Source organism: Ruditapes philippinarum, unplaced genomic scaffold (assembly GCF_026571515.1).
Source record: "Ruditapes philippinarum isolate M1 unplaced genomic scaffold, ASM2657151v2 ctg3796_1_1_1_1, whole genome shotgun sequence".
NCBI lineage: Eukaryota > Metazoa > Mollusca > Bivalvia > Venerida > Veneridae > Ruditapes > Ruditapes philippinarum.
The window spans coordinates 1-72,089 of NW_026864978.1; the positions used below are offsets into that span (position 1 = coordinate 1).

The 72,089-nt window shown below is 33.7% G+C and overlaps 2 protein-coding genes across 2 annotated transcripts; both read left to right on the plus strand.

The window, feature by feature from the left end:
• Positions 1–137: 137 nt before the first annotated feature.
• LOC132727476 (PHD finger protein 12-like) lies at positions 138–10,180 on the plus strand (the record flags this gene model as incomplete). Its single annotated transcript, XM_060713003.1, has 7 exons — positions 138–846; positions 2,824–2,946; positions 3,436–3,576; positions 4,213–4,308; positions 4,676–4,758; positions 5,308–5,511; positions 7,584–10,180. Coding segments are annotated over 7 exons (1,578 nt in total), but the record flags the coding sequence as incomplete, so codon positions are not given.
• Positions 10,181–34,072: 23,892 nt separating this feature from the next.
• On the plus strand, positions 34,073–36,121 carry LOC132727472 (uncharacterized). Its single transcript, XM_060713001.1, has one exon. The coding sequence runs from the start codon at positions 34,073–34,075 to the stop codon at positions 36,119–36,121; it is 2,049 nt and encodes a 682-aa protein (XP_060568984.1).
• Positions 36,122–72,089: the final 35,968 nt, after the last annotated feature.

Consider the following 72,089-nt stretch of genomic DNA (forward strand, 5'->3'; position numbering starts at 1 on the left):
GATAACTAGTTGTAGGTCTTTTTGATATTATAATAATTGGCAAAAGATGGATTTGTGTTATAAGATTTAAAAATGGACTTCATACACTTGGCAAATCACTTTAAAAGAAGTACTAAGTTTATGTTTATATATTTCAGTGGTTGAAGTCAGTGGTATCATTACAGACCAGTATAGCTCAGTTTTTAACTAAAAAACAATTAGAACGAAGTAATTCAATTGACAGCTGTAAAAATTCTGAATCTGCTAAAACTGAAAAACCAACAGCCTCAGTCCAACCTGTGCAAAATAGAGACTTAATGGACCAGTCTAGTACTGTATCTGAAAATTCTAACCAGTCTAGTGATCTTAAATCTAAAAATAGTAATTGTAGTGAAAGTAGTGTATCAAATGGACCTCTAGTCTCTAATTGTGACACAAAGGTGAATAATGGACATCTAGATGTAAACAAAGGAGCAGTATCATTATTAAATCCATCTTGTAGTACATTAAATGGTGATATTGAAATGGCAGAACCAACACGATCAAAAGACTGTTCTAGTAACTCTGCGGATGGATCTTCAAATTTTGTGAAATTGACTTGGCCAGGTGGAGATAAACAAGTAAATGTTTCAAGCAATGCACAAACTTCTGGTGGTAGAAATATTGTTATTAGTACTGTGAGTAAAACAAACAATGTGTATACGCGAGTGGTTCCAGGTATTCCTGGGAAGCTGGCGGGACAAACATCAATATTGTCTGCAAGGGGAGGCAGTCAAACAGGAAAACAAGGCAGCACTATACTCAAGTCAAATGTAGCATCGGGCAGCCCTTCAACTAAAGTCATCACTGTTAATCAATCTCAACCAGGTAATAAACTGAAGTTGGTTTAGTTTTCCCTTATGTTAGTGATGAGTGTAATGTCATACATCTTCAGTACTCGCTTCCACTGAATTTTCTAGTTTCTTTGCACAATGTGTTGTATAGTTTGTATGGTTGCTTTCATATAACTCGAAAGGGAAAGCATGAGATTAGATATGCAGGGGAACAATCCTTGTGCAAGGCGTAATTTCTTTGTGACATTTCCTCTTGAATATTGAGTCATGGTAATTTGTCTCTTACCGCTAGTTAGAAAATTATGTGGAATTAATAGTCACTTGCAGCAAGCAATCAGTAATTATTGCAATTTATTGGTAATGTATCCAATAAAGCTGGTTAGATGGATTAACTGCTGAGATATGACCAAAAATGTAAAATTAGTAAAAAAAATTGGTCTGTTTTTGCTTGTTCAGAAATTATGTGGGATTTACAGATAGTCATCTATGGCAAGTTATTGGTAATTGTTAGTTATCCAGAAAAGCTGATTAGATGGATTGACTGCTGAGATATGACCAAAAAAGTTTTATAAGCAAGAAAACCCAACAAAATTACAGAAGTTGTAGTTTGTATTTAAGATTGAGATGGCTTTACAGTATTTGTATTCTATTTTTATAAAACTAACACTGAATGACAGCTAGTGACTATAACTGAAGTTGATAAATAAATATGTACCAAAAAACAACAACAAAAATTATATATCTCCAGGGCCCTCAATCCAATATGGGGGAAGCGTGTCGCTACCCTCAGCAGGGGGAATTTTAGTGTATGGGGGGAATTTTCCTCTTTTCTTTTATGATCAGATATCAAATAAACTTATTTAAATATCAGCTGTTTTTTATTTACATGCATATTATTTTTTTTTTAAATCCCAAATAGGTAACACTAAACTGTTCAGAAGAGATTGATAAGATTTGAAGAAAAGTTTTTAACACCTTACACCATCAGATCTTTATGCTGCTTAGCTTTCTTTATGATTCCCCCCCCCCCCCCCCCAAAAAAAAAATAAATAAATAAGCATTTAGAAACACATTCAGACAAATGTCTCCATTTCCAGTAATATTAACAATACATGGACCTAAAGTAAATTCTATTCATAAACTACATTTCTAGTGTTCTAACACACCTTTTGATAAGACAAGGCTTCCTTTTCTTGACTTTGTAAAACATTCGTAAAAATCGGCATCGCGAAAATATGTGACAAATGAAAATTTGTTTGCTTTCTTTTCACACCTCCACAATTCTAGTTGTTTCTGATGTAAATTATATAAAATTAAATTGATTGTTATTTATTATAAGATCGTTTTTCATCAGTTATTTAATAAAGTATCATGAAAACAAAACTTACAAGTTTGTAATTTACGGCAAAATTTACTGTGGTTGATGTAACATTTTGAAGACAAAAAAATGATTTCATGATTAAACAATTTGCATGAAATCAAATTGTTGATGGGAATTGTGATTTTTTCTGCATATTTCTGTTGAAATTTTAGCATTTTTACAGGATGAAAGGCCAATATGTGACGGTAGATTTTGGGGGGAAAAAAACAAACGGAAACGTGCAGACATGTACTGTACGATATTCCGCTTATAAAATAGACGTCAAATAGATGGATTTTAATTTTCAAAATCAACATTAGTTTTCATTTTTTCTCTTTAACACTTTATATGTTTTGAGGGGGAATTTTTACCTCTGTTAGGGGGAAAAAAAACATACTATTTTGGTGGGGGACTGCGGCCGAATATCGGCCGCAGATTTGGTTGATCGAGGGCCCTGATCTCATGAAGGCTTATAAGAGTACATAAATGTTGGATAGTAATTAGTAATTCTGTATTAAGTTTTAAATGACCAGCTATTAAAGGTATGATGGGCTTAAAAGGAAAATAGTTACAAATGTTTTTAATTGCTTAAACATTTTGCCACAGCAATTATTATTGTTATACAGTATACACTGCATATTTATTTTTCAGCATCAAAACTTGCAATATCCCAGGGCAAGGCACCTCAAGTAACCAGTACAGGGGCTAATCAGACTTCATCGGCAATAATCTCATTGAACAACACATTGCAGCAGTGTCTAGAAGGAACTGCAGGTGAGGAATAACCCTGACATAAATTTGTTATTTATATTTAGCTTGGCTGTTCAAAAAGTAGGGAGAGTTGTTGTTCTCATCTATGTGACTGCGCCACACTTTGGTTAAGTTTTTTTCTCTGTGCAAATTGCTTTCTACAAAATTAATGAAGGGAATGGGTTGAAACTGAACACACTTATTTGAGAGTATAAAAGGAAGTCACTTTCTTAGACCCATAACTCTTACATGGATTTTGATAGCGTTATAACTCATTTGAACTTTAAAAAAGTCTACAAAACAATATCCTGGCTCTTGTTTAACTATCAATCACTGAGAATACTAGAGCACACTGTCCTACAAACAGCTCTTGTTGTTGAATGTTATGTTGTAAGAATTAGGAGAGATTTCTTTCACCTGAAGCTTTCAAATAATTACCTATTGCAAATGCTTAACAATTAAAAACTGAATAATTAGATGAAAAGTCACTGTGTATGTATATATTTGTTTCAGATTTGGAGTTGAGCAAACTAGATGAGAAGTTGATACAGATATTAGCATGGCAGCGACTTCAACAATTGATGCCAAGTAAATCAGGCAGTGAGTCACAGAGAAAAAACTCAGGTTCAATAAATGGTCTCCTAACTACACCAGGTACAAATCAGTACACTTTTATCACAATAAAGATTTCTAATGTGTAGTTAATCAGATTTCCTGTTTGGTTTTAATCACCTAGTGATTTATCCCCTTTCTTCTAAATCGCTTTTTGATTGTATCATACTTTGAGATTGTTTGTTAATTTTATTGTTAAGATTTCATTGCTCCCATTGTAAACTAAAGATTTCATTGCAGGGAGCAATCTATTGTATTTTCAATATATTTTTATAGTGAATTAAGAATATGTGTTATAGTCCAACAAATGGAATATTGATAGTATTGAATGTGCATGAAAATGAAGTCTTAAATTGAGACTTCTTTAAGTACATTAACTTTAACTCCATTAAAGTACATAGATATTGTTTGATATAAAATAGATCTTGTCAAATTATTCTTGTTAGACATTTTTATCATTGTAAATTTAGTATTGAGACCTGAAATCAGATTCTTTTTTTTTTTTCAGACATAATGATAAGTAAATGATAAGAAAAACCTGAGAAAGGGTAATATCCAGTTTTATTAGGAGTTAAAAATGATTAAAACCTAGTGAGGAAATCTTTTTAGATATGTAATGTATAGTTAATTTAACCTCATCAGGAAATGTAATTTATGTCAATTCATGTCATATTGCAGGTCTTCAGGACGTACAGGCTAGAGCCGTGTTGTGTCCGTTGTCAGGTAGAGGGGAGGCTATTCCTATGCCATATAGAACCTTGTCACTAGGCACAGGTACACTGACTTATTTTGCTTTCTAAATTTCTTGACAATATAAGTTTATAATTAATGCATATATGTTTAAAAAAAAAAACTTTCATGATGTTTATTAACCTGTGGTTCTACTTGGTTGCCTGCTTGTGGCTGAAGTAATGCAAACAGGAGTCTACCTGCACCAGTAAAGTCGAATGATTTTATAGTGTTACTGTGGTTTTAATGTGATAAAACAAATCCTGCAGGTTACAGTAAACACTGGGTAGAGACTAGCAAGCTTGCCTTCCATCTGTTTGGCAGTGCAGAGATACTGAATGTAATAACTTACCAACAGGGAAGTTTGTTAATGAATTTTTGAATTCTATCTCAACTGTGTTTAATTTTTCAGGTGCTGATATGGATGTTTGTCTGGGCCAGTATGGACAATGCAATTTTATCTCAGCTAAACATGCATTCATTTTCTATGATGAGGTAAGGCTGGTTTGACCTAGAACAGATGTCTATGTATTTTGTTTCAAAATAAATAGAGGAAAGCATACTTTTGGTATCATGTTAAATGGGTTTGTAATAGTAGCATGGAGAAATCCTGCCTGGCTTAGAGATAGGGCAATTTATAAAGATCTAAAATTTGCCAAAGCATAAGTTCGTTATGTGATGATTTGGTTGGACATGGAATTTCTATTGCTATTCATTCACTGTTTTACATGAATTATGTTAATTTATTGTTGAGAAATGAGTTAGTACTTGTACAGAATCACATGGTAGATGATTGCCTGCTGGGATATGTTAGAAATAGATTGAAATGAAACAGATTAATAGAAAACTTATTAAAAATTTTCAAGGTGGGGGGGGGGGGGGAAAAAAAAAAACCCCAAGATAAATAGAAAACTGATAAAAGTATAAAAACATTAAATAAATTTTTCATACAAAATTTAATGTCTAGATTAATAGACTGATTGTTATTTAATATGTAACTTGGATTATAAGGCTTTCATGTAATATCCTGTATATACATTTCAGACTAGTAAGCATTATGAGTTATTGAACTACAGCGAGCATGGAACAACTGTTGACAATGTGCTTTACTCCTGTGATTTTTCCGACAAACCCGCCACAACTCCACAGCCATCAGCTGTTGTAGCAGCTGTTAGACATCTCAACAAAACACATAAACCAAAAATGAAAGCTGACGAAAGGTTAACAATGACAGCTCGACCACCTGATGTAAGGACTTGGTTTTAGATATTCTCCCCTGTTTTAATACCCACTAACATTTGTTTATATTATGTTAAAAATGAGAAGGTAAAATTAAACTAGAAATAAAAGCAGCTATGCTATTATCAGTGAAATATTAAGAAATAAAACAGTCATGGTAGCCCTTTGTTATACAGTTGGATCATTAAGGATTCAATTGCAGATAGTTTAAAGATTACATACAATATATTGTTTTATTATTTTGTTCCATTTGATGGCCTTATTATTTTGTTTCATTTGACGACCTTTCTATAGCTACAAGAATGACGGTGGTTCTATTTAGTTGCATAATGGCACCTGAATTAAAGGTATATAGATATACACTCCACTTACAACGAGATCGGTTTTAACAAGGTACCGCTTACAACGTACATTCTACTGTGTCCTGACCTTTTTCCTTCTATTTTCCTTTCATTTTTTGTGTCGCCTGTACGGAGTAGTGGCGACATATAGGGATCACTTCTCCGTCGTCCGTCTGTCTGTCTGTCCGGACTTCTCCTCATAAACTACTGGTGCAATTTCATCCAAACTTTACAGGAATGATCAGTACCAAGTCTAGTTGTGCATATTGTCAGGATTTTCTGGTTCAATGATTTTTGTCAGAGTTATGGCCCTTTAATAATTTTTAATTTTAAAGTTTGTCCGGACTACTTCTCTTATACCACTAATGCAATTTCAATGAAACTTTACAGGATTGATCTGTAGCTCAAGTCCTTGCGCATATTGCACGGGTTTTCCGGTTGAATGATTTTTGGCCGAGTTATGGCCCTTTGATAAAAAGGTTTCTTTTTCTGTGTGTTGCCAGATACACAAAAGCTTGTCCGGACTACTCCTCATAAACTACTGGTGCAATTTCATCCAAACTTTACTGGAATGATCAGTACCAAGTCTAGTTGTGCATATTGTCAGCATTTTTCGGTTCAATGATTTTTGTTTGAGGTATGGCCCTTTAATAATTTTTATTTTTAAAGTTTGTCCGGACTACTTCTCTTATACCACTAATGCAATTTCAATGAAACTTTACAGGATTGATCTGTAGCTCAAGTCCCTGCGCATATTGCACGGGTTTTCCGGTTGAATGATTTTTGGCCGAGTTATGGCCCTTTGATAAAAAGGTGTTTTTCTGTGTGTTGCCAGATACGCAAAAGCTTGTCCGGACTACTCCTCATAAACTACTGGTGCAATTTTATCCAAACTTTACAGGAATGATCAGTACCAAGTCTAGTTGTGCACTGTCCGTCTGTCAGTCCGTCTGTCACAAAATTTGTCCCAACATCAAATTGGCCATCATGAGGCGACACATGTGATTACTGATCGCTCTTGTTTTATCGTTTATAACGAGATCGGTTTTAGCGAGATATCGGTTACAACGTACATAATTTCGCCGTCCCATGGGTATTTTTCAGAATTTTAACGAGGTCACTTCATTTGCACTTCGTCTGCATCAGTTTGTCACCTTGAGAAAAACAATGATGACCAATAATAAAGGTCATTTAAGGGTCGAGCAATTAACGATCAAATATGTCAGCCTTTTTTTGTCAGTGCTCCGGGCTAAATTGTCCTTAAGGTGACGAAATGTCATAACAAAACAATTTCATTGACTGATTAGCACAAATCTTGTGGTGTTATTCGGTGTTTGTGAGAAATGCACTGCGTGACTTTTGAAAAGGAATTTTTAAATGTTGTGTTTTCATGTTTTGTTTAAATTCTATGATAGCTATATATATTTATATACATGTATATTTAAATAAAACATAAACTTCTGATTGCAAAGAGTTACCTCCCATTATATACTCTTCAAAAAGGATGCAGGCGAAAGAGAAAGTAGAAATAAATGATGCTCGACGATTTCTCATTTGTTCTGTCCCAGTTATAACGAGGAATCATCCGAAGTCCCGACGATCTCGTTGTATCCGGAGTGCACTGTATTGAGTTTTGTTGATTCACATATTTGTTGAAGATGAAAACAAAATTGATACCTAAAAAGTTCCCATTCTTTTGACTTAAGTTAATATGCTATTGTTTTCTTTCAATGTTTACAGACTCGGTTAAGGTGCAACTGTAAAGGCAGCAGCTCAAGTCTGATAGGAGGAAGTGGAGCAGGCTGGGAAGGTACAGCCATTCTACACCACGGCAGTTACATCAAAGTGGGCTGTATACAGTTTGTGTTCAGCATTGTAGATCATGCTACATCTCAACCTATACCAGGTGTTAAGAGAGAACCTATGTCATTATTAAAATCACATCTAAAAGGAGTTCCGTAACATTTAATAAAATATTCTGTTTTTACATTTGATGTCTTCTGTGATAAATCTTTAACCAATTTAGATAGATTTGTAAGATACTGGGCATTATTTTAAGAATTTTACATTTTTTGTGTTTCAAATGTAAAAAAAAAATCTTAACAAATTGCACTGTATAGTCTTAAAGTCTTATATGTTGATCAAATATTTCTCAACATTGAGAAATAGTCACAGAAAAAGTCTTCCTTGACTTAGTTTTATAATTCTTCTTCCTGATGTTTACCATTGTAACTGTGATAGATATATTAAATAACAATACTTCAAATTTTTTAAATGTTATAGATATTACACGCTGAAGTAACTGAAGTTTAAACTTGTATTTTTTAAAAGCTACAGCCTTGATAACAAATAAGTCTTTTCTTGTGACATTTTTGAAGGAGATGGACCTTCTATTGAATCAGCTATCACATTTGATTGTATAATCCTTGGTTTCACCAAAATTTACATATTTTTCTTGAATGAAATCAGAAAAAAGCATTTGTTAAAAGAAAACACTCGCATTGAATATTGGAATATCACAGAACACATGAAATGTTGTTTTTATTTTTTCTTTCAAATTATATTTTTCTTGAAGGAGCAAAAAGTTACGTTTTAGTTTTCTGTTAAACTCTGCAATAAACTGGCAAGAATGAAATATATCTTTTTTATCTATTGTTTAAAATGTTAAGATTATTTGTTAGATTGTTGTCTGAAGGGTTGTAATCTATTTTGCCAAAGTATTTTGTTCATTCTTTGATTTTTAGCTCACCTGTCACAAAGTGACAGGGTGAGCTTTTGTGATCGCTTTTCGTCCGGTGTCCGTCCGTCCGTCCGTCCGTAAACTTTTGCTTTAAATGACATCTCCTCATAAACCACTGAGCCAATTTCATCCAAACTTCACAGGAATGTTCCTTTGGTGGTCACCTTTAAAAATTGTTCAAAGAATTTAATTCCATGCAGAACTCTGGTTGCCATGGCAACCGAAAGAAAAATCTTTAAATATCTTCTTTTAAACAACCCTAAGAGCTAGAGCTAAGATATTTGGCATGAAACATCTTCTAATGAGTGTCTACCAAGTTTGTTCAAATAAAAGCCCTGGGGTCAAAATTGGCCCCGCCCCCGGGGGGTCATTGATTTTCCCTATATGCATATAGTAAAAACTTAAAAGATCTTCTTTTAAAGAACTGTAAGAGCTAGAGCTAAGATTTTTGGCATGGAACATCTTCTAGTGAGTGTCTACCAAGTTTGTTCAAATAAAAGCCCTGGGGTCAAAATTGGCCCCGCCCCGGGGGGTCATTGATTTTCCCTATATGCATATAGTAAACACTTAAAAAATCTTCCTTTAAAGAACTGTAAGAGCTAGAGCTTAGATATTTGGCATGAAACATCTTCTAGTGAATGTCTACCAAGTTTGTTCAAATAAAAGCCCTGGGGTCAAAATTGGCCCCGCCCCAGGGGGTCATTGATTTTCCCTATATGCATAAAGTAAAAACTTAAAAAATCTTCTTTTAAACAACCCAAAGAGCTAGAGCTTAGATATTTGGCATGAAACATCTTCTAGTGAATGTCTACCAAGTTTGTTCAAATAAAAGCCCTGGGGTCAAAATTGGCCCCGCCCTGGGGGGTAATTGATTTTCCCTATATGCATATAGTTTAAACTTAAAAAATCTTCTTTTAAAGAACCGTAAGAGCTAGAGCTTAGATATTTGGCATAAAACATCTTCTAGTAAATGTCTACCAAGTTTGTTCAAATAAAAGCCCTGGGGTCAAAATTGGCCCCGCCCCAGGGGGTCATTGATTTTCCCTATATGCATATAGTAAAAACTTAAAAAATCTTCTTTTAAAGAACTGTAAGAGCTAAAGCTTATATATTTGGCATGAAACATCTTCTAGTGAATGTCTACCAAGTTTGTTCAAATAAAACCCCTGGGGTCCAAATTGGCCCCTCCCCAGGGGTCATTGATTTTCCTTATATGCATATAGTAAAAACTTATAAAATCTTCTTTTAAAGAACCCAAAGAGCTAGAGCTAAGATATTTAGCATGAGACATGTTCTAATGGGTGTCTACCAAGTATGTTCAAATAAAAGCCCTGGGGTCAAAACTGGCCCCGCCCTGGGGGTCATTGATTTTCCTTATATACATAGCAAAAACTTAAAAATCTTCTTTAAAAAAACCCAAATAACTAGAGTTTAGATATTAAGCATGAAACATCTTTAAGTAAATATCTACAAAGTTTGTTCAAATAAAAGCCCAGGGGTCAAAACTGGCCCTGCCCGAGGGGTGTCATTGTTTTTTACTCTATGTGTATAGTAAAAACTTAAAAAATCTTCTTTTAAAAAACCCAATGAGCTAGAACTTAGATGTTTTGCATGAAACATCTTCTTATGGGTGTCTACCAAGTCTGTTCAAATAAACAAATAAAAGCCCTTGGGTAAAAATTGGGCCGGGGGGGGGGGCTATATACAGGTGAGCGACCTCAGGGCCATCATGGCCCTCTTGTTATGTCAGCTGTCTATTTATATGTTTGTTTTTAAATGTAAAATGTTGAGAAAAGTAATTTAAAACTTGCATAACATATTTTGTAAAGATTAAAGAACGAAGTGAACAATTTAAAATTGTGGAGCTATCTTTGGACTTAAGGTGTTAATTTCTATAATGACAGAACTTGTGTGGATCTCTTTTTGCATATTCAATTCAACAGCCCTAAAATATGATCTCCGCAGTTATAGTTTCAACAAGAAGTTATATTCTAACATATGTAATTATTAGTTTATGTAAACATAAATATGTGGACGTTTCACACATAGGATAGAACATATACAAAGTATGTTGATGTTGTTCAGAATTAATGGTAGAATTTTGTATGTTATCTACGTATGAACTTGTTGGTACTACTGATATTAAATTAGCTTACATGGATGAAGGTTTTTTGAATTTATAATATTCTTTTAAGTATAAAGTCGGAAAGGAACACAACTACAGAATTTTCAGGATTATTAAAAATTTTAACCTTAAATGTTATTAAGTATATCTGCTGAAATCTTAAAAGTTTAGCTTTGGTTAGATACATCACTATGCAGATTGACCTTGTAGAAAAGGCGAGAAATTTTCAGTGATAGTGATTTGTTTTGATATTTTAGGTGTAAATGCTAATTCTTTGATGTTTGAGTAAAAATTGAGTTTGTATTGTGGATTAAGTGTTTGAAGAAGTATAGTTATATCAGTTTCCCGATGATCTCAGATAAGTACAGTGCTGAAGTTCTTCTTATGAGCTGTTTGTTATGAAGATAGTGAGAAATCAGTTTTAGGCCTATTTTTAGATTTGATATAGGATGGTTCCCTGTGGGTACAATGGTACTGCATTTTTCATGGCAAATAGTGAAAATAAAAGAACTTGATTTTACATCTTTGAATTTTTACATTTCAATGAAAGTTTCAGTCAATGATTTATGACAGTTCTGTTTTAGTAAGTCTGCCATGTTTCTAGTTGAAGCTTATTGGCATGTATTTGGAGCATCATGGTATCTCAACCAACATGGCACCCAAGGGGACTATTATTATACATGATCTGTAAATTCATTACATATATTTGATCATCGTTCAATCAATAGAAACTTTTTGCTTTAACTTCGTGTTTCGGTTTTATGGAAGTTCAACAAGTTGATGTTCAATGTTACTTTGTTTTCATAACAGAATTTTTCTTAACCATGTGTAATTTATCAATTGTATTTGGTTTCTTTGTTACTAAAATCAAGCAGAATTCAATTACAATGAGCAATATGAAATTTTTCAGGCCCAAATTCATTGTCTTTTTCTCTGCATTTTATTATACCCCCAAAAACGAAGTTTGGGGGGGTATATAGGAGTCACCCGGTGGTCGGTCGGTCGGTCGGTCGGGCGGTCGGTCGGTCGGTCGGTCGGTCCAGACGTCCGTTGCATTTTCCTTGTCCGGAGCATAACTTGAAAACTAATGGTTGGAATTCAATATAACTACATACAATGGTCAAGCACATTGAGAGGAAGTGCAGTGCACAAGAACCATAACTCTATCATGACTAATTACAGAGTTATTGCCCTTTGTTACTTTTCCTTGTCCGGGGCATAACTTGAAAACTACTGGTTGGAATTGAAAACAACTTCATACAATTGTCAAACACAATAAGGGGAAGTGCAGTGCACAAGAACCATAACTCTATCTAAAGTAATTACAGAGTTATTGCCCTTTGTTGCTTTTCCATTGCTTTTTTTTTGTCCGTTGCATTTTCCTTGTCCGGAGCATAACTTGAAGACTAATGGTTGGAATTCAATATAACTACATACAATGGTCAAGCACATTGAGAGGAAGTGCAGTGCGAAAGAAACATAACTCTATCTTGACTAATTACAGAGTTATTGCCCTTTGTTACTTTTCCTTGTCCGTGGCATAACTTGAAAACTATTGGTTGGAATTCAAAACAACTTCATACAATTGTCAAACACAATAAGGGGAAGTGCAGTGCACAAGAACCATAACTCTATCTAAAGTAATTACAGAGTTATTGCCCTTTGTTGCTTTTCCATTGCCTTCTTTTTTTTTGTCCGGACCATAACTTGAAGACTAATGGTTGGAATTCAATATAACTACATACAATGGTCAAGAACATTGAGAGGAAGTGCAGTGCATAAGAACCATAACTCTATCTAAAGTAATTACAGAGTTATTGCCCTTTATTACTTTTCCATTGCTTTCTTTTGTCCGGACCATAACTTGAAGACTAATTGTTGGAATTCATTATAACTTCATACAATGGTCCAGCACATTGAGAGGAAGTGCAGTGCACAAGAACCATAACTCCATTTTGACTTATTACAGAGTTACTGCCCTTTGTTTCTTTTCCTTGTCCAGAGCATGACTTTAAAACTACTGGTTGGAATTCAAAACAACTTCATACAATGGTCAAGCACAATAAGGGGAAGTGCAGTGCACAAGAACCATAACTCCATCTTGACTAATTACAGAGTTATTGCCCTTTGTTACTTTTCCATTGCTTTCTTTTGTCCGGACCATAACTGGAAAACTTATTGTTGGAATTCATTATAACTTCATACAATGGTCAAGCACATTGAGAGGAAGTGCAGTGCATAAGAACCATAACTCCATCTTGACCAATTACAGAGTTACTACCCTTTGTTACTTTTCCTTGTCCAGAGCATGACTTGAAAACTACAGTTTGGAATTCAAAACAACTTCATTCAATGGTCAAGCACAATAAGGGGAAGTGCAGTGCACAAGAACCATAACTTCATCTTGACTAATTACAGAGTTATTGCCCTTTGTTACTTTTCCTTGTCCAGAGCATAACTTGAAAACTACTGTTTGGAATTCAGTACAACTTCATACAGTTGTCAAGGACATTAAAAGGAAGTGCAGTGCACAAGAGCCATAACTCCATTTTGACAAAATACAGAGTTACTGCCCTTTGATACTTTTCCTTGTCCGGAGCATAACTTAAAACGTACTGGTTGGAATCCAAAACAACTTCATACAATGGTCAAGCACAATAAGAGGAAGTGCAGTGCACAAGAACTATAACTCTATCTTCAGTATTTATAGAGTTATTGCCCTTTGTTCTTTTTCTTTGTCTTTCTGGACTTATTACAGAGTAATTCAATTAAACTTCATCAATGGCCAACCACATTGAAAGGAAATGCAACATACATGAACCACAATTATCTTTAATTGCCCACAACCATAACTCTATGTTTCAATTCTTTTACAAGGTATTCTGTTACTAGTAACATCCTCATTTCCGAAGCAGACTTGTGGGGGTATTAATCACATTTAGTGATAGTTCTAGTTTTTATAAACTATACATTTTAAACAAAAAGAGTAGGAGCATGATTCCAATTGCCAGAAACAGAATGAAGAGAACACATTTAAGCTAACAACAGCACCAGTTTTCATTGTAGGAGTGTGTATGATTTTTTTTTAATATATAGATACAATAGAAGATTTTAGTTTTTACAAAGTAATTGTGTTTTTAAATGTGCTACACAGGGGTATGGAAGTGCAATGTTTGTTATTTTATCTGTTACCATAGTAACCAGTAGCATATTGTCATTTTGTTACGAATTGAAGTCGATGTGAATCGATAACGTTAGTACAAGATATTTATTCAACTATTTTTGTCATCTTTGTAATGTGTTATATCTGTGTGATGAATTTAACCCTAAACCTGCTGGATTTGTGCAATGGACTTGCCCTGCTGTAAATTTAGAATTGTCCATTTGAATTTTAAGGGATTTCATTTACAAAATACAAAAACTGAGCTTGAAACAGTGTAGAGTGTGGTCACACTGCACTTCAGAGTTTTTACTGAATAACTAGCCATAGCCTTCTGACAGCAACTGATGCTTCCCATGGAACCAGTGAAAACCAAGATCAGTCAGAATATCCTTGTGATCAAATCATGGTCTGTACTAATCAGTGTGTAGTTATTTCAAAGTTTTCCCTAAATATGATGAGTGGTTTTGTTTCAATTGAAAGATGGGGGAAATCCATTAAAGAAATTTAGCAGGTTATTTACAGGGTTTATACAACAATAATTTAACAACTGTCATTTGTAGTTTTATACATATGGCAATGTTAAGAAAGTACAATTTGTTTTCATGTTTTGTTTTATATCTACATGTTAGTGATTACTGGGCATAATCTCCCTTTAATGTCACTCCAAAGGTAGTATTGTTATAGGAGACATTGTTAATTCCCCTTTGATAGTGTATTAGTAGAAAAGCTTTCATAAATTTTTGGATCTGTGTCAAATTGTCCTGCTTTTATCCTGTCTTGAGAGGATTTTGTTGTTAAATGTTTGTCTGAAGTTACTTGAAAATAAAAGCACTGCTACAAAAAGATCTGGAGCAGTGGCCTAGATGCTGAAGTATTTGGTTCTCAACACGTGCATCATGGGTTCAAGCCCTACACAACCTTGACTGCTTACCCCAGAACTGGTTATAGGTTTCTTTAAGAATATACTTTATAATTTAAAAATGTTTTACGATCAAGAATAAATAAACATATTTATAACCATTTGTCATTAAAAAAATCATGTTATAGATTTTTTTATAGCATTTTACTTTTATCCAGTTTGAGAAATGTTTTATACCAAGGCTAAGATATTTATGTTGGTTTTTTTATCAACAATTTGTAACTTCTACATATGATCCAAATATATTTTTTTCCTTGAAACTGGACAGTACATGTATTTCAGAATATGAGCCGCGTCATGACAAATCCAACATAATGTGTTTGCGACCAGCATGGATCCAGATCAGGATCCATACTGTTCACTGTCAGTTTCTCTACTTGTTATAGAGTTGGTAAGCGAACAGCATGGATCCTGATCAGACTGCGCGGATGCGCAGGCTGGTCTGGATCCATGCTGGTCGCAAGTGCACTATGATGGTTTTGTCGTGACGCATACGATTGTCTAATGATTTTCCCCTTTCAGTTTAAAGTTTAATTTTATATGTTGAAGAAAGTGCTATTTTTAAGAAAAACCGCAACACATTTTTTCATTCTCTTTGATATTATATCAATATTTTTGCAAAGTATTTTTATTTATAGAAATGCAGAAATATTCATCATACATTGTACTTAGTTCTTTTTTGTCTTGTGCATCAAAAATACTGTTATGATTATATGGTAAATAATTTTGGAAGTTTTTTAAACCTCAGGATTTTTATCACCATGGAGTCATCATATTGTGTAAATATCTCCATCAAAATGAAATCATGTACATTATTGTAAATATGAACATATGTAAAATTCATGACTAGAGAGACCCATTATTACACTTGTGTATAGTACATTTTGTATAGTATAAAAACTTAATTCATCTTCCAAAAGTGTGTTTGTTTTCTTTTTCTACAAACTGCTCAAGACTTGTTGATTTTCTAGTATGAGTAAAACTTCAATTTTAAATGCTTTTATGAAAGTCTGACATTTAGGGAGACACTAAGAACAATGAAATTAGTAAAAGGGAGAAAATTGCAGACTCAGTTTTATTTGTCTGTTAGAAGTCATGAACGGTGCAACATCTCAAGCACCTATAAATAGAGAGATTAGAATCCCTAAAGAAAGCCCAGCATGGCAAAATTCAAAATGTTGCAGGCTCGGTTTTATTGAGCTTTTCATGGGCAGTACTGGAAAGTGCAAGCTATTGTCCTCACTATTGTCTAGCATCGGCTTAAGCAGAAGTATTTTATCTTCAACATTTGAATATCAGTGATCCTGAAGGACTAGAAAAATAAAGCTACCTTAATTACCATGTGCACCAAAATGCTGAACATCTACATCAGTATCCTGTCTCACTTGTTTTGGGGAACACATTGTCAAATACGTCGCTTCATAGAGTTGACACAACGTTGCAGTAGTACGTTTGGACTACATTCCAACACAAGTGTATTTTGGAATCATTTTTGTATCTACCTGATTTTCATATGGTTCTTTGGGCCCAATTCATATGGAATTTGTGTCCGAGGATATAGAAGGGCAAGGTAATAAGTTAATATGATACTTTGAGCAAGAAGTTGTGTAGTTACACGTGCTGTGTGAAGCCATGACTTAAAATCTACCAAGTTTGTTCAACAAACTGTTATAAAAAAAAATCGTATGTACTTTTTGCAAAAGCTGACACTCAGCCGCTACTTAAACTATGTTGACAGTAAGACTAAAGACTGAATGCGTTAACTGGTACATAGTTGCTCTTTTTAGCTCACTTGACCACAAAGTGGTCAAGGTGAGGTATAGTGATGGGGCTATGTCCGGCGTCCGTCGTCAACAATTGGGTTGTTAACAGTCTAGCAGTTACAGTTTTGATTGGATCATCATCTTTGTCAGAATGTTTGTCTCAATGAAATACAGATCGAGTTCGAAGATGGGTTATCTCGGGTCAAAAACTAGGTCACAGGAGCTAAAAATAGAAAAAGCTTGTTTACACTCTAGTGGCTGCAGTTTTCATCCAAATATTCTGGAAATTTGTCAGGAAGGTTATTTTGATGATATCTAGGTCAAGTTCGAAGATGGGTCATCTCCGGTCAAAAACTAGGTCACAGGAGCTAAAAACAGAAAAAAGCTTGTTAACACTCTAGTGGCTGCAGTTTTGATCCAAATATTCTGGAAATTTGTCAGGAAGGTTGTTTTGATGATTTCTAGGTCAAGTTCGAAGATGGGTCATCTCCGGTCAAAAACTAGGTCACAGGAGCTAAAAATAGAAAAATCTTGTTAACACTCTAGTGGCTGCAGTTTTGATTCAAATATTCTGGAAATTTGTCAGGAAGGTTGTTTTGATGATTTCTAGGATGGGTCATCTCCGGTCAAAAACTAGGTCACAGGAGCTAAAAATAGAAAAAGCTTGTTAACACTCTAGTATCCAAATATTCTGGAAATTTGTCAGGAAGGTTGTTTTGATGATATCTAAGTCAAGTTTGAAGATGGGTCATGTCCGGTGAAAAAGTAGGTCACAGGAGCTAAAAATAGAAAAAGCTTGTTAACACTCTAGTGGCTGCAGTTTTCATCCAAATATTCTGGAAATTTGTCAGGAAGGTTGTTTTGATGATTTCTAGTCATCATAGAGTCATATGGGTCATCTTTGGTCAAAAGCTAGGTCACAGGAGCTAAAAATAGAAAAAGCTTGTTAACACTCTAGTGGCTGCAGTTTTCATCCAAATATTCTGGAAATTTGTCAGGAAGGTTGTTTTGATGATTTCTAGGATGGGTCATCTCCGGTCAAAAACTAGGTCACAGGAGCTAAAAATAGAAAAAGCTTGTTAACACTCTAGTATCCAAATATTCTGGAAATTTGTCAGGAAGGTTGTTTTGATGATATCTAAGTCAAGTTTGAAGATGGGTCATGTCCGGTGAAAAAGTAGGTCACAGGAGCTAAAAATAGAAAAAGCTTGTTAACACTCTAGTGGCTGCAGTTTTCATCCAAATATTCTGGAAATTTGTCAGGAAGGTTGTTTTGATGATTTCTAGTCATCATAGAGTCATATGGGTCATCTTTGGTCAAAAGCTAGGTCACAGGAGCTAAAAATAGAAAAAGCTTGTTAACACTCTAGTGGCTGCAGTTTTCATCCAAATATTCTGGAAATTTGTCAGGAAGGTTGTTTTGATGATATCTAAGTCAAGTTTGAAGATGGGTCATGCCCGGTCAAAAAGTAGGTCACAGGAGCTAAAAATAGAAAAAGCTTGTTAACACTCTAGTGGCTGCAGTTTTCATCCAAATATTCTGGAAATTTGTCAGGAAGGTTGTTTTGATGATTTCTATGTCAAGTTCGAAGATGGGTCATCTTTGGTCAAAAGCTTGGTCACAGGAGCTAAAAAAAGAAAAAGCTTATTAACACTCTAGTGGCTGTAGTTTTGATTCAAATATTCTGGAAATTTGTCAGGAAGGTTGTTTTGATGATTTCTAGGTCAAGTTCGAAGATGGGTTATCTCCGGTCAAAAACTAGGCCACAGGATCTAAAAATAGAAAAAGCTTGTTAACACTAGTGGCTGCAGTTTTGAACCAAATATTCTGGAAATTTGTCAGTAAGGTTATTTTGATGATTTCTAGGTCAAGTTCGAAGATTGGTCATGTCCGGTCAAAAACTAGGTCACAGGAGCTAAAAATAGAAAAATCTTTTTAACACTCTTGTGGCTGCAGTTTTGATCCAAATTTCCTGGAAATTTGTCAGGAAGGTTGTTTTGATGATTTCTAGGTCAAGTTTGAATATGGGTCGTCTTTGGTCAAAAATTAGGTCACATTGCCCAAATATGGAAAAACCTTTTTAACACACTAGAGGTCACATGTTTGACTCAATTGTCATCAAACTTGGCCAGGATGCTTGTCTAAGACATTGCTTGGATGCGGTTGATGGGTCAGGTGAGCGATCCAGGGCCACCATGGCCCTCTTGTTTTGAGTAGTTTGACCTTTGTAAATGAAATTTCATATTGGGAAACCTACGACAGCTAAATAACTCTTCAAGATAAGATAGTTTTTCATTCCATTGCCAATGACTTCTGAACATTGTTGTAGCTGATTTGTTACATTTTTCTTTATAAACAATGATACAAGTTATCTTCACCGCACCAAAATGTAAAATTTATTGAAAACTCCACTGTATCTTGGATTGAGAAGAACTGTATCAGGTATCATTGCTACTGCCCCAAGAGAAACATGATTGGCAACTGCAAATCTCTTCCCATATTTCATGTGCAAAAATAAAATGCTACTATAGGAACTGTAATATAAGATTATTTTATATCGACTTATACATTGCATAGCCTGAACTAATGAATGATGGGAATTATTTTTTTTGCGTGAATTCAGTAAAAATAAAGCAAAATTATATACACATGACATTTTATATACATTCTCCAAGAAGTCCTACAGTCTCCTTTTTTATTAATCGTTATTTAGTAATGTATGTTCTTTACCGGCGTGTTGCTTGGCTGTGTTATACCATAGTAGCAAAGTTGTCCCCCTTTTAATAATATAATCAATTGTACTACAATTGAACATACTTTGGTGTATTAGTTTCGAATTGGCCAGGGAATTTACAAATAAGAAACAAATCTGAAATTAAATTAGATATCTGTACTTCTAAATATCTAAACATGCTATATTTCATGCCTTTGTGGTTAGAATCGTCTTTAAAATAATTGGGAAAAATTGTGGTGTTCCTAAATTTAAATGCCTGTGATATATGAATGCATGTTTCAATCTTGAATTTAAAAAGTAATCTGAATAACGAAAACAAGAGGTGCGAAACAGACTCTTTTAATGATATTTTGTATGGAGCATTGGCAAAACTCAATGCACAATGTAATTAAAGAAACGGTCATTATTTTCAAAGTACATTTGACTCTCAAATATGTCATATCTGTGCTACAAAAATGGCTGAATGGATGTTAATATTATTTGTAAATGTCGTAATCTCGTGTTTTAGGTGAGTTCTATTTAGTCATGGTTAGATTCTATAGAAATTAACACAAAAAAGAAGAAAAGAAGGTAAACTTTGTGGTAATGAAAATTTTCCTGACAGACACACATATACCCGCGGACACACGGTCAGCCACTATATGGGGTTCCGTGGAATTGAAGCTGGGCCTCAAAAACATAAACTTTCCATAGCAATCAGTGATTTTCCGTAGCAACAATAGACTTCCCTAGCAACCAATGACTCACATTGCAACAAGTAACTTCTCATGGTAACCACTGGATTCCATAGCAACCACTGATTTCCCATAGCAACCGATGTCTCGCATAGCAAGCAGTGACTTTTTACATATTAATAAGGACGTAACCTTATAGCAAGCAGCGAATTCCCATGGCCACCATGGACTTCCTAAGCACCCAGTGGCTGTCTGTGACTATCAGTGACTTCCCACAGCAACCAATGACTTCCCCTAGCGACCGCTGACTTTCAACAACAGCCATAACCAATCCATAGCGACCGCTGGTTTTCCATAGCAACCAGTGAACCACCTTAACAACCAATGACTTCCATAGCAACCATTGACTTTCCCTAACGTTTTTTTCCACATATTTTTCTTGTAGGAGCACTATATTTTTGCCTTATAACCTCTTCGTACTCTTTACCAGGCTCAACATGCATCTTTACCAGGTTTTACATACCTTACGATCGAAGAAGACACAGGATTTCGTTACGTGTAAACCCATCAAAAAAGTACTGGCGGATCAGATCAGTTATTGCAGAAAAATGACAACTAGATTAAGGACATTTTATAAAAAAAGGGAAAACCGTCCGTTACATGGTCATGTCCAGGAAAGGGTCGGAATCAGCATTACTGTTTTGCTTCAGTATCAATCCTATGAACTGTAAATTAATAACATTAACCATGTTGTCAAAAAAGAGCTTTACCTGGAAGCCGTTATAAAATTAAGTTATACTTATTGTATTATATGGTTTAAATATCATAATACTTTCTTATAGGTTTGACAACAAATTGTAGGTCCGCCTTTAAAATGTTTCAATTAGACTTACATAAATATCAAGAGGAATTTCAGAATCTACATTGATTCAGACAGTTATACCTTTTTCAAAGATTCTAAATTGTTTTTATGTAATTGATGGATGAGTTATTTGTCTATACGTCAAAGAATGACGCCATTTATTTTTTATTTCACAATAAATTCTAGTTTATGTGACAATAAAGATGGTAATCTTTCAGTTGAATCAGAAATTTCTAAATGGTTTTCACATTAATCTTAATTTTAGACAACGTTATACTGCTTTGATTAAGATGTATGGTTCGAATTTAATTTCGTTTTTAAATTGAACTGATTGAAACGGGCGGATTGAAACATACATTTTGGCTCACCTAAGCATTGGGGACTGTCCGTTGTGTGTATGCGCGACAGCATTCACGTTTATTTTTTTATCATTACAATTTATTAAGAAGTTGCATATACATTGTAACAGTCCCATAAGTGACGATATGCATCGATTCTTTTGTTAGTATGTGTACTTTGTTTCATATAAAATATTTTGTTTTTATATTTCTTATAGTCTTAAATTTCTTATATTTCGTATGTCTTTTGCTACTTCAGCCTAATTTTTGGAATAACTCCATTGACATTTATAATAATATAGTCTATAACCATCGGAAAAAAGAACGGCATTTGAAAATTTTGGCGTATAATTAACTAAAATGAAAGCAGAATGTCGTGCTGGTAGAAGTTTTACAGCATTAAATGTTACGGAAATATAGTATTATATTCCCGATATGAACAAGCAGTCCAAAATCAGTTATTAGGCTTTGATTAAAGTGTCATATAAAAAGGGTCTTCAGAACATATGTTGATGAAAATGCTCCTAGATTTCACACCAAATGGCTGTTCAATAGCAGTTAAACACCGCTCAGGCCGATATTAAAAAAAAACAACTGAAGTTCAATATGTATGACCATATCATAATCATAAGAAAGTATTCGTTACTGCAACTGCCCTCGACAGCTTATCCATCATTAGAGCAGGCTAGTTGCTAGAGAAGCATGTATTATGCTCTAGCATAGTCTTTACATATACATGTTTAAGGTTGTTGTTGTTGTTAATAATATGCCATGATCCGTTATGTTCAACAGCAAATTAGACGATTGTTTATACTATCATCATCTTTTTACTTAAGTGTTGTATTTCATACTTAAGATTCTTGTCTTTTCTAGTACAACACACATATTTATGAATTTTCTCAGTTTTACTTACATTATCATGCAAGTTATGTGGTGCAAAAAAAGTTGGACATTGTTCGAGTTATTTTTTCATGATCTTGATACAGAAATAAATCCATTATAATTTATTGTTTGCATTGTATTGCCTTTCTTTAGGGCGTCTGGTATTTAATTAATTGAGCGTTCTGTCTTCATTGACAGCTCTTGCATTGTTCAATGTCCTTGAACAGATGTATTTAATTGATTTATTATTTTCTGTTCTATATACTTATTCAAAGACCCTGTAACACAAATTATTATGGTTTGATATCATAAATTTAATGACCAAATTAAGATTTATCAATACTGTAGGTCCCAAAAAGCATTATTTATAAAGATATTACCGAATTTAACATTTCATGTAAATAAAAAGAGGTATATAGAAATTTATTTTCTATAAAGTCTTAGTCAAATTTTTCAATACGAAAATAATGCATTTATTTTAATGATGACATAATTTTTATTATAATGTGCAAAAATAATTGCAATGCATATTTTACATATTCTTCGATGGTTGAAAATTGGCATAATTATATAAAAATATAAATGTTCACTTAAGTGTGGTAGCAACCTCAATTACAACATACCTGATCTTTAACTTATTAGATTATATATACAGCAATAAACTCTTAATTGTTTTGATATGATTCTTATAATAGTCGAACTCACACCTTCATTCGCACTAGTATTGCTACCCTTCATGATGAACAAAATATATTGAAGGAAAATAATAATACCCGACTATAAGTCAAAAAGTACAAGCAAGAACAGCAAGGGAGCGTGAGCGCAACCACCTATACCCATACATCATTACCTCGTATATGAATGGAAAAAAAATGATCATAAAATGATAATCTTTAAGCAATATGCATCTACGAGAAAATTCATCTTTAAATGTCAGACTCAAACCTAATCTGCAGGTTTAATGAAACAAATGCTAAACAATTTTTAATAAAGAAATCTACTCCCTGTTTTCTACATTTATGAAAATAAAAAGTGGAAAGAAACATACAACAATACTCAATTATCAAACTTGTTGAATACTGTTGAATAAACACTCGTTAAATATCAATTGTAAGAGAATACGTGGTGTAATTGTTGGATGTTATACCTATTACAAACAAAACCTAATGAGCATACAAGTTTGGTACATAAACAATAGTTAACACAGTATTTGAAACCAATTATACATCAAAAGTAATTTTCTGGAAAAAAACATTTAACCACTATTTTGACTACAGTTCGAGTTCAAAGAGAGCTTCAGCTTGATTGCATAATTTTTATTTCAATATCTTTACAGAATATATTGCAAAATAAAGTGCACAAAAACTACAATATAAACGTTAATAAAAAAATGTACGTTATTTTCGTTTGATCTGTTTTCTTTGTCGTTTACTCTAGAAGTATCAAATATACCATCGCTTGGCTACCTTTACCTACATCAAACTGGTAACCTTTATGCAACCTATATTTTCCAAGCTGCTTTACCTATATTAAATTGGCTATATTTACCTTTTTCTAGTTGTTTTATTTCCGGTAAAGCGAAAACAGCTTTTTCTAAAATATCAATGTTAAAATGCAGTGAAATAGCAATAATAAGTAAAATTATTTGTTTCTCCACCGTATCTATTTTACCTTATTAACACGGTATCTTATCATTATGAGGTACTTATGAGAAACGTCCTATCATATGTTAAAGAAATACTCTGAATTGCTAAATACAATAAAGAAAATCCACAAAACTATTAAAATCTCAGTGCAAAACGTACGTTTTCGTTCTATTATTAAAGCACCAAAGTAATGAACTTGTACAATAGTCACATCTAAACTCTAAAGAAACTTAAGCATACACCGATATTGAAATAACACACTGTTCGACTGCTCTCCCCTTAATTAAATGAAGAAAACAGTCAATTTTAAAATGTATATTTTTACCCTGATTACCTTTTACACACAAGTATTACCGTCATAACAAATAAACCATAATATATTGTCACGGTCATTTGCAAAGCATCAAAAGCTTCTCTTTTCTTTTAGAAACAATTTTTATGAATTTGTTTCTCTTTAATTTCCTTGTCGTTTACTATAATTTCTTTTTAAGTATCATTTAAGTGATTATCCTTCAATGCTCTGCCTTGTGCCCTGTCCGGTTTTTGTTTGGGGTCCTATGTGGATCTTTGTCGATGGTTCTTGTTGCTGCGTGGTGTGGGGGTTGCGTTCTTTGAACGCCGCCTTTCCTTGTTGATGCTGTTTATCATATTTTTACACGATGCTGTTTAATATATTTTTACACTTCACATGGAGTTAACAATCTAAAACTAAAACTCAAAATGTGCCTCGGAAAAGAATATATTTTTACTTTGTTTTAGAAACGGCACTTTGATAACTAACGGCTTATTAAAATTCTTATCTTCAGAAGAAATTAGTACGGATTATAAAAATATTTGCTGTAAAAGAAGTAAAAAATGAACAAAGTAGCATTTTCACTGCCATACAGAATACTTAATCACTATAACAACAAGAGGGCCATGATGGCCCTAGATCGCTCACCTGACTTATCAAACTCATCAAAACAATTACCTAGACAAGCATTCTGACCAAGTCTCATGACAGGTGAGTCAAAAATGTGACCACTACAGTGTTAACAAGGATTATCCATATTTGAGCAGTGCGACCTAGTTTTTTACCCAGGTGACACATATTCAAACTTGACCGTGAAATCATCAAACCAAACTTTCAGACCAATTTCCAGGATACTTGGATCAAAACAGTAGAAACTAGAGTGTTAACAAGATTTTTCTATTTTTAGCTCCGGTGACCTAGTTTCACATGCGATTTCGAACTCATCCAAGCAATTACCTAGACAAGCATCCTGACCAAGTTTGATGATAATTGAGTCGAAAATGTGACCACTAGAATGTTAACAAGGTTTTACCATATTTGGGCGGTGTGACCTAGTTTTTCATCCAAGATGACCCATGTTCGATCTTGACTTAGAAATCATCAAAACAAACTTTCAGACCAATTAACAGAATATTTGTATCACAACAGTAGCCACTAGAGTGTTAACAAGATTTATCTATTTTTAGCTCCTGTGACCTAGATTTTCATCCGAGATGTCCCATGTTCGATTTATTCCCAGCAATGACCTAGACAAGTGTCCTGACCAAGTTTGATGACAATTGAGTCAAAATTGTGACCACTAGGGTGTTAACAAGGTTTTTCTATTTTTAGCTCCTGTGACCTAGTGTTTCATCCGAGATGACCCATGTTCGAACTCATCCGAGCTTTCACCTAGACAAGCATCTTGATCAAGTTTGATGATGATTGATGCAAAAATGTGACCGATAGAGTGTTAACAATGTTTTTCTATTTTTAGCTCCGGTGACCTACTTTTTCATCCGAGATGACCCATGTTCAAACTCATCCGAGCTATCACCTAGACAAACATCTTGACCAAGTTTGATGATAACTGATGCAAAAATGTGACCGCTAGAGTGTTAACAAGGTTTTTCTATTTTTAGCTCCGGTGACCTACTTTTTCATCCGAGATGACCCATGTTCGAACTCATCCGAGCTATCACCTAGAGAAGCATCTTGACCAAGTTTGATGATGATTGATGCAAAAATGTGAGAGTGTTAACAAGGTTTTTCTATTTTTAGCTCCGGTGACCTACTTTTTCATCCGAGATGACCCATGTTCGAACATATCCAAGCTATCAACTAGATAAGCATCCTGACCAAGTTTGACGATGATTGATGCAAAAATGTGACCGCTAGTGTTAACAAGGTTTTTCTATTTATAGCTCCGGTGACCTAGTTTTTCATCCCAGATGACCCATATTCGAACTCATCCGAGCTATTATCTAAACAAGCATCCTGACAACGTTTGATGATGATTGGGTAAAAAATGTGACCACTAGAGTGTTCACAAGGTTTTTCTATTTATAGCTCCTGTGACCTAGTTTTTCATCAGAGATGACCCATGTTCGAACTCATCCAAGCAATTGACTAGACAAGCATTCTGACCAAGTTTGATGATGATTGGTTCAAAAATGTGACCACTAGAGTGTTCACAAGGTTTTTCTATTTTTAGCTCCTGTGACCTACTTTTTCATCCGAGATGACCCATGTTCGAACTCATCCGAGCTATCACCTAGACAAACATCCTGACCAAGTTTGATGATGATTGGGTCAAAAATGTGACCTCTAGAGTGTTCACAAGGTTTTTCTATTTTTAGCTCTTGTGACCTAGTTTTTCATCCGAGATGAGCCATGTTCGAACTCACCCGAGCTTTCAACTAGATAAGCATCCTGACCAAGTTTGATGATGATTGAGGCAAAAGTGCGACCGCTAGAGTGTTCACAAGCAATTGTGGACGGACGACGGACGACGGATATTCACTGAGCAAGCTCAGGTGAGCTAAAAAGCAAAAGAAGCCAAAAAGAAACAAAAGCAAAAGATAATTTAAATAATTGGCCAATGAGTAACTATTTGGAAACTGTGACGTTTTTAGCTCGCTTTGTTTCTCGAAAAAACAATGAATAAAAATGAGTTATTGTTACAGTCATGGCGGCTCTACCGTTGCCATTTCAGTCCGCAAACTATAACCTTGGTCATAATTTTTTTAATTTATTAGTGTATTGTCTTCATAATTACGCACACCAGCCATTGGGACAAGACCTTCAAGTAGACTAGACTACACTGGACTTTCATTCATAAATAACCTTGGCGTCCAAATGACATTGACTATTAAATGTATTTATATTGTCTTTTATTTATTATAGATCTACACCATCTACGTCTTTTTTTCATTATCTACACCATTTATGTGTTTTAGAAAAAGGTAAACAAGTCGAGCATTGCCCACACCCCATCCGGCGGTGGCTCTTGTTTAAAACTTCCCGAACTGCCAGTTTATGTGTAATCTTATTTTGAAAACGCATTGACAAAAGACTCACTTTATTGGTTGGGTTTTACACCGCACCAAAACAGTACTGTATAGGTCATATGGAAGAGGACCTCGTGTGCCTTTCCGTGTATTGTTTCAGACACGGACGTGACGAACGAACCACCGATGTTCCACAAGGTGGCTGAATAACATGACCAAGGACATACTTTTATGTTGGCATAAATTTACAGTACCATCTTTGAATTTTAGAATGAGGTTATCATGAAATCAAACCGAACACACTTTTATTGATTTCAAGATAATTAAACTTTACATTTAAAGATGGTTCTGTAAATTTATGTTGTAAAATATTTCATTTGTTCATTGAATTTAAACTGGTGCTTATGGAAACAAAGATTTAGGAATTGAAAACAAATACCAATGTTATGCATGCCTCCGTGAATTTGAGAATTACTAGAATTTGTTCAACAGACACATATCTGATCCAACTAAATTATAGTCTGGAACTCATTTAAAATGGGAGAAAACGTTCTATTTCCGATAGAACCTCTTCAAAAAACAACAACAGTAAAACAACCTATTAAACAGCAACCATTTTTTTCTCGTTAGCTACAATAAAACAATATTTGCTGTATATAATGTCATCGTTTTTTTCATTAATAAAAGAAATTGTGCAATAAACTTTTTGTCAAAATAAAGTACCTGCTTTTAATTAATATATAAAGCAATACTGCTACGGTACATTATAACATCATGGTATTGTTCTTCTAATCGTCTGAGTCAAAAAGTAAGAGTAAAACAGTTTACAGAAATGAATTGTCCTGAATATATCTTATATGCATACACATACATGTATAACAGTATTTGGGAATTATTTCATTCTTCATAAATCTTTAATTTGAATGAAAGTTTCATAAAAGGATGAGATTTGTTGACTCCATGAACTCCTGCCACTTTACTGGCTAAATATGTTTATTTCAAAAATACAATGCAAAAAAGTTGCATAGCAAAACTAATCAAATAATGCGTCGTTCTTAATTTACATCACAATTTAAACAAGGTATATATAAGTGACATCCGCCATAACCGACAGTAGTGACATGACGTAGATTGCTTTGAAAATGTCAAAAGTGAGACGAGAAATATAATGTCACGATATTTTCTTCAATATTGTAGAACCTCCGAAATCAGAAAAATCTCCGGGTATGTATAGTAAAGCATTGTATTATATCATCTACTAGTTGTATCATAGTTTGGGGACCTTTCTGTTGAAAAAGTGTCAGAGTTAAATCTTATACATATACATGCACAGTGCGGTAACTGGAGTGCAGGTATCAGTTACCCGCACTCCAGATCATGCCCGTTGATTGGCTCATTTTTGCTGGGGTTTACATATTGTGACGGCAGAGAAAGGGAAAGCGGCAGAAATATCATATTCAGATGCTCGATCATTGGTTACTTTTTGCCGGGGTTTAAAATTGTGACAACAGGGAACGTGTTTTTATGTTTGACTATGATACAAAAGAGAAAGAACACCAAAACACTCGGCAATCTGATTTATACTCGGGGGCTACGCCCCCTCGTACAAATCAGATAGCCTCGTGTTTCGGTGCTCTTTCTATTACATAATGATGGACCGGTTTGGCGTTATTGAAATTTATTCATTTAATTGAATGAATAATTTTTGTTAAAGACGGAGATTTTTTTCCACTGATTATTTAAATCTATAGTCTTATCGTTTCTTAAAGGTGTATTTTATGATCATCATTTGCAATATCAAAATCGCGTTTGGTATTTTAAACATTCTGTAAAAATATAAGTATTGAATTCAATCAAAATGTCAAGAAAGATGTAGGGTTTTCCTACAATGTTCAAATAATACATGTCGAAAAAGCATCGTTTAGTCCCTTTCTATTGTGTTCTTTGTTATTACAACAACAAATAAAGGCTCTGTTCTGACAACAACAGATAAAGGCACTGTTCTAACAACTAAAGATAAAGTTTCTGTTCTGACAACTAAATGGCTCTGTTTTGACCACTACAAAAAAAATTCTGCTAGTTCAACTACAAATAAAGGTTCTGCTGTGGCAATACAGATAAATGTTCAGTTTTGACAACAACAGATAAAGGCTCTGCTCTGACAACTGGGATAAAGTATCTGCTCTCACACTTACAGCTAAATGTTCTGCTAAGACAAATACAGATAAAGGCTCTGTCCTGAAAACTTCAGATAAAGGCTGTACTCTGACAACTACAGATAAAAGTTTAGGTCTGACAACTACAGATAAAGGCTCTGCTCTGACAACTACATATAAAGGCTCTACTATGAAAACTACAGATAATGGCTCTGCTCTGACAACTAAGATAAAGGCTCTGCTCTGACAACTACAAATTAACGCTCTGCCCAGACAACTACAGATAAAGGTTCTGGTCTGACAACTACAGATAAAGGTTCTGATCTGACAACTACAGATAAAGGTTCTGATCTGACAACTACAGATAAAGGCTCTGCTCTGACAACTACAGATAAAGACTCTGTTCTGAAAAATACAGATGAAAGCTCTGCTTTCACAACTACAGATAAAGGCTTTGCTTTGACAACTACAGATAAAGGCTCTGTTCTGACATCTACAGATAAAGGTTCTGCTCTGACAACTGCAGATAAAGGCTCTGCTCTGACAACTACATATAAAGGCTCTACTATGAAAACTACAGATAATGGCTCTGCTCTGACAACTACAAATTAACGCTATGCCCAGACAACTACAGATAAAGGTTCTGGTCTGACAACTACAGATAAAGGCTCTGCTCTGACAACTACAGATAAAGACTCTGTTCTGAAAAATACAGATGAAAGCTCTGCTTTGACAACTACAGATAAAGGCTTTGCTTTGACAACTACAGATAAATGCTCTGTTCTGACATCTACAGATAAAGGTTCTGCTCTGACAACTGCAGATAAAGGCTCTGCTCTGACAACTACATATAAAGGCTCTACTATGAAAACTACAGATAATGGATCTGCTCTGACAACTACAAATTAACGCTCTGCCCAGACAACTACAGATAAAGGTTCTGGTCTGACAACTACAGATAAAGGTTCTGATCTGACAACTACAGATAAATGTTCTGATCTGACAACTACAGATAAAGGCTCTGCTCTGACAACTACAGATAAAGACTCTGTTCTGAAAAATACAGATGAAAGCTCTGCTTTGACAACGACAGATAAAGGCTCTGTTCTGACATCTACAGATAAGGGTTCTGCTCTGACAACTGCAGATAAAGGCTCTGTTCTGAAAACTACAGATAAAAGGCTCTAATCTGACAACTACAGATAAAGGTTGTGCTCTGTCAACTACAAATAAAGGCTATTCTCTGACTACAGTTAAAGGCTTTGCTCTGACAACTATAGATAAAGGATCTGCTCTGACAAGTACATTTAAAGGTTCTAATCTGACAATTACAGATAAAGGCTCTACTCTGACAACTATAGATAAATGCTCTGGTCTGACAACTACAGATAAAGGCTCTGCTCTAATAACTACATATAAAGGTTCTGGTCTGACAACTACAGATGAAGGTCTTGCTCTGACAACTACAGATCAACGTTCTGCTCTGACAACTACAGTTAAAGGATCTGCTCTGACAACTACATATTAATGTTCAGTTCTGACAACTACAGATAAAGGTTCTGCTCTGACAACTATAGATACACGCTCTGCTCTGACAACTACAGACAATGAAAATATGCTGGCCATATTAAGGTTTAAAATGAAAATTTAATCTTTTAGACGTATCAAGAATGATAATCCTACAGAGGAATACTGTCAGAGATCAGTCTGGGAAAAATAATGAAATAAATAGATTAAAACTGCACTGATGAAAATACACGTTAACATTAATCATTTATAATGTCTAGATTTATTTTATTGGATACTCTTATGAGAAGCAGATTATACCTTGTTGATTACAATACATGTACTTTATTCTATCAAAGGAAGACATAGCTGACAATGCAAGGCGTTAACTACGTATTGAAAGGAAATTGCTTTTGACTAACAAACACTTTTTACTAGCCTGCTTTTAGAAACGAAAAACTTATTGTTAAATGTATATATGGTACCAAAATGTGGAATTCATGTATTATTGTACTATCGATACAATTGGAAACAAAAATAGGTATATGACATCTAGTAAAAAGAAATCGCAACTTACTGTTTCAAACAAATGATGTTAGGCTAGATTCTTATAATAACTATATATAATTTGATGAACCGGTGCAAGCTAAATTTGGCATTGTCATTACTGTCATTGAAAAAACATTGTATATTATTAATGAAAGTGGATATAAAATTTAAATCTTAAACTGATAATCACAAAGTCCATATTTCTATCTGAAATAATCGTAGTGAATTTGAAAAACTTCACTGGTTGTGATTGCCAAGAGAAAACAACAGTTCCAGAAGATGTCACTGTTTGCTATACAAAATAAATGGTTTCCTTGGAAATAAATGGTTGCTATGAAATTCAATTTAATTTCAACTGATTAGACACCCACTAGAAGGTGTTTCATTCAAAATATCTAAGCACTAGCTGCCAGGAATATTCTTGCTTTTTGTTAACAATATTGGCCTATTTGTGATGTTGTGTCAAAGGGTTTTACGCTTTTTTTGAAGGAGGCACGACGAATGTAAATTTTGACCCCATGTTTTTTATTTGAACAATTTTGGCATACACCCACTAGAAGATATGCCTTTTCATTTTTTTTTTAAATTGGCACGGCAACCAAAATTTAGCACGGAATGGAATTATGTCAACATTTTTTAAAGAGTTCCATGCCAGGAATAATAGGAGGAGGTGTTGCTTAAAGAATTTGACGGACGTACGACGAACGCAGTGATCACAAAAGCTCACTTTTGACCACGAAAGTGCTCAGGTGAGCTAAAAACGAACAAACAAGAAAAAACAACAAAAACAGTTTTATTCCATTGATTTAATTTGAATACTGTAAGCATAATAAAATCCGACATAAACATTGGAATGTAATGAATGTAGAGGCGTGTGCTTAAAAACTTAATTTTATAAGATTTCTTAATTGCATTTGAAATACACTAGATCAATTTGCAATATAATAATCATCTATGTTTTATTGGTTTATAATCAGATTTATTTCCTGGAATATGTTCGAAACGGAAGCATTTTCTTTATAATTAATGTTACATTTCATGGAAACACGCATTTCAAGCTATCAAAATGCAATAAATATTTTTTGCATAACATTGATTAGTTTACATTCATCTTATGTTTTCCTGAATGTATGTATGTATGATATTAGATCAATTTAAATGCCATTAGTTTGCCAATTGACTGTAGCTCTATAGGTACGTCAGTAGAACGCTACAATCAGATGATGGCCTTTACTACATATTTCAGGTGTATCATGTAGATGATTTTTTGCTATATTTCCATCCGGTTTGTGCGTCAAACTTGTCGATATAGGACAATACGTAAATGCACAAATTTTACAAAATCGGATTGAATTCCTTTTTGTAATCACAATTTTTTCTACAAATCAGAACCAAATCACGCAATCTAGTCTAAAGAATATATATGTGTCACTTATATATATCACTTCAATGTAGCTATATTTCAACAATATATTTTTTGCACAAGTTTTATTGTGAATTCCGGTTTTAAGTCAAGTACAAACTTAAAGTTTTAATGGTGAATTGTTATACGGTATTTTTTATAAACGTATTGGCAAATTTTAAAGGCATATTGTGCCTCAAAAATCCATAGTATTTGAATTCAATAGAAATGTCAAATAAGTGTGATAATGGATTTAGGGTATCAACAGCTGGGAAATGCTTAATGTGCATTAATGTGTCATAAAGATAGCAAACTATAAACAAAGTAGTACAAATGTATGTTGACTTCCATACAAAATACTAATTCACTATAATTATACCAATTGCCAACAATGCAAAAGGAGCATAGCTAATTCGTCTGTATGGCAATTTTTCTTGGAAAAATGTAATACGATACCAAAAATGTAATTTCTGAGAAATAAAAATTATAGCATTTCTTAGACATAATGGGCGGTTAAGAAGCATATGAAGCATTTACACGTAAATTTAATTTTTATTCAATTCATAGAATGGGAGGTCACCAGTCCGTTCCTATACCACTGTACGGACAAACAGACGTCTTTGGTATGCACAATGATGTAACTAACATAATCAAATTATTGTAGCTAGAAATGAAGAAAATGCTCGCTCCTGTGGTCATTGGCGAGGGTACGAGGGCTGTTCAAAAAGTTCGTTCGTGGACTGCGGCTCAACTGTTCAATCTTTTGATTTGCTTACACGATTTAATAAAAGACAGATATTGGAATATGTCCTTAATATATAGTGAAAATAATCAATACAATATGTTTACAAAACCTTCCAAAAGTGCGCTTTTCTAGTTTATAAACGTGCTTTATATTTCGCAATTTACCCGACCGTCTGCTGTTACTCAAAACCGGTTTGTTCAGCCATTTAACATCCAAACGATGTCAAATTTCAGATTTATGTCAATCTAATATTAATAGATGTTTAATTGTAGTTATTTTATGAAATGGCCATTCAGTTTGTTTCAACATTTGTTTACATTTAAACATGATATGAAATTTTTGGCGTGCGCCGATGTAGCGTTACCATGGTTATTAAAGAGTACATAGCTCGTAAAGGAAATTAAAGTTTACAATAATAGTAATCTTACTTTTAGAAATAAAGACACTCTAAAAGTTTGTTTTTAAGATCCAAGTAAAAAAATGACATCAAAAGTCCACGAACTTTTTGAACATACCTTGTAAACAATACGGAAAACAAGATCAACATGGAAGGGCGGCGTTCAATGACGTCCCAGCATGCATATCCGCTTCCAGAAATAAATTTGCACTAGATTCGCTTTCTGGAGCAAAATCTTTTTGCAGTTTGGACTAAGCGTCTGGTTATTGGCAAGTAAAATTGCATCTTGACAGTAAACCTCTCACAGCGTTCAGTAAGCATATCGGCCATTATCAGTTTAAGGACATGCCCTTTGGATTATCAAATGCACCTGCAACGTTTGAACGCCTAATTGAATTAGTTCTAAGAGGTATGCAATGGAAAAAATGTCTTTGCTACTTAGATGACATAATTGTTTTTGGTCCAGATTTCGAAAGCACACTTGAAAATTTGAAACAAGTTTTTGTTAGATTTCGCGCTGCAAATTTGAAACTTAAACCAAAGAAATGCCATCTTTTCAAGAAACAAGTTCATTATCTTGGCCATATTGTCTCTGAGGAAGGGATATCTTGTAACCCAGATAAAATTCAGTCAATTAAAGGTTGGCCTGTACCCACAAACAAATCTGAAGTGAAAAGTTTTCTTGGTTTGGCTTCATATTATAGAAAATTCATTTCAGGTCATGCAAATTTAACATTTCATCTTAATGAACTTACTCAGAAAAAGAAAAAGTTTATTTGGACAGAAGATTGTCAAGAAAGTTTTGATAAGCTTAAAGAAAAACTAACTTCACCACCTGTCCTAGCTTTTCCGCAAGAAAATGGCTTGTTCATTCTGGATACAGATGGTTGCAATACCAGTATAGGTTGTGTATTGTCACAAGAACAAAACGGTGAAGAAAAAGTGATTTCATATGCAAGCAAATCTCTCAGCAAATCACAACAAAGATATTGTACAACCTTTATAGAGTTGTTAGCAGTGGTAACTTTTGTCAAGTATTTCAGACATTACTTGTGGGGTCGAAAGTTCCTAATAAGAACTGACCATGCATCCTTAATATGGCTAAAAAATTTCAAAGAGCCAGAAGGAATGTTAGCCCGTTGGTTAGCCGTACTTGATACTTATGATTTTACAATACAATATCGAAAGGGTAGTTTACACACAAACGCCGATGCATTATCTAGAATTCCCATTAGGAAACGTACTTGCAAAAGAACCAACTGTCCAGATTGTGGCCTTCAAAATCCAAATATAGATTGCAGTGTTCAAAGTTCAAATACATGTCATAGAGTTCAAGTGAACCAAAATTGTATTGTTCCAATTGAAAACTTAGCAAAAAGTGTTAAAATTTCAGATAATAGTGTTCAAAATATGAACACGGTCTATAGTGTTCACAATTCAAGCACAGGTCATTGTATTAAGAATATTAACAAAGATGCAAGTGTTCTGCAAGACAACACAGTTTTTAGTGTTCAAAAGGCACACACTAAATATGAAGAAAATAACACTCAATATGATGTTCAGTGTTCAGACACGGAGTTTGGACAAGATTTACAAAACATGTTTTGTATATTTGAGGCAAGCAATGACACTCAGTTGTCTAGTACAGACAGTCATAAAGAAAGCAACGGCTTTTCATCCCAATCATCCATTCAAAAGTTTACATTTAATGATAAGAATAGTGAAGTTCCAATTCACACATTAAATGTAGAAAGTGATGGCAATGCTCAAAACCAAAGCCTAGCCGAAAATCAAATTCCGGTTATGAACTCAAATTGGATAGGTCAATGGTCAAATAAGGAATTGCTAGAGTTTCAAAAGCAGGATCCTGACATTAGAATCATTCTAGACTTTAAGCTTAAATCCAAGGATAAACCTTCAAAACATATAATAGCACAATATAACACAAATGTTAGAACCTTTTGGACTCTTTGGGAATCTCTCATTGTTAAAAACAATTTGCTATGGCGGGAACATGAAAACCAAACTTTAAGATTAGTGTTACCACAAAAACTAAGAACTGATGTTTTTAACCACCTGCACACTAACAGAATTGCAGGGCATTTAGGTCGAGACAGAACTATTGCTTCAATAAAAAAAAGATTCTATTGGCCTAATTTCACTAGTGACATTAAACGTTGGGTTCAATCTTGTGATATGTGTGCTAGAAGAAAACCAGGTCCAGGTTGTGGAAAATCACATATACAGCAAGAAATTTCATATCAGCCTCTTGACCGTATAGCTCTCGACATTCTGGGACCTTTGCCTTGTACTTCTGATGGTAACCAGTATATTGTGGTCATAAGTGACTATTTTACAAAGTATGTAGAAGAGACCATACTGCTCTTACGGTAACCGACAAACTAGTCACAGAATTCATATGCAGACATGGTGTACCCTCCATTATCCAAAGTGATCAAGGTCCTGAATTTGAGTCTACACTTTTTAAAGAAATGTGCATATTACTGGGTCTAGAAAAGACGAGGAAAACACCTTACAATCCTCGATCTGATGGTTTGTCAGAAAGAAATATCAGAACTGTTCAAATGATGCGCTGGCGATGTTTGTTAATGAAAACAGAAACGATCGGGATGATCACCTTCCTTTCGTTCTTATGACATTCATGATAGCACAAAATGGTTGGGTTGGTCCTTACAAAGTCCTGAAAAAGGTTACAACTCTAACCTATCAGATCGAACACCAAGTTTCTCACAAGATTCTTGTAGTTCATGTTGACCACTTAAAACTTTATCATGGGTCCCAAACAGAAAATGATTCAGCATCACAATTACACAATGATACACAAATAATGCCTTCACATGCACAAAATGAGACCAATAACTCATTGCCGTCAAATTTCACTCCTTTTGATAAAGTTTGTTTGTTTCATTTTACGCCTTTTTCAACAGTATTTCAGTCATATAGGCGGGTAGTTTCCTAACCATCGTTCCTGGAGAGTTACACCAGTACTAGACTACCTTCCTCCGCGCTAAACTACCAAAGCATCTCCCGGGGATCGAACCCACGCCAGAGAGGTAATTGGATTAGAAGTCCTTTTGATAAAGGTGGGGAAGGAGAAAGAAGATATTTATGTAGAACAACCTGAGCAGGCCGTAGAATAAAACCAAAGGTGATATTTTCACAGTTTAACAGTAAAAATCAGTCATAATACATGTACAAACTTGCTGTAAATTGAAATAGTTTATATCATACTATCGAATAATACTTTTAGAAAAAGAGAAAATGTTCTTTAACAGATATGAACATTAAGAAACTACAATATAATTATAGTTCACTCACTTTTAATACAATTCCTAATAATTCAGAAACTATGTATAAAAACATCTATACATCACTTAATAATGGTACCTTTTCTGAATGTATATGACATATTCATGTATATACAATAAAATATTTGTTTTACACCAATTGATAAATGGTGATGCACAAATAAAATAGTTTGATAATACATATATGTTTTCAAAAAAACTACAAGCATGTATATACATATATCAACTTTTGAATTTTCTTTGCACTTAATTAGAAAACATTTTTCAAGTTCATTGCAATGAAATAAAGTTATCTGAAATTCTTCATTTGAAATTGGAGGTGGCTTACCTTTTCTTTGTATTCTATATACACTTTCTTTAATTCAGCATTTATTTTTAAGTAATACTGCATAGATATGTTACATTATTAAATTGCTGTTTATGAAACAATGACTGTTTTAGTCAATGGAGTTTTATATGGACAATAGGATTGTTTACTATGCTACATTGCGTTAAAAGGCTAATCATAGAAGCCTAAAGTTCTTTGCATAATAACAAGTCCTAGAAACAATTTCTCTGAATTCATCCTGGAGAGTTTTTTTATTGTCCGGGACAGGATATATTATTTTATTGGTTGACATATTCATTGTATAAATATGCTTTGCAACTTCCTAGAATTTCTATATTTCAATGTGAAATAAGGGCAATTTCATATAATTGGATAGAGAATTTGTAAAAGGGTTACCAAAGACCTTACAAATTCTGAATCTTAAATTTCATCCTGTTTGCAGAAACACAGGGTTTATCCTGGGAACTGAAATTGTCCAGGCCAGGATATTTGACATTGATATATTGAATAATCAATCAGCAATCAATTTTCTATCTAATATTATACTATTTCTAAATATTTCATTGTATAAGGTAAAAGTTACTGAAAGTAAAACCATTTACTTTCAATTTGTTTTTCTTTCTTTCTTTGCAGATAATGGATATTCTTGATATTAAAGTAAACATGAATGAAATGGAGAATTTTCTCCACGATTACGATCAACCCGCTTCATCATCAACATCACCTTGTTCCGAAAGTGCGCTAAAGTGGCCAGAAACAGTAACGGCATGTTTAGTTGAAGGATGCTCCTTTCAAACTGACAAATTTCACTTCTTTAAAACTGGGACAGTGTCCACGTACCAACTCAAACTCGGTACACTTGTCCAGTGGCCTGTCAGTCAAGGTTTTTTCGGAAGGACTTAGTGAAGTCCAATCTCAGGAAGAAACACAAAATCCTAGAAGCTATTTTTTAAGAAGAGGTTATCAACCACAAATATGTCAATCCAGGTGGCGTTACACCTCTCATACCAAAACCACCGCCTTCGCCTGTCTAACAGAGGAAACATACAATAGAAAGAGCAGAATCAGGCACGTCATTAGTTACTGCAAGGGCTGATTGCAGGGATGAGGTTATTCGATTCTTGGATGATGGTAAAACAATAGGAAAAGAGTTTAAGAGGTCTAAATGTATTATATCAGTGGATATCGACAACAAGTATTAAAATACAAAAATATTATCAACTAGGACAATAACAAAACATTCAGAATTTTAGAAGTGACTGTTTAATCTTATCAAGTTCAGAATTATATTTCATGAATAAATTGTTTTAAAAATGTACTACATTGCATGGTTTAAAAGTTTAAAATTATATGCTTTTTTGTAAACTTTGTTTTAAGGGAGGTGGAATGTGGCAGATTTTGATTATTTCTAAAACAATTTAATTCAACTTTTAAACTTAAAATTTATTACTCTCTAAAATTCTTCTGTTTACAGTAAAACATTTAAAATTCACTTAAATCCATGACTTTTTAAGTGTTAAATTGGTCCTCTTAAATTTTTGGTCATTACAAGATTAATGATTAAATGTTACGCTTTTATGGTTTTTCTTATTTATTGATAATGCTTTCTTAAGTAACTGATTAAATTGAAACTACCCCTATTTTCTCTATAATCTTGCATGAATTTTTTGTGAGTTCATTTTTAGACAGTCTATATAAGGGAGATTTTTTACCATTCGCATTGCTTGTGTTCACGGACAATAAGGTAACTTTCACCTGCCAAAGGGCTAAGCCGCCTCCACCTGTCTCTTAAAATATTATCTTATTTTTTCATCTTTTCCATTATCAATTTAAAAGCTTTGTTGACTTATTATTATTATTTTGATTCTAAGTATTTCATATTATAGAATTACATTTTATTTGGTATTATTATAAATCAGTAATTTCTTAGTAGTAAAACTCATGTCAAATAAAACAGAATTGAACTTGAAATGTTGTGTTTATTAATGTAGTTGGTAACAGTATTTATATAGAGATAATTGAACTAAGCAAAACGGTTACAGTACAACGGGTTTTTCTATTTTTGGCTCTGTTGACCCATTAAAGAGGCCAATGAAAATGATATGAGCAAATTTAAGTATGACTGTAACAAGGATGCTACAGACCAAATTTGAAGTAAAAATCTGCCCAGCAGTTTTAGAGAAGAAGATAAATGTTGACTCATGACGACGGAGCATCCCCCTATGATATTTATAGCTCACCCTGAACCTTAGGGTCTGGTGAGCTAAAGCAAAGATAGTTACAATAATGTTAAAAATAGTTATAAATAAGAAAAAATGTACACGTAGGACATTTAGGTCCGTATTCTGAATCGATACTTACACTCACAATCAATGAGTTAATCCCATATAAAATTGCCTAACGGTCAAGAGTGTCCTCAACCTTTCAGTAAAGTGGTATTCAGATTATAAAGTAAGTTTTGAGTGAACGTTGGAAAGTTGAGGATTTGTGAGATTGGGCTGGGTCTACCTTGAGGTGTCTTCAATAAAATAAAACTGAATACCACTTAGTTTTGAGTATTGATTTTGAATTTTTGTCCATTGGAATGGATCATATACATGAACTGACAGAATTTGAGGAAATAAATGTAGAAAGACGAATACTTAGGGATAGAGATAATCCCTTTGAATTTATGGCAGAAGTAGTATTTTATCAGAAATTTAGATTTAAGAAGGAATGTGCACAATTTATTTATGGACTGATACACGAACCATTTAGATTAGATTCAGCTCGCGGTATATCAGTTCCGCCTATTTTACAATTTCTTGGAACTTCAAGGTTTTACGCAACGGGTTCATTTCAAAGTGTCGTTGGTAAACATTTAAACATATCGCAGCCAACTACAAGTCGGATGATCGTCCGGATTTCCAAACTTATCGCTGCCAAAAGAAATGAATTTATACAATTTTTAGTTGGAAACAGCAAGATAGCCAATCAAAAAAAGTTCCGAGAAATGGGAGGAATACCAGGCATTGTTGGAGCAATTGATTGTCCCCACATTAAGTTCCTTCACTAGGTTGATAGACATGTTGTTTCTAAATATTCATATTTTTATTGTGAGAAAATTTTACTCCTTTAATATTTCTAACTAAATCCGGAAACATCAAATCACTTAAATTCGCTGAAACAAAATGATACACTGTTATTCACTTTAAAAGTTAAAATATTTATTAAAAGATAACTGAAGTCATCTTAATTTCTATACTAATACAGTATATTATATTTACATTCACCTAACTGAAAAATTACTATCAGTTATTACGCAAATTCCACTGACTGTTGTGTCACTGAAAATAAATACTCTTCTACCTAATATCGTTTTGCTAGATTATCGCAGATTTAAAGATATGTAAAAATAAGCTGTGTTGTCAACTACAGGTGGTCCAAATGCAAAACTTTACCGCAACAGAAAGGGTTATTTTTCTATCAACGTCCAGGCAGTTTGTGACTCGGACTTGAAGTTCACGGACATAGTGGGACGATGGCCGGGCTCGGTTCATGGCAGCATAATATTCGCAATTAGCAGAACTTGTGCGAAGTTCGAGAATGTAGATTTTTCTAATCAGATAATTCAACTTGAAGTATGTTAATATAAAACACTATATTGTTATTAGTATGTAATTTATATAGCGTCAAAAATATAAAACTACAATTCAGTTATTATCACATGTACATGTTTCGATGTTCCATAATGACACTTGATAAAAACTCGTTGGTTAGATGATATAACGTTAGCATCATCATACAATCTATTTGTTTGTTATATATATTGACTTAACCTATATCATTAACAGGTATGCTGCTTGGAGATGCCGGATATGCTTTGAGCCCGTACTTGTTGACATCGTTTATTAATGCACAAACAAGAACGCATCAACGTTTTCATTATGCACAAAGCAGATCACAGAACATTTGGCGTTTGGAAGAAACGGTTTCTTTGTTTAGCAACCGGATTGTGCCTTCAAATCGAAACCGTGGTTATTGATATTGTTGCTACTGCTGTTCTGCACAATATTGCCCGTTGTTTCAATTTACAAGAATTTGATGCGGAAGAGGGTTTGAGTGACAACAACAACAATGACAACAACAATAACGACGAAGACATAAGACAACCTCCAAACAAATCTGGTGTTGCTGTTCGAAACACAATTCTGCAACAACATTTTCGTATTTGATTAAAAGACATAAGATTATCAATGGAAAATCCACACTTTTTGTCTGCAACTTTTACCGAACTAGAAGAACTTCTATTTAGCTCACGCTCTGCTATTAAGTTTTTGTATTTTCAAAATTTCCATTTTAATCGTGTGTTCCTCTTGTTCATTCCTAAACTGGAGGTTTAAAAGCTCCATTCTTTTTCCATGTTCTTTATTTTGACGATCTAAGACCTAAAATGTTAAACATATTATATAGTTTTTTTTCCCCATACATTTGTGCCTACCATAAAATGTGATTTATAGCAATAAAAAACAATATTCCACGCTATTTTTCGGTTAGAAATTTGTTTTACATTTAAATAAAGAAAGTTTTCTATGTCGGAGCCAGTGGTTTAAATTTCTTCATACTTGTATCTAAATGAGTGATTTTATGGGTTTTACGTCACACGAACATAGCATGGGTTAAATGGAGACTTTGTACAGCTTTACGGGAGTAGGAAGACCATATGTGTTCTTTCGTGTATAATTCCAGGCACAAACGGGCACCGGAGTAGAACCACCGACGTACCGTAAGTTAGCTTCCCCACAAGTAAAAATGCAAAAAACTCTGTCGGGTTTCGAGCCCACAGCTTGGGAGGCGACCACATTAACCACACGGTCACGGACGTCCCTGTTGAGTGCTTCTAAAATTTCCTGTTTCTAAGTAAGCCCGTAACATATTTTACTTACCTTATTTGTTAAAGTTAGTTTTGACCTCCTTTAAGCGGCCTTGGTTATTTCAGTACATTTCCTCTTATCCGTGGATTTCGCTGCTGTTGTGTTTGTCAATGGTTGTGGGCTACAATCATCGGATGATTTGTCGTCTGCATCTAAATATATTTAAATATTAATATGTTAAAACAGCATCCCATTTTTTTTCTAATATTGAAAACTATCAGTTACATAAAAGTTATATTACTATCTTTAAATTTGGAATACCAATCTATACATTTTTTTAAATAATTTAAAGAAAATATGACAGAAAAAATATTTTCATGACGTCATGAATAACCAGGGCATAAACTAAAGGACGTCAGAGTATCTTAAACGAACAAACAAATTCTACATAGAAAACAATATATCAAAAATTTGTTTATTAAGCTCGGTATAAGTTAGAATGCATTTCTATTGCTTACTGAACGAGTTTGATGTTTCTTAACTTAAATCATAACTAAATATATTATGCTTTTTACCGCTTAAGTCGTCAAGTATTCCAGCATCACAATCAAATTGGTTTTCAAAGGATTTATCTGGCTGGCTACCATTCCAGCGACATCCAGGCCCTCATCATCTTTCTCAATATTTGGTTTCCCACCGCCTGTGTTTAATATACATGTATACTTAAGAACAATGAAAACGCACGCCCTCACTATATGCATTTTATTACATGAAAACAAAACACTAACGACTCCATTAGATATATATCATAACTTTAATACAAAACGCAAACTTAACAACTAAAAATAATTCAAAATGTTATAAATCATATGTACACCAGTAAATCGAAGAACCTAAGGTGAAAATCTCAAAATCACACTTTTTCATGACGGTAATGCAAACTTAACAAAGGCAAAAACCGAAATGAAAATCAAAAACAAAGTCACTCATAAATGTCTATTCGTAATGTCACCGTCGGGATCTTTAGAAACAACAATGTCCTCCATCAGCGTCTCTTACAGATGTACATCGTCGCCTCATAGACCTTACAGTGCGGATAGTCGCCTGTGGAATCTGACGCCATTCAGACTGTAGTGTAGTGCGAAAACGCTGGTGAAACAGAGAAATTGTAGACCGTATACACCAAAACGGTTTGCGCTTTGTTTGTACGATAGACAAGACTGAATCTGTGCTAAATCTAACCAGCGGTTATTTCTTTGTAGATCCATTGCCAAGTCTTCAGTAGTGTTTGAAATTTAGCACCTTCTACAGAGGAAAAGTGTGTATATGCAATTTCTATGTGAGCTTTTACGATTTCTAAAACTGACCATTGGCATAGTTTAATATTCATTTTCATAAGATTTTAATTGCTCATTTGTGCCTCACATTTCTAGAAAGTTATGAAAAACAAGTTAAAAATTAACAGTTAAATTTTTTTTAATAATTTCATTTCATAAAGTAACCATGAATTGGTCCAATTTGTTTTCCGTTGTGATCTTATCACAATTAGCCAAAAGTGTTACTTTTGATTTTTCGGGTGCTGTCTTTATTATGGATAAACTTCATTATAATGCAATCATTTTTCATAACTTTGGTATCGAAATGACCGGAAAGCATTTGGTTTTATGAAACTGTGAACAAATATTTAAAAGAAATATATTTTCCTTGTTAAAATGCAATTATCCCGACCGTGCGTTTTCATTATCCTTAAGTTTAAATAAATGTGTAAAGAAGTGATATTTTCAAATACAAACGACAAAAGATTTAATTGAAACAGCCAATATGTATTAAGAAAATTTAGAGAAAAGAAAACATAGGTGTGTTTTTAATTTTTTTTAATTCATTGACATGAAAAATGAATGCTTTGTTCAAAATAAAGTCCACGCTATTGAAATTATTTTAGTTTAGTTTAAGCAATCCATACATTTACATAATAAATTACATACAATAAAATTTACGGATCGAGTAGGAAGCTTGTTAAGCTTTTTTGAAAACTTTCTCCGTAATCAGTATTTAACAAATTTCAAATAAATGGTAACAAAATATAAATATCTAAACTAAACTATACATATCATATCAACTTGTACTTGTTTCCTTGCTATATATACTATGTTATGTTATTTTATTGAAATTATTTAAGTTCTAAATACCTGTCAGTAGTCTTTCCCTTCTTTCTTAAGCTTCCCTTTTCTTAGTACGGTCCTTCAAGTTTTCCCAACATTTCTTCAGTTGTTTACCTGTTCTTGAATTAACTCCCTGAAAACTGTTATTCTTTTTCTATTTCTCCCCAGGCTTTAATTTTATCGGACGTAGATTTGAAATCAGTGTTTTTGTTTTCAATTATTTTAAGATTTTTATTTACTAATTCTTTTAGCAAATTTGTTTGAAATTCTGTAAAATATACTCTTTTGCTCGCCATGATTACACTTATGCAAAGTATATAGAAAGTTGTAATGCAATAAAACCGATCGGTCAACTTTTCAAGTCCCCCTTACGAGAGATAAGGTTGAGTAAACAAAATGAATACCACTTTGTACATTGTGAGTTACTTACCGTAAGTCTACTCCAGCGTTACTTGATGTGATTTTTCGTGAGTTTATCGCTTAAGAAATCGTAAACCCGTAGTTTATCTTATTGCGTTATAACGGTCAGTAGAACTATTTCATAGAAACAAATTAAATTTAGCGTATATCTCACGAATTTTACAGAAAAATTGTCGAAAATTAGTATATTGGGTGCATGAACCGTATAATCAGTATGCAATTGAGAGGTTAATAAAATCAAACAATACAAGCGGAGTTAATGATTTTCTTAGGTTGTCATCCATATCAAACAAGGCAAGTCTGTATTGTACAATATAACTTAACTCTACTGTATGATACTAGCCCCTCGTGACAAATGGATTACCTACACGGGTTGAGGCATCAGAATTGCAGCCATATTTTTAGCGCCGCATGATCGTAACTGTGTTGGTGCGCCGTAAAACCAAAGAAAATTATGATAATTTCACGGTGAATTCTTTTATTATAACAAAATTCCTACTTCTGACAGAAACAGCGTATCTTTGTAAAAAAAAGAAGACATGCGTTGTACCCATGTCATAAACTTGAAAACAGCTTAAAGCTTGATAATTATCACTTGAGGCTACAAAGCATGTATATTTAAAACTTGTTCGGTGCCTTTTGGGTGTCAAAATTCCATTCTATTTAGCTCCGCCCATTGTTTTCTCGTTTAGGGCACACGCTTTTTATTACTTGGGGACCATACGCCGCTTTTTATGGAATGGCACGGAAGTGTCACATTGAAGGTTCCATGATAACCGCCGTATGAACACATCTGCGGATGTTTCTAAATTCAAAATTTTACTATTTCATGTATAAATGTTGAATTCTGCTTAAGCCGGTGCTAGGGGGCGTGGACGGTAACTTGCACTTTCCACTTCCGTCCATGAACAGGCTCAATCTAACTGAGCCTGCAACATTTTCAATTTTGTCGTGTTGGGCTTTCTTTAGGGATTCTGTATATATCTATTTCATAGGGATTCTTGTTTTCTCTCTTTTTTTACAGGAAAGAGTTTCATATAAGCTTTAAGCTTTTTTATAACTTCATGTATTGTTAATTTGTTCTGGAAATAAGGAAGAACATATAGATATCGTTTTAATCACATTTCTTGGCCTAATTTTTTATAGCAAAAATCGTAGATATTTCTAGGTCGTTTATTTTTACTAGCCATTGAAGATTCAATAATAAAAGAATATTTGACAAACACTGATGTTTTCAACGCCAGTGATAGTAGGACAAACATATTTTTCCATCATAACTTCGTCAAACAATTTTTTGAAGCTAAATATGTCTGTGATGCTAAATATGTCTGTGATGTCTCCCTTGTTGGATTGTCGCTGACGGTAGGTATCTTTTCTCACCCACCTACCCCCATCTACACTATTTTTTACATGCCCTCCTCCCCTTTTCTTCCTTATCCATTTTATTCCCATGTGGACCCGTATTAGTTCTTATTATTTCACACTTAACGTGTCCTCCTTCGTTGTCCTTATGTCCACTCCGGGTATTGGTTTGGTGCCTTCTGGGTACCCTACTTGGGTGTGTCGGGGAGGGGGGGGGGGTGCATCCTGTGAACGTTGCCCTTGCCTTATTGGTCTTCATTCTTGTTTTTAGAACAGTTTTTACATTTTTCGGCAAATGGAATACTTTTTATTAAATTGGCGACAAATTGTAGCGTGTTTGTTGACGTGTGCGAACGATGTTAATATTTACCACTAATGAAGCCCCAAACACATTTGCTGCATCAGTTTTTAATACATCATAAAGTCTTCCCTCTACTTGTATTTGAGTGGTCATCCATCAAATCGAGCAGCTTGTAGCAAAAATTGCGAAACAACGGTCTGGCCTTGTACGGGTCTAGATGGAAAATTGTAAGCGAGTGAACGGGGTGTAGTAGGTAAACAAATGATATTTTCTGCAAAACATTTCAGTACCAGAGCATATACAAGTAAGCTGAAGAACAAATAACAATCGATGTCGAGAGCAGGGATCTTAAAATAGATAAATACAGAATCCCTAAAGAAAGCCCAACGCGGCAAAATTGAAAATGTTGCAGGCTCGGTTTACAGGCAAACAATCTTTTTGGTCAATTAAAATTTCTGGTGAAATCTTTGGATAAATTCAAAATTAATAACTTTCAAGCTTCAACTGTCAGTACATTTACGATTTCTCTACACTTTATACAACTTTGCCACATAAATTAATCAATGATAAACTAATTTCCCTAATTCCACAAACTTTTGCACGGGAAAAAAAAGTTACCTTTTCTAGCATGTAATTCGAACAAAGCTTTTTTTACTAACGGTATTGATTTTAAACATTATACTATGTGGACCTGCTGACGAAGTTTTGTAGAGCACTCTCTTTTCTTTTAGACAACATTTATGTCAGGTTTGGTAATACCCTATTTAAACAGATCATAGGAATTTCCTATGGGTACTAATTGTGCACCCCTGGTCGCCGATTTGTTTTTGTACTGCTATGAAAGAGACTTTATGTTGAGTCTCTCTGAAGAGAAACAACAAGATGTTATAGTCGCATTTAATAATACTTCCAGATACCTTGATGATATTTTTAATTTAGATAATCCTTATTTTGATAAAATGGTTGTCTGACATTTATCCGCATTGAACTACAACTTAATAAAAACGAACTCTTGAAATTTTTAGTACATCATTTTTGGATCTTCATATTACTATCAACAACAATTCTATTTCACACGAAAATTTATGAAAAGAGATGACTTTGACTTTTGTATAGTTAATTATCCACATTTGGATGGAGACGTACCCCATGCAACATCCTACGGGGTTTATGTTTCTCACGTTAATAAGATTCGCTAGAGCTTGTAACAACGTAAAGGATTTCAACGAGCGGAATATTTTATTACCAGCAAGCTTCTAAAACAGGGCTACCGCTATCATAAATTACGGAAATATTTTACTAAATTTACAATCGTAACTTTGATTTTAATTTCTAAATTCAATAGTGATTTTAAAACTCTTCTGCGACAAGGATTAGCCAGCCCTGGTTTTTATGGCGATTTGTTTACAAAACTTCGTGTTAAGTATTTTGGGTCATGGTAATTTTTTCTGCTGTTTTTACTAAAATTATTAAACGTTTTATTTAAAAGAGGTTCATGACCCTACTATTTTAAGGACATACTGCATGTTTAGTTGTTCAACCCTTTTACAGTTGGACACTACGCTTTCCTCTTTTGATTGCATCTGACGGACCAAGTGGGAGACTCTATGATGGATAGTTCGTAAAGCCCTTTGGACTGAATTGTTCTTAATGTTCGTCTTCTGCCTTGCTTCGTCGTCGGCCCTTGTAGGTGATTTTCTTGTTGCTCTTGTCTTCCTTTAGGACATTGAGTACTTTTGTTATGTCATTGGGTTTACTTTTATATGTTTCTACATGATCATTTTAGTGTTTACTTATTCAACCTTTTGTAACCATGACAACTGTTTAGAATTCACTTGGCGGGGATTCATTTATTTACACTGTCTCGTTTATAGGAACATGGTGGGGCTAAGAGCGAGGTTTGGTGCACCATTAACCGGTTTAAACTCCCCAGCAGTCGATTATTATGCTGCTGACCGTTCCAAGGCGGCGCCCCCCACTGTGTTCCTCAGATGTATGTCTATGTTGTTTCATACTGTTTTGGTGACACTTTTGCTTTGTGTCCCTTGTTGTTTTTCTCGTTCTACGGTAAGTATCTTCCCCATTGCCTCTAGTTTTTATTTCTTTGATTTACCCCCCCCCCTTCCCCCGGTCTCCTGTCCCCTTCCCCTTTGTGGGCCTTTTTATTTTCTTTGAATTCCTAATCAGTTACCAAATTATTTATCATTTAATGATTAACGTGTCGTTGCCCTGTCCTTTTTATGTTTGGGGTCCGCTGGGCTCCTTGCCATTGGTTTTGTTGCTGGGTCATATGGGGGTTGCGTTCATTGAACGCCGCCTTTCCTTGTTGATCTTGTTTTTCATATTTGATTGAGCCTGTTCATGAATGGTACTGTCAAGTGCAAACTACCGTCCACGCCCCCTAACACCGGCTTAAGCAGAATTCAACATTTAAACATGAAATAGTAAAATTTTGAATTTAGAAACATCCGCAGATGTGTTCATACGGCGGTTATCATGGAACCTTCAATGTGACACTTCCGTGCCATTCCATGAAAAGCGGCGTATTGTCCCCAAGTAATAAAAAGCGTGTGCCCTAAACGAGAAAACAATGGGCGGAACTAAATAAAATGGAATTTTGAAAGGGGATCAGAGGTTATGAAGCTTGCGTATCACAGATAAGACGTCAAAAGACAAATTTAAAAAGCAGGCAACATATCCTAAGGGTGATTCAACATTATTCAAGTAGGAATATTGGAACCACCCAACTAGAAAATGCCGAAAAGTTGAAACTAAAAATACCACTAGCACAACAATAATGTCGTGCTGAACGATCTTCAAGGATTGAAAATATAACATCATTGATTAAATGTACGGGGAGACTTTTTACAGCCGCCACACGGCACAAATAACACGGATGTGATCATAAAATAGATCTTCATTTTTCAAAGAATAAGAATGGTTTAATTGAATTATAAACATTTTTAAAAAATTTTTCGAAGATGCTTTTCTTTTTTCCAAAAACCCAAAAAATTTGGAAAGGTATTCCCACAACCCATCCCCCATTTGAAAACTGCCATTTTTGTTTTTTGGGGGCCCGCACCTTTGAGACTAAAAATTTTTTTTTTGGGCCGAACCCAAACAGGGGATAAATTTTTTGTAAAGCCCGGGTGATTAATATGGTGGGGCTTAATCCTTTATGAAGTTTATTAGTTTCCACATTTGTCACAAGTTAATTAGGATTGTGCCTTTTCTGTTTTGGTTAGTGTACTTGTCGTATGTTCTTCTTGGACACTTGAAGTTCATTGATCCACTGGACAGATCCAGCTGAAATTATATAAGATAATTATCGTTACAATCAACAATCAAGCTTCTGATACAAAACCTTACAAAGTTATTCCATTCGGGAAAACAGCAGTTTCTTTAAACATTGTACATTATTTTACTTAATGGAAAATTATTTAAATTAACTTAATGCTTAAAAATGCAATGATATTAATTTGTTTAAAAAGGCACGTCAGCTAATGTATTAATGAAATAATAGTGTATTAATGAAATAAATAAACCATATCGTTTATTTGCATAAATCATTCATACAAAAATTAAAGCAATACAAGAGTACAAAAAAAACATTAGATGATAGACATATTTCTTAAGATGTTCTGCTTAAGCCGGTGCTAGGGGACGGTAGATTGCATTTTCCAGTACCGTCCAGGAACAGGCTCAATTAAACCGAGCCTGCAACATTTTACAATTTTGCGGTGTTGGGCTTTCTTTAGGAATTCTGTTTTTTCTCTATTTAATGCATACCATACATTTCGATTAGTGTTTGATACCGAGGAGACCATATGCCGCTTTTCATGGAATGGCAATGTTCCATGATAACCCCCATATGAAAACATGTACGGATGTTTCTAAATTACACCATTTTCGTGTTTAAATGTTCAATTCTGCTAAAACCAGAACTAGCGGGCGTTGACGGTAACTTGCATTTTGCAGTACCTTCCATCAACAGGGCATGCAACATTTTCAATTTTGTCGTGTTGGGCTTTCTTTAGAAATTTTGTTTTTCTCTATTTGAAGGGTGCCAAGAAAAATGCAAGAAGTGGGAAGACTTTACTTGTATGTAAGACTTTAATAATGTAAACGCTTGATTTAGTGGTAAATATAAAAAACGCATTAGACTTTATCGCCACTGAAACAAAAAGCGTTTAATTTTCAGAGAAAAAGCAGACATATTTAACTTCACAAAATTGTTTAAATTGAAAATGAAATTATGATGGACAAATAAAATATAGAAAAACATAATCCCTAAAGTATAAGTTGAATAATCATTACCATAGGTGAATTCGATGTGAACCTTTCTACGAAGATTGATCAAAAAGTTCTTTTCCTTATGTACTTCCTTTGATCAGAGAACCAAACTAATGGTCTTACTTTTCAATATAATCGCACTCTTCGCCGACCAGTGCCCTAACTTGTTTATCCCTTCAAAAAAACTGTCTAGTTTTGTCCTCAAAGAACTCATTGATCGCCTCCATTAACACCTTCAATGCTTCCAAAACGTCTACCATGAAGCTTGATTTTCAGTTTTGGAAACAGGTAGAAGTAAGAGGGGCCAAGTCCGGAGAATATGGGGGACGGGGAAGAATTTCAAAGCCGCAGTTAGTTGCGGCAGCCATCGCAACCTGGTATGTGTGAGCTGGCGCATTGTCGTGCAGGAGCAGAACGCCTTGGGTCAGTTTGCCCCTTCTTTGACGCAGACGTCTCAACTCGTCTGCATAGTACGCACTGTTTATGGTACGGCCTTGCTCAAAATAGTCAATCAAGCTTAACCCCTGACTATTCCAAAAAATTGAAGCCATCATCTTCCCTGCTGTTTGCACCCTCTTGAATTTCTTCGGAGGGGTTGAGCCAGGGTGCTTTCATTGCATGCTCTGTTTTTTGGATTCTGGATCGAAGTGATGGACCCATGTTTCAACATCCTTGGGACCCATCTAGCGGAAACCTTTGACATGCCATAGACAGTCAGATTTGCCTGAACTGAACCAAAGCTTACACCAACTTCTCTAGCAATGATTCGGAGGTCTTGCCTTCAGTCGCACATGACCAGATCGTGCACAGCTTCGGCAGTTTCATCGTTGGTGGCCTCTTCTGGCCGCCCATAACCATACCCCTCCTAACTTTAGCAGATTTTACACAATGCTTTATGAAGGGGACTCCTTCCTAAGTGTATCCATGAAGTATTCATGGATTTCCTTGAGGGACATCCCTTTCTTACAGAGGTACTTGAGACGGCTCTGATTTCAACTTTCTTCATTTGGTCTAAATGACACCACTCTACTGATCAGTGTGTTTTATTTTACTTTTTGTAAACCCACGTGTATCTCGGTCGGTATTCTTCAATAAGATATCGGTATTGATGTATCGTGTGTAAATGTCAGTGTAGTAGCTAGAAGTATATCGGGCCGAGAATTTTTTTTTCATACCTCTTATTTTCGTTTTGGGGGTATTTCTGGTAAACGCTGTACAACAGTGAATATTCCGGTAAACTATATGCAGGATTTTGTGTATGTACTATAAGGAAAAGTGAGATATGGGTACATTGGGGAAGTACTTTTTTCAAATAACAGAACTATACGCAACGGAGACCTATTGCTTTTTTGGTTTTACGGCACCTAAACACAATGTCATATGGCGTCGAACGCCGAAACAGGAGAGAAGATTTTGGCTGACCTCAGGTATTCAAGTTGTTTATAAACGGTCCAAATAAAAGGTTAGTAAGTTTAAGAGAACATATCTTAAGTCATTGAAAAAAAGGCTACCTAAGCAGTGCAACTGACGATTATGTTTACTTATTTAAGCGCATGTCTGCTTGAAGCAACACATCAATTCCTAAAGTACATCTCTGCTGTCCATACATTAAAATAATTTAAATTGACAAAAACAGAATCACTTAAGAAAGCCCAACACAGAAAAAAATGAAAAGTTGCAGGCTCGGTTTGATCGAGTCTGTTCGTGGAGGGTACTGGAAATTGCAAGGTATCCGTCCACGCCCCTAGCATCGGCTTAAACATAATTGAACATTTAAATAAGAAAATGGTGTCATGTTGAATTTAGAAACATCTGCAGATGTGTTCATACGGTTAAGCAGAATTTAATTTAAAACAAAATCATCAAGAGAGAGCGGCGTTCAATAACACTGAACATTTAAACATGAAATGACACCATCATTAAAGGCAAATTAGAAATAGAATAGTACATGAAAAGAAGTACCATTACATACATTTATATTTTAAAAGTATTCTTTTTTTAAATCCAAACAATAATTTTTTGCATCAGATATTTAGCAGGAGAGGGCTACTACCGAGGCGACAGGTTGCAAAACTTTCACAACCTGGCTTCGCAAAGTCCTCTCCCTTTTTCTCGCTACTGATTTATATAGAGCCTGAACCTTGGACTCGCTTCGTTTCTTTAATATTGAAACTTACTGTAGGAAATAACAAAACCACCAAGTTTCCAGTTCTAATTTTTAATACAGATTTCTACAGAACTATATTTTAAGCAAAATTTAGTCAATTTAGGTTCTTTATGCATGAAGGTCAAATTAAGCCTGGCCTACTTAGAGGGCATGTACCAAGGGTTTTTGAATTCACTAAGATTTGGTTAACATATGCTGGTAAAATTCCAATATGTAAATAAACTGTTTCTAACCAAATATTCAATATATAATTTAACAGTGTAAAAAGTGAGTATAAATTGTGTAAAAGAGTCATTTAAATAAAAGAAAAAATGAAACAGCTATTATAAAATCTTACATTAATATAAAAATCATAATCCATATGTGTCTTTTCACATCATCAATTAGTGGAATTACAAGTGTTCTTGTACTCTTCACAACTCTTTTCCTTTTACCTAAAGAAAAAAAAAACGCCAGAAAATTTATTTATTATTTATCCTTTAATTATATAGAGCAAAACAAAGCTAAACTGGCTAATAAAAACTAGGTAACTACACAGCGCTATTTTTCTGTTTACACTTAAACATTAAAAAACTTGCTACAGATTAGCTAAATTAGTTTCACATGATCATGTCTTTATTTGCACCTTAACCCTCTTAGGCTGCTTGTGCAACAGATTTTACCCATGTGACCTGTGCGGACCAAAGTTAGCACTGTTCGATATTCTGTCTGTACATAACTGCATTTTGAAATTTTCTTCCCTTAAAAAATAGAACAGTTTTGTCCAGAGAATGGAGAAGTCCATCTTAAATATTTCAGCTCCTTCCCCACCTTGTATAACTAATACCTGAAAACAGCAATGGTCCCAAATAAACAGCAGTTTTCCCAATATCTGACATAAAATTACTCAACATTACTTGAAACTTGAAACTTGAAACTTGAAAACTTGATTTAACGCCTATTTCTACATATAAAATACATATTCAATGGCGTTGTACAGCTATATACCTTATATGTGCTACTCCCAGTGCTACCATACACAATACTCCCAGCAGTGCGACGGTCACAGTGATTGGGTCAATCCCCACCAACATGTAACAATCTACACCCCTGCACCCCTGCACATGATAACACATGGGCTAGACTTTATTATATTATTATACAATGAAAATAATAAAAACACTAGAAATATACAAACATGCACAAAACAATTAGGAACAGACAATGCCTTCAGCGTTACTTTAAAAAAGTGCAAAAAAGTCCTTGAAGTAAAATGATTTCAGTTGTCTTTTGAAAATTTCAAAACAGATTCACATTTTCTCATATTAATAGGTAGTTCATTCCACAATTTTGGTCCTATCGTGCTAAAAAGCTCTGTCAGAAAAAGTCCTCTTCTTATTAAAAGGAACAACATAACAACCAACTGAGGATTCAGATGATCTTAAGGTTCGTTTTGACACTTGATGAGACAAAAGCTCTATTAAATATGATGGTGCGTTTCCTACCGAACAGTTATACATGTATGTCAGTATCTTGAAACTGATTCGTGCTTTAATCGGAAGCCAGTGCAGATCGAATAATGCCTGTTTAGAAACTATCATACTTGGAACGACCTAACACCAGTTTGGCACACATATTTTGAATACGTTGAAGTTTGGCTAATTCATTTTGAGATATGCCGTACAGAATGATGTTTGCAATAATCTAAATGGGATATTACTAAAGATAAAAACAAGTGTTTCAGCGGCTTCCTTTGTCAGATACTTTCGAATGCTCTTGATCTTGAAATAGTTTAACATAGCAGTTCTACACTTTCTTTTAATGTGATCTTTGAAATTTTAGAGACTCATCCAAAAAAGCACCAAGATACCGTATACAATGTTGTGATTCAATAACATTACCACATATATTGATTTCTTTGGTGTTACACTTATTCAGCTGTGGACGACTTCCGAAAAGAATAAACTCTGTCTTTGAATTGTCCATTTTTAACTTGTTGCTGTTCATCCACTCATTTATATGCACTGCACAGTCCTGGAGGTCCCGAATTGCGCTTGCTTCTGCGGTAGGTGATGGTTTAAAACGTTTATTCGCAACGTGGTCGTCGGCAAATCCGTGCACGGAAATGGAGGAGGTACAATGTCAAAGATAGTTCCTGCGTACGTCAAGTAGAGCCAAGGGCCCAAACAGCTTCCTTGGGGGACACTACAGTCAAGTTCCCGTTCTGATGACACATTCGAGTTAACACTCACTCGACAGCTACGCGGCCTCAAATATGAATCTATCCATTCCAGCGCAGATCCAAAGACGCCATATTGAGTTTCAAGAACATTTAACAGTATGTTATGGTCAACAGTATCAAAAGCAGCACTTAAATCTAGAGCTATCAGTGCAGTGACCTCTTGATGCTCCATTGCATCAAGAATGTCATTACACCAAAATTCCACTCCAAAGCAATTAATCAAAAGGTAAACAAAAGCAATAATAGCAAACGCTTCAAATTTAGAGATATATGAATTATGATAGGTCATAGGAGGGTGAACAACATATTCTAATAAATTTGATATCACAATATTTAATCTTGCAATATTATTTACTGATGCCATGAAGTTTAAATAAAAAAAATACTTTTTATTAATTTTAAGCTAAAAATGTATTCATGCAGCTTGTAGATAGCTTGACTTCAAATGACATTTGCATAATGTTATTTAAACTCTCGAGTCTTCCATTCACAATGCCTCTTTTAACACAGTGCGGGTATCATTTGAACATAATGTTTCACTAAAAATACACTCTTTTAACAAGGCATGTAATGTCAATCGTAAATATTATTGGTACACAGTATAGGTCAAACAGTTTTAGAAATTTGTTCAGCCAGCCTAACAATTTATTTTTCGGTATTTCGAATTGAGTCTGTACTCTGGTAAATGTTAGTCTGGCATAACAGTTCTTTTTATAAGCTGGGCAGCTAGTTTCGAATGACTGATTTCTAATATTTTGTTAGGCCAACCATACACATTTGTATATTTGTATTACATGTATATATATTTTTTTATCAATGTGTATTATTTTGTTATGTAAGCTGGACAAAAGTTTGTTAGGTCAGCCTAATGTTTCATTTATAGCAAATCTATAAATTTTATGTAATTGTTATTAAAGATATGTTAACAGGATGAACAATTTTTGAAGGGAATATTAGTTAAACATCCCTTTCAAAAGTTTGTTAGGCCAGCCTTACAATTTAAGCTGTATGTAACAATGAATTGATATTTTTATTAACTTGTGCTATCGCCTGTGGGGTCAGCCTAACAATTTAAATTTTAAGATGTCATCAATCAAACAATTATATTCAGATATTTTTGAATGATTGATTTCTTAAATTTTTTAGGTCAGCCTAAGACTTTTGTTTTAGTTTTTAAAGGTTTATAAATATTTGGTCAAAAGTGTGTAAGGCCAGTCTAACACGATAAACTAGTCGAACAATATTTGAAGTGTGTATGAGTTAAATATTCCTTTCAAACGTTTGTTGGGTCAGCCTAACAAAGCTGTATATAGCAATGAAGTGATATTTTTATTAACTTGTGTTTTTGTCTTTTGCGTCAGCCTAACAATTTAAATTTTAAGATATCATCAGTCAAACAATTATTTTGAGATAGTTTGAATGACTGATTTCTTAAATTTTGTTAGGCCAGTCCAACACATTTGTATTTTTAAAAATCTTTTATAAATGTGTAATATTTGTTATTCCTGATGTAAGCTGTATTTTTAAATGGCTGTGATTTCTGATCACATTTGTTATAGTTACTGAATGTTTATTTATATATATTTGTTATACCTGATGGAATGTGGTCAAATTTTTTTTAGGCCGGCCCAACAATGAAAGCTGTATATAGTAACTTAAATGCTATTTAAATAAAAGTACCTTACATTTCAACTTGCTGTTTTCTTGCTTGTCAACACTTATGTGAAAATTAGGGCGTATATCAACACTTATGTGAAAATTAGGGCGTATATTTGCATAGTATATTTAGCAAAAACAACACTTTATTTGGGATTTTGTGTACATTCCCTTTTGATAATGTGTTCTTTTTTTTGCAAAGATTATTCGAAAAAATGTATATGAATTATTTATATATCGATTATCAGGAATTATAAATATTAGTCCAATTAGATTTCCCTTGTTTTAATTGCACACATACAATATTGAGCAGCATTGTTTTTGTGAATATACTTTTACAGAAAATAAGTTTCGGTAATATTGCTTTTGAACCTGCCAAGTTTTAAAGTCTGCCAAGAAGTTCATTTGTTATGATTTTTGTTTTAATTTTGTATTTTTTGAGAAAATCAATAAAATGACATGATATTTTATTTAAATCAATTTTGATAGACCATTTTAAAGTAAAAATCATCTAGACGCACAAAAAATGTAGAACATTATTTCATTTAATGTCTGTATGATTTAAGATAAGATCCCACACAAAACGAACATATGTGTTTACAGTTATTAAAGTTACATTAAATAAATATGTAAAAATATTTTGCCGTCGGCCTAATAACCAAGCATTCTACTGTTTTATTAACCTTATTAACAGTATTGTTGTAAATCTCATCAAATATTGTTCATAAATTACGATTTTAAACGGAAAACCCCACGGTAACACTAAAGTTCGTATACGAATTTTAACATGCAAATGAAGACAATAATCAGTTCATGTATGTGCTACGTCACAGTGTTATAGTTGCTATACAGAACACAGCAAATACGAGATTTTCATGTGCATACACACTTTAACCGTTTTAGCTTCACGGTGCACTTGGCATAGCGTTCAGGAAAGAGTAATCATCTCGTAAAAATATTATATTTGTATAAAAACAACCGTTACAAAGCGTAAATATACCGTTATATTAGGACTGCTACTTATAACCATGTTAACTCTGTTGATTTAATATTGATGTACGGATTACCCGAAGGCGGAGTTTCTCATGCAAATTACGATTTCGCCACAATGAGGTCGCAGATGTTTATGCTTATAAAACTCATTTTAGTTGGCTTGACACCATAATAAGATCTGGAGTCGATATGAAACCAAATTAACTAATGAAATTTCGCTATTTCTGTTTTTAAGAAATTCATTTAATGTAGCTTTAAATATGCATACAGTAAAATTTGTCGTTTCCGCAAATATAACTGTGACCTAACGGTTGTTATGTTTCACTTGACACAGATATAAACATCCCCTTTATCACACCCGTCAACACGAAGCGGCAAAGACAGCTTAATGCAGTTATTACTAACTATATATGCCAGTTTTAAACTGGATTACCGAGATATGTTCTTTATTTTTCAAGAATAGTCTCTTTTTACAGACATAGTTTACAATTATATACATGTATTGTTCAGCAATGGATTGCAGGATGAAAACCTACCAACGGATCAACTTGGTGTGTTTGCAATTATAATCAGTATTTACACTATTTACAAAACAATTACAGCTTTATAAACATTTATATGTTTTTTTTTGATCAGTCAAGACATGTATAATCAGCATCAAATTCTATATAAATGTACGAGCTTGTGGTGAAATTTCATCGAGAAATGGGGACGTTGGGTTGTTTTTCTTTTTAATTTACCGCTTATTTGTCTAACTGCGTCCCATACTGTCATTATAGGAGTATTTGAATTTATATTTTGAACATGTGACTGCATGGACTGGCGCTTATTGAATAATTGATCTTTTAGATATGATTTTGCCCTAAATATTCTTTAATTGTCATGTTTTTCTGATGTTGGACAGTGCTCAAATTTTTTTAACTGAATCTTTCCGTTTCGACTTACTAATGCCCCCACAGAATGGGAGCATATAGCGTTGCACTTGTCCGTCCGAGTGTCCGTACGTCTGTCCGTCCGTCCGTCTGTCCGTACGTCCCGAAATCTTGTGAACGCAACTCCTCTTAAACCGGACGGCAGATTTTGCTTAAACTTCCAGGGGTGAACAACCTTAATGAGTAGATGGTAGGAAAGGAAGGAATTTTTGCTGCGACCAACTTTAAAAGAATATTGGCCCTTTGTTGATTTTTTCACTATATACTATGTAGAAATTTTGTGAACGCAACTCCTCTTAAACCGGATGGCAGATTTTGCTTAAATTTTCAGGGATGAACAACCTTAATGTGAAGACGGTAGTAAAGGGAGGAATTTTTTGCTGCGACCAAATTTAACAGAATTATGGCCCTTTGGTGATTTTTTCACTATATACTATGTAGAAATTTTGTGAACGCAACTCCTCTCTAACCGGATGGCAGATTTTGCTTAACTTCCAGGGATGAACAACCTTAATGTGTAGATGGTAGTAAAGGAAGGAATTTTTGCTGCGACCAAATTTAACAGAATTATGGCCCTTTGGTGATTTTTTCACTATATACTATGTAGAAATTTTGTGAACGCAACTCCTCTTAAACCGGATGGCAGATTCTGCTTAAATTTTCAGGGATGAACAACCTTAATGTGTTAATGGTTGTAAAGTGAGGAATTTTTGCTGCGACCAAATTTAACAGAATTATGGCCCTTTGGTGATTTTTTCACTATATACTATGTAGAAATTTTGTGAACGCAACTCCTCTTAAACCGGATAGCAGATTTTGCTTAAACTTCCAGGGATGAACAACCTTAATGTGTAGATGGTAGTTAAGGAAGGAGTTTTTTTAGCGACCAAATTTAACAGAATTATGGCCCTTTGTTGAGATTTTAGTTTTCAAATTGTGGCACATGTAGTCCAAAAAATATTTGACCTAGAGTCATAAGATTGACAGAACAGTGGCGTGTGGGGGCATCCGGGTCCTATGGACACATTTCTAGTTTAATCATCATTGAACCATTGCTTCTTCATTTTGCTATTCCTATTCATTCTGTTGATGGAATACACTTACAAGCAATAGTGTAAAATGTAGAATTGAATCTTCAGCTATCTCATCAGAATTAAAAGCAACACATGTATATGTATATAATTGGGTCGTACAAATAACCAAACGTGTGATGACGTAGGATAGCTCTTGATAGTAACAGTTGAGCAATAAACACACTTCTTTCTTAAACTTATAAACAAAAACTTTTTTTTTGTCCCCGGTAATCTTTTTTACAGAAGACTTTTCTTCTTCGCTTACAAGGAAATAACTCCAATGCAATAAAGCTCCGCTAAAGGTAAAACAAGTTAGGAAAGTGCAGTGACGGGCATATCAGTATATATAAATCAAAGTCAATTATTTACAAATTTCTTTAAAATAGTCATATGCTAAAACATGAACAGTATCTTACATTGATCAGGGCACTGAAAACAAAGATGACGCAAAACAAGAGGGCCATGATGGCCCTGAGGTCGCTCACCTGTATTTAGGCCCCCGGAGCTGGGCCAGTTTAAACCCCAGGGCTTTTATTTGAACAGACTCGGAAGAGTCACCCATTAGAAGATGTTTCACAATGTTAAGTTTTTACTACACACATATAATGAAAAACAACGATCTCCCCCCCCCCCCATCGGCAGGGCCAATTTTAACCCAAGGGCTTTTATTTGAACAAACTTGGTAGACACCCATAAGAAGATGTTTCATGCTAAACATCTTAGCTCTAACTAATTGGGTTTTTTAAAAGAAGATTTTTAAGTTTTTACTATACACATAAACTTAAAAACAATGACACCCCTGGGGCGGGACCAGTTTTGACCCCAGGGCTTTTATCTGAACAAAATTTGTAGACACTTACTAGAAGATGTTTCATGCTTAATATCTAAACTACCCATTTGGGTTTTTTTCAAAGAAGATTTTTAAGTTTTTGCTATACACATATAAGGAAAATCAATGACAACCGGGGCGGGCCAATTATGACCCCATGGCTTTTATTTGAACAAACTTTGTAGAAACTCACTAGAAGATGTTTCATGCTTAATATCTAAACTCTAGCTATTTGGGTTTTTTCATAGAATATTTTTTAAGTTTTTGCTATACACATATAAGGAAAATCAATGACCCCTGGGGCGGGGCCAATTTTGACCCAAGGGCTTTTATTTAAACAAACTTGGTAGACACCCATTAGAACATGTTTCATGCTAAATATCTTAGCTATAGCTCTAGTTCTTCAAAAGAAGATTTTTTTAAGTTTTTACTATATGCATATAGGGAAAATCAATGACCCCCTGGGGCGGGGCCAATTTTGACCCCAGGGCTTTTATTTGAACAAACTTGGTAGACACTCACTAGAAGATGTTTCATGTCAAATATCTAAGCTCTAGCTCTTAGGGTTTTTTAAAAGAAGATATTTAAAGTTTTTTCTTTCGGTTGCCATGGCAACCAGAGTTCTGCATGGAATTAAATTCTCTGAACAACTCTGTTAAGGCTTCACACAAGGAACATCCCTGTGAAGTTTCATTATGATCTGCCTTATGGTTGCAGAGGAGATGTCGTTTTAAAAGTGTGAACGGACAACGTACGACGGACGACAGACGACGGACGAAGAGTGATCCTAATAGCTCACCCTGAGCATATGCTCAGGTGAGCTAAAAATGATAAAGAAATATTCTTAGAATTAAATTGAAGTTCGATGGTTGATAGAAAACTATTTACAGATCATTACTAGATGTATGTGTTATCCAGATTTTTCAGATTTTTATCCACCATAATTGACAGAAATGACATAACGTAGGTTGCATTGAAAATGTTAAAGGTGAGACAAGTGATGAATTGTCACGATATTTTCTTCCATACTGTAGCACCTTTAAAATTACTAAACCTCTGGGGATGTATAGAAATGTAGATATTATCAAATCCTATTCATCTTCTTTCACAATGATGAATCGGTATGTCGTAAACTGAGACTAATTTACTTAATTGGACGAATAATTTGTATAAATGATGCAGATATAATTGTGTTAAATTGGATTAATGATCTGCCAACACTTGTTATTTCTGGAAGTTATTTATCCTGATGTACTGGTCATTTACCACAAATACGACTGTTTTATGAATAACTGTATTTTATTTAGTCAGTTATCATCATTTCATCGTATGATAAATGAATTGAATTTTTATAAATTTTCTTTAAACATATAAGCATTCAATTTAATCAGGATCTATGATGGAAATGGAAATTTTCGTTGCTATGCTCAACTTACACATTTTATGTGCCCGTAGTAGTGCGTTTGTCATCAAGATACAGGAACTTAAGAAAGGCATTGACACTCCCCCTTATGTAATAATAAATTTATAAATGACAATTGCGCAGAGAGAAATAACGACCAGACTATAAGTTGTGTTAAATGAAGAGGTTAAAGCGATACTTACGAACTTTGTTTATATGTTGCTTATTTTGTTATATATATAATTATACGTTAACCATTCAAAATTATAATGCTTTATAATATATACCTTCAGTGGTATGATAAGCCACAACAGCTCTAAGGCTATACTAGACTGGATGAAAACAATATAAAAATGAAAGTATTTCTTAAATAGAAATAAAAAAATTAGTAAAAAAAGCAACAGCAGTAACAACAAAAATAATAAGAATCCCAATGAATGCCCCAATTAGCAATAACTAAAAATGTTGCAGGTTGAACAGTTTCATGGCCGGTAGTGGTAATTGTAAGCCTTCTTGTATCTACTTGAGTAAAAATTCAATATTTAAAAAAAAAGACATGAGTAAAAGTAGTTATATTACGACCAAGCACCATTAAAAGCCTCTTAACCCGTCCTCTTTTTAACAATACAGGCTCAATCAAACCGAGCCTGAAACATTTAAATTTTGCCATTCTATAGGAATAGAGTACACCAAACAATTTGCAACAGGTTATTTTACATTAGATTTGTACTATATATCTTTTTAATGACATTTTCTGGAATGTATTCAAAACGTAAGCATATTCTGCATTGATGTTTCATTTCTAGAAAACACTCGTTTTAGGCTATGCTATCGAAACACAATAACTTTTAATTAAATACATTGGTTTCGACACATCTAATAATATTCGGATTTCATTTGAAACTTGAACGAAATAATATTGTAGAAAGGTAAACGTCTTGTCATGATGTAATTAGTGTTTGGCTCAACATTATCTTTTAATTATAATACTAAATTCATTTAAAGCTACAATAAGATTGCCCTCTTTTGTATGAATAAAGAAAGCCAGAAAAAACCCACGCAAACATCGCTCTATTATGTCAAGAAATTACTTTAGCTTGTCATTAAAACCAACGTTTTTGTCTTATTCAAAAAAAGAAGAAGAAAAAAACGAAGAAAAAAAAGAAAAAAAAAGAAAAAAGAAAGAAAAACAACAATATAACATTAACAATTCATGCCGTCCATAACATGCCTAATCAAACCGAGCTTGCTTCAATACGTCACAGACAACGTAAATAACGTAACAATTATCAGTCAAAATTTGTAAAAATGATATTGCATTTAACTTACATTTTATACATCGGTATATAAACTTATATATATATATAAACTCCTTTAAACTTTGCAAAATCAATAAATTTGACTTGATTTTTCTGTACAATTCTTGATATAAATAATTTTAGAAGCTGGAATCATTATATTATACATGCATTTTTGTTTATTAGCAAGTTAAGATCAGTATTGCAATTTTTGTATTTGTGTTAAACCGTAAAGTAAAAACAACACGAAACAAGCATTCATTCAGGTATTTCTTCTTTTAATGCGTGATGCTTTAATTGAAATCATCAGAATGCCAAAATTCGAGTTGTTGATGATATTTAAGATTTAGATGTATTAAAAGCGTAGATTGTTCTTAAACACTTAATCTTACTAAGACTTTTTAACGTTTACATTAGATTAGTATTTTATTTCTTTTTAATCACATATCTTTTCTGGAATGTCTTCGATAAATGGTTCATTAACCATCTACATTTTATTAAGTTTAGTTTATTCAACTCAAAAATATATGCATCTGTTATTGTATGTAGTTGTTTTTCTGAACTTGTGATGTTGCCAAAAAGAGAATTAGAGATTGAGAACAAACATAAATCTTGATGTATGCACCCGTGAAGTTGAAAATGACTTTAATTGTTCAACAGACACATATCTCATCCGTTTTAATTAACTTTTGTCTAGGATTTGTGAAAAAGGGAGTAGATCCTTGAATTAACGATCAAAAATAAAAGCCAGACAAACAAGAAAAATAAGCCTGTGAATCAGTAACAATCTCGTAAGATGCAAAAAAATAAAGTTAGATCTAAATTTTACCATGCATTGTACCCAAACATATGTAGAAAATACAGCTAAAACTATGATATATTTATAGTCCTACGAAGTGACGTGTAAATATTAATTCTGGAATATGCAATACAAAGTCAACACAATTCCAAAATCAGTAAAATCAGTAAAATTAAAAAGGTTAAAAGCTTCGCTTGGTTGAACTCAGATTAAAGTGATACATGCAAACTTCCGTTACCGCCCCTAGAAATAGCATTACCGGAACTCTAACATTAGGGAGGAGTCCACAGGAGAGTTTTTATACGCAGATGTGTTCATACTTTTGTGTTCATGGATTTACTTTATGTTGTGTTTTCGCCAAATTCAACACATGTTCTTGTTATATATTGGCAGTCGATCCACGTTATTGTAATACCTGGATAATTATCTAGTTAATACCGATTTGTCAACAGGTGAGGGTCAAATTACCCCAAATAATTTCTAAATTAACGGCGGGTAAACAAACGTAAGTGCCCTTAATGAAAAGATTCCATTATGACACTAAATCGCTGTTTGAGGCTTTAATGAAAAGGATAAAGAATCAAGGAAAAAGCAGATACAAGGTTAGAATCTAGGTCAACTGATTTTTTGAAGAGACTCAAAAAAAAAATTAATTTCCTTTTTTTTTTCAAAATGTGTGCACTATTTCATGTTAATCTGGACTAATAATTCCCAGGTCATTACGACTCCGTTTCCCCAGAATTAGCATTTTCATTATACTATTGATCCACTCGACCAAATGTAACGTCATTTTATCATACTAAACAATTTTGCTTTACTTGGGTACTATATTTAAAGGGATAAGTTGCAGAGGGTTGATGTTAAAACTATTTAAGATATTTCAATAATAATTCCTAATGCATCAATAAGTTCAACAAGATGGTAACTATTTTGTAAAAATTAACAAAGCAAAATAAAAAAAGAATAAAAAAACACAATCTTCGTTTTTTATTGTAGTGTATTTATTACTTAAAGATGAAACAATTTCAACTTTTTTGAATTTAAAAATTTATTTTGTATTTCATGTTTTTGGTTCGGTGCTTTTCCAATCCCCTGCTACTGTGGCTGGGTTTTGCCATGGGCTGCGTTCTGTGGATGTTGCCTTCCTTGCCTTGTTGATCTTTATTCCCTTTTAGTTAGTCTTTCTTTATGTACACCAACATTTGAAAATTGACATAAATGATTGAGGCACGACGTCGTTAGTCGTAACTAGCAGTACATACATAACCCCTGAAGTCATCGAGCTGAAGGTTCTAAATGTGAGACTAATGATGGATTGTCACATCAAACGTTTGAGATATTCACTTCCATATTGCAGCACCTACACAATTAGCACTGATGATATTTATAGATTTTGTCAAGACCTATCTATCTTCTGCATTGCTATGGCATCTATCTTCTGTATGGCCATGGTGCATTTAATTATAACGGAAACTATTTACTTGGCTAGATGCTATTTTCCTGAAAACTGATTTGTGAACGAACACTCACATTATTTGTTTCATTATATAAACAAGAACGTGGTTACCAAAATTTAGATATACACAGTGAGAATACATAGTATCATTCAATACACTGTTTTTTCAAAGAAAAGCCAAAATATATTTGTTGGGTTTTACGTAGCACCATCACAGTATAGGAACAGAACATACGTTTTATTTTAGACTTGTACATAGTACATCGCCATGCAAATAGATAAATAAAACAATTATCACGGCACGTTATCATGATAACACAAAATACAAAATGATATTGTTCAGGTTATAGAAAATACATTGGCTGCAAAAAGAATGTTAAGATATGCAATTAGTTAATATTTTATCAAACATACGGTCATATGGCACACTAAAGTATCTCAATTCAAGTATCCCGATGAGTAGGACAAAAAATAATGTGTCACAAACATTTTCATTATCATGTATATATTAAATATAGTAATCCAATTATGAAGACATAGTTGAAACTTTAACCAAGAAATATAAATGAGGTATGGATAAAAACATAAATCAACAAAGACGCAGCAATTCAGTACTTGATAATCTGTTTAGGCAGCTAGCTATTTGTAAACTGGTGGACACGTTATTCAAAATACAAATGTTTTTGCATAATAAAAACATTGACAAAAGATAAAAAAACCTTACAATCGTATCGACTGACTAAACGAAACAATACATTGTTTTTAACACATGTGGTATTACATCTGCACTGTATATTTTTGTTCATGTCATAATGTTTTATAGCCCTGTTTACTGCCATATCCTATGATCTGGGAAATTTGGTTTTGTCCTTTAACATATATAAAAGTGTCAAGTGTTCGACTGTCAGAATCAATACGGTATTTTGATGAGAAAAATCGTCACAAAATATCTACGACCTATCCGTTAAACAACAAACAAACGATATTTAATCAAGTGAAATGATAACTTATGTGCACAATTTCAGATCTTTCTCTCGCTCCGTTTTCCAAGAATAATTATTTAAATAGTACAAGTACTAGTGACCACGAATGAAAAGCGTTGCGAGACTTTTTTCTGTGAACATATTTCCTTATCATCTTTTGTAGAGTTTACGTCTATCTATGAAAGAATTTTCCAGTAACTGAGTCAAAAGATCTGAAAGTATTTTAACTCTATACTATTTATCAAGAATCTGGCAAGATCGTGGCATTAAAGGCCCTTTTTGCCTTAGAATTGTTTTTATTTTCATTTCTTTTTTATCAGGTAACAAACGTATAACATGTTCTAAAACCATTATATAAACATTAATAAAAATTAATGTTACTTTGTTCTTTCAAACGAAATAAAAAAAACATTTCTGAAGCATACCGTTTCTTAAAAGGGGGTAATGTTTATTACCAAACCATTAATTAATATTTAAGATTTGAAAAGTTCATGTAGAATGACTCATTTTTTCTTGACATTGAGACACAGTTTTTTATCTGATGGTTTTATGCATTAGTATGCTATTGTCTAACAGAAATTGGAAAGAGAAGATACAAATGAATTGAAATAAGTTTGAAATAAATTGTCCTGTTATGAGTGCTCTGGATATTTGAACAGTGAAGATTAAATCAAACAATAAGATAACTACACCGTTGTGTTTTAAAGCTAGCATACATTTACAATGCAAATGGCAAATCACTTCAGTTTGTTAAAACGGTTTGACAAGCACAGAAATACTATAATATCCCATGTGTGATATTTATGTCCCCGAAATGATTGTAAATTCCGGAGAAATTCTTATTTCAAATGTCATTTTCATTGCATCATTTCCATGATCATGATAACGAAGTAACTAAGAGATTTAACTGCTTTTAGTGTTTGTTTGAAATGTCAACAAACGAGGAAATCTTTGAAATAACCAATCAATGATTTAACAGAAACATTAAATATAGCAATATATAATTTGTGTTATATATACAGCTAACAAAATCTCTGTAGAAACAGTCTCTTGTTTAGGCATGTTTTATTTTATAAAGTGCCACGTTGATGAATGTTATCAAGTTTGCCTGATTTTGTATAATTACAGAATGAAGTCGACTTTAGAGACATTTTCGAACCAGGACAACTTGGTGATGCTATCGGGAGGATTCGCTCATCTGATTGTTTAAGAGTGGCCAATTTCACAGACAGAACCTGTAGAAAACAGCCAGATTTATGAGATTTAATGAAGAATGTGACAACATGTCTACAGAAAAGACAGATTATGTTGTGTTGGCTTAAAAAGGTAATTGTGTAAAACATAAAGTACACATTAGAAACCATCAAGTTAAATTAGCACGCACTGTTATATCTTTCACATTATTACATTGTATGAAAGGTTTGAAAATAATAGTTAAATAAAAGGGGCTCACCTAAAAGCTTCTGTAGTTTGGTTGGATAATTTTTAAGTAAAAGGGCATCCCTCACTTTTTCTTGTTATGTGTATTGGCTTTATTTCAAATGTGTTAAATATCTGTTTCCTGAATGGATCAGTAGGTAGAGCACAGCACTGATAATGGCGATGTCGTTGGTTCGATACCTACTCATGCAGACCTGGGGATGATTACATTGATCAGTAATTGATTTAATTACAATTACTTTCAGATTTTATTGTAATTGATTACAATTGATTACTCAGACTTGCCTCTGTAATCAATTAAAATTACAATTACTTTTAAGAAAAGAATTGGTTGATAATGTGATTACTTCAATTGTAAACTTAAACAAAAATTTCTTTAATGTATTTAATATATTCATTTATACCAAAGGGATTTCCGCGATTCAAAACAGTGATTTCAATTTAAACATTATTTTAGTTACTGTCCCATTACTTTATATATTTTAGCATTTCATCTTTACATCATAAAGTTCATGAAACCGTCTGTCAGTAGACTTTCATCATCAGGAGGGAAAATTTGACCCATAACATTAAACAAACGCTCTACAGGGGCTGATGATGCAGGAATGGTCATCAGTCTTCTTGGTATAGGTTTCATAATGAACTCTGCAACAGAAATTTTGAAAAGTGTCAATTGTACAGTATGTTGTATACAGGTGTTAATTAGGTGTGAAAACAATAAATTTTTAAATGGGAATTTAAAGAGACAATAGGCTTTACAAAGAAATTATCGATTTTTTACAAACACTTCAATGGTACAACAGTATCCATTATAATTTAGACACATTGTCTCTCACCTTACAAAATAACTGTTGCATATAATTAAAATATGGTAATATGCATCTGACATAAACTCTAGAATATACAAAGTAAAGAAGTTATCTTCATTGTTAGAAACTTTTTAAAAATGGTTAAACCAAAATATGTTAAACTAAATTTAACATACCTTTATGTGGGTAATGAAATTTTGGATGTGACTTAGTGTTTCCATTTATCTTCCTAGGGCACAATTTGCACTGTGCTGTCTCATTTCCAGATGTCTCTTTAGGAAATTCAAAGACATCATAAATCCAATGATTTGACATTTTGGTAAGAATACCAGCCAAACAATGATGTCTATCTTTCAGTTAGAATTTGATTAACTGTATGGATTATAACTTTTTTCTTCATTGTGAGTGATGTCTTGATATTTTACTACCTTTATGGACAATCATTGTTTATTATGACAATTTCTATTATTTACTTCAAATATGGGATATCAATAGAGAACTTTTTTTTCTATTTCAATAAAAATGTTGCATTGTGTATCAAAATCAATCAATTTACACTCCACAATCTGTGATTAAATATCATTATAAAGGAGTATAAGTTAAACTGCTAACATGTGAAATAAATCATTTGAATTTCAATAGTGTTCATATAAAATCTGAAAGTAATCAACAACAATCAAATTGTAATCATAATTACAAACTGAATTTTAGCTGTAATTGATTAATTACAATTAATGTAATCAATTTTGAGCAAGGTAATCAATTACATGATGATTACAGTGTAATCATGTAATCAATTAAAAAATCGATGATTACGATTAGTGATTACCCCAGGTCTGTACTCATGCAACTATCATGTTTAATAATTTTATTTATTTAATGTTTACATAATTGTCCTTGTTCATTCATCTTCTTTCAAGAAAGTTCTGTTCATGCTCATTCTGGATTCATGCTCATTCTGGAATATTCTTTCTCGAAGTAGTTTAGTATTCTTGATTGTTCATTGATAGTATATATAATGATAAATGTTTGTACTTCAGGGTGTGTGTTAATTTGTGATATTGTGTGATATTGTTATACTGATTGTGTGCTTTTGTACTGCTTACATAGAAATATATAAGTTTGGATTCTGTAATTCTGTGTAGGACATATTGAACATACTGTTTTTATTCTGCTGTGTACATTGGACATTGACTAAAATTGAGTTGAGGACAATTGAATTTCGAACTGTGAGTTAAACTTGTTAAAATTGTTATCTTTAATAATTAAACAATTGTAATTTTTGTAACTGCGTCCCATACTGCCATTATAGTAGTACATGTATATGAATTTATATTTTGAACATGTGACTGCATTGACTGGCGCTTATTGAATAATTGATCTTCTAGATTTGATTTTGCCCTAAATCTTCTATAATTGTCATGTTTTTCTGATGTTGGACAGTGTTCAAAATTTTTTAAGTAAAGCTTTCCGTTTCGACTTTCTTATTTAATCATCATTAAACCATGGCTTCTTTATTTTGCTATAACTACCTCATTTTGTTGATTAAACACACTTAAAAGCAATAGTATACAATGTAGAATAAAATCTTCAGCTATCTCAGCAGAATCAAAATCAATACATGTATATGTATCAAATGGGGTCGTATGAATAACTTACCAAAAGTGTGACGACGTAGGATAGCTCTTGATAGTAACAGTTGATCAGAAGGAACACACTTCTCTTTGAAACTATAATAAACGAAAACATTTTATTTTTGTCCCTGGTAATCTTTTTTTACAGAGAAATCGTCTTCTTCGTTTAAAAGAAGTTAATCCAATGAAAACAAGCCCCCAATTTAAAAAAAATGAAAAAAAAAAGATCAGCTGGGATCCGAGTGGCTTCACTTAAACCCCAGCCCCTAAAACCCCTAGCCCACAGCCCTTTGGGTGAGGCACCCGGGCAAACAACAAAAAAAACGGGGGGGTACAATAAAGGGCATAACAAAAAAACCCAATCATTAACAAATTTATGACCCCAAATTGAAAAAAGAAATATTCTGAGTTTTAAATTAAAGTTCAGTATATAAGAAACTTGTACAAAAAAATACAGAACCCCTAAAGAAACCCCAACACGGCAAAATTAAAAAAATTGCAGGCTCTTTTTGATTGAGCCTGTTCAGGGACGGTATGAAAGTGCAAAACCTCCACCCCCCCTACACCGGTTTAAAGCAGAATTAAAACTTTTAAAACATAAAAAGAAAAATTTAAATTTTAAAACACCCCCCAATTTGTTTTACGGCGGTTATATGAACCTTCAATGTGCCCCGCCCCGTTCATTCCTAAAAAGGGGGCCTATGTCCCCAATAAAAAAAAGCGGTTGCCCAAAACAAAAAAATTAAACAAATTGGAATTTTAAAAAGGGGGTAGGTTTAGGCCTGCGTATCACAGTAAGACGTCAAAAGAAAAATTTTAAAAAGCAGGCAAATACCCAAAGGGGTGATTAAATTTATTCAAGTGGGAAATATTGGAACCCCCCAACTAAAAATGAAAAAAGTTAAACAAAAAAATCCACAAGCACAAAAATAATGTCGTGCTGAAGATCTTAAAGGATCGAAAATATAACATTTTGATTAAAATTACGGGAGATTTTTTTACAGCCGCCCACGGCAAAAATAACCGGATGTGATCGTAAAATAGATAAATACAGAATCCCTAAAGAAAGCCCAACACGGCCAAATTGAAAATGTTGCAGGCTCGGTTTTGATTGAGCCTGTTCATGGACGGTACTGGAAAGTGCAAGTAACCGTCCACGCCCCCTAGCACCGGCTTTAAGCAGAATTCAAATTTAAACATGAAATAGTAAAATTTTGAATTTAGAAACATCCGCAGATGTGTTCATACGGCGGTTATCATGGAACCTTCAATGTGACACGTCCGTGTCATTCCATGAAAAGCAGGCATATGGTCCCCAAGTAATAAAAAGCGTGTGCCCTAAACGAGAAAACAAATAGGCCAGAACTAAATAAAATGGAATTTTTGAAAGGGGATCAGAGGTTATGAAGCCTGCGTTATCACAGATAAGACGTCAAAAGACAAATTTAAAAAGCAGGCAACATATCCTAAGGGTGATTCAACATTATTCAAGTAGGAATATTGGAACCACCCAACTAGAACATGCAGAAAAGTTGAAACTAAAAATACCACAAGCACAACAATAATGTCGTGCTGAACGATCTTCAAGGATCGAAAATATAACATCATTGATTAAATGTACG

Excerpts from the sequence above, each read along its gene's own strand:
- LOC132727472 (XM_060713001.1), top strand. The coding sequence starts at position 34,073 with ATGCCCTTTGGATTATCAAATGCACCTGCAACGTTTGAACGCCTAATT.